At 50.3% G+C, this 70,769-nt stretch overlaps 4 protein-coding genes across 7 annotated transcripts in view; 1 reads left to right on the forward strand and 3 right to left on the reverse strand.

Moving 5' to 3' along the window:
• Positions 1-12,453: 12,453 nt before the first annotated feature.
• LOC122379229 (pro-resilin-like) lies at positions 12,454-13,949 on the reverse strand. The gene is made up of 3 exons (XM_043361236.1): positions 13,746-13,949; positions 13,082-13,462; positions 12,454-12,796 (listed from the first exon to the last, which is right to left on the reverse strand). Exons 1-3 carry the CDS (start codon positions 13,749-13,751, stop codon positions 12,713-12,715), a joined length of 471 nt encoding a protein of 156 aa, XP_043217171.1. The 5' UTR covers positions 13,752-13,949; the 3' UTR covers positions 12,454-12,712.
• A 9,422-nt stretch (positions 13,950-23,371) lies between these two features.
• LOC122379207 (pro-resilin-like) lies at positions 23,372-42,982 on the reverse strand. Of its 2 annotated transcripts, XM_043361213.1 has the most exons (4): positions 42,786-42,886; positions 24,959-25,029; positions 24,428-24,802; positions 23,372-23,715 (listed from the first exon to the last, which is right to left on the reverse strand). In XM_043361213.1, exons 2-4 carry the CDS (start codon positions 24,962-24,964, stop codon positions 23,632-23,634), a joined length of 465 nt encoding a protein of 154 aa, XP_043217148.1. In that variant the 5' UTR covers positions 24,965-25,029; positions 42,786-42,886; the 3' UTR covers positions 23,372-23,631. The 2 variants fall into 2 exon arrangements, with proteins under 2 accessions (XP_043217148.1, XP_043217147.1); XM_043361212.1 differs by lacking the exons at positions 23,372-23,715; positions 24,428-24,802; positions 24,959-25,029 and adding an exon at positions 34,594-37,153 and having other exon boundaries at positions 42,786-42,982.
• A 20,279-nt stretch (positions 42,983-63,261) lies between these two features.
• On the forward strand, positions 63,262-65,709 carry LOC122379210 (protein SpAN-like). The gene is made up of 2 exons (XM_043361216.1): positions 63,262-63,888; positions 64,336-65,709. The coding sequence occupies exons 1-2, from the start codon at positions 63,762-63,764 to the stop codon at positions 65,568-65,570; spliced, it is 1,362 nt and encodes a 453-aa protein (XP_043217151.1). The 5' UTR covers positions 63,262-63,761; the 3' UTR covers positions 65,571-65,709.
• A 600-nt stretch (positions 65,710-66,309) lies between these two features.
• Positions 66,310-70,769, reverse strand: part of LOC122379208 (serine/arginine repetitive matrix protein 2-like) — a 7,773-nt gene continuing 3,313 nt past the window's right edge. For 2 of the 3 annotated variants that reach the window (XM_043361215.1, XM_043361214.1), the window contains 3 exons: positions 68,988-70,769; positions 68,518-68,689; positions 66,310-67,549 (listed from right to left, as the gene is read on the reverse strand). The exon at positions 68,988-70,769 is cut by the window's right edge and continues 123 nt beyond it. In XM_043361215.1, the coding sequence (XP_043217150.1) occupies positions 67,342-67,549; positions 68,518-68,689; positions 68,988-70,769 (2,162 nt within the window). In that variant the 3' untranslated portion in view covers positions 66,310-67,341. Of the gene's footprint in view, positions 67,550-67,704; positions 67,917-68,517; positions 68,690-68,987 lie in introns of those variants that run through there. The other variant, XR_006256143.1, reaches the window with a different exon arrangement.

Genomic DNA, 70,769 nt, shown 5'->3' on the forward strand with positions numbered 1-70,769 from the left:
TGGTGGCGGGCGGGCGATTTTTAGGCGTTTTCGGTTGGCGGTTAGCGTGCGTGCGATGCGAACGGTTTTATTTTTGCGGCGTCTTTGCGTTTTTTTTTTTGCGTCGGGCGGGCGATTCTTTATTTTTTGCGACGTTTGCGTCGGCATTTCCGGCGTGCCTTTGGCGCATTTTGCGGTGTTTTCGTTTTGCGGCGGGCGGGCGGCGCTTCACAATTCAAAGTCCCAACATTCGGATCTCCATTGCTCCTCGAAAAGCCATACACACCTACTATACAGTTTAATGAAGAAACTACCAAACTCTACTTATTAAACCTAGAAGTTTTGACAACCAAACTAATAATCCCCTTAATATATCTCGAACCTATACAGTTATCGCGTAAACCTGTATTCTAGTCGGATATATTATAAAAGAGAAGTTGTCTGTGTGTCACAAACGAAAAGTGTCATCGACATCTGGGTGTCTTGCGCCGGAACGGCGCCATGTAGGGGCGTGAAATTTGGCAGTCGACAAGCGTGGTCAAATCGAACGATCGTATTAAAATCTGGGTGCGATCCGACCAGGGGTGCGTCTCTGGCGGCGTCGCGAGCACGAGGCACGCTCGCCATTGGTTTAGCACGCGGCGCGAAAAATGGCGATATCGGCCAAAATCGGTCCGACGCGTGCTCCCTTCCGGGCCTATATCTTGACGACCAGTTGTCACAGCGACACGCGGTTGCCACCGATCGATAGAGGAGAGATAAAGCTAGCGTATTGATGTGGTTTTATAACGTTGGTCGCGTCACGTGCACATCAGGACCAATTGTTGTGAAAAAAATGACCGATTTCGTGCCTCGTGGAGGAAAAATCAGTGCCGTTTGAAAACGGTTTGACCGAATGAAATCGGTGTGGTACCATTTTTTAGGTAATTGCACGTGTGATACAATGAATGAAAAGAAAAAGTGATTGTTGCTACCACTTCCTTAATAATGAGAAATTTATTTGAAAATTGGATGCGCGCCGAGTGCGCTGTCCTTTACAACATCATACCGTATCGAAAACGTTGAAAATTGACCATAAAACACACATATTCGGATAGCGCATTCTTTTCTGATCAATATCCACCCAAAATATTATCAAAAAGTCAATAAACTTCCGTGAAAATGACTCAGGCATGCCACCGTGTTTCGTTAACGTTAGACATATTTTCCGATGAAATCCGATCGATGGCTTATAGCCGGCATGTCATTTAACATTTGACCATCAGTCAGCACGGCATAGGCTACAAGGCACCGCCCGCATAGGGATATCGCAAACCCTTGAAAATTGTACTTGCATATAACTCAGCCGTTTCTGGGCCGATTGCGCTGAAACTTGGACTGTCGGCAGGCAGGGCACTCACCAAGCGATGTAGGGTCATGTGTCACAGGTGGGGTGGACTCATGCACGTGCGCACGAGAGGGGGTCTGCTTCTACATCTGATGAATCCCTGGGCCGATTTCAATCAAATTTTGTACACTTTTGGGGACAATTTAGACAGGTGGCTGACATAAGTCATCTGGAGTTTATTAAGGGCGTGCGCACGTGCAGGGGCCCATTTATACATATCTCAAGAACAGGTCTGACGATAACACTCAAATTTGGTAAAACTCTTCGGTCAAGTATGAGTAGGGCATGAGTATGCCGGGTATAGGTAGGATACGGTATGGCAAGGGTAGGGTATGGGTAGGGTAGGGTAGGGTACGTATGGGTAGGGTAGGGTAGGGTACGTATGGGTAGGGTAGGGTAGTGTATAGGATAGAGATAGGTTTGAGTATGGGAAGGGTATGGTAAAGTATGGGTATGGTAAGGTATAAGGTAGAGGTAGGTTTGCCGTTTGGGTAGAGTAGGATAAAGTTGGGTATGGTAGAGTATAAGGTAAACGTAGGGTATGGGTAGGGTATGAGTAGGACTAGGGTATGGGTAGGTTATGTATATTGGTAGGGTAGGGTAGGGCCTTTTGCGGCTTTTTCGATTGGCGGCGGTTAGGCGTGCGATGCGGGCGGTTTCCTTTGTTGCGGCGTTTGCGGCGTTTTGCGGTTGGCGGCGGGCAGGCGTGCGATGCGGGCGTTTTTTTGCGGCGGTGTTTGCGTTTTTGCGGTGTTTGCGTTTGTCGTCGGGCGGCCGTTTTTTGCGGCGTTTTGCGGCTGGCGGCGGGCAGGCGTGCGATGCGGGCGGTTTTTTTGCGGCGGTGTTTATGTTTGGCGGCGGGCGGGCGGGCGATGCGGGCGGTTTTGATTTGTTTGCGGCGTTTTTGCGTTTTTTGCGGTTTGCGACGGGGGGGCAATTTTTTATTTGTTTTAATTGATTGCGACGTTTGCGTTGGCGTTTCGGGCAAGCGTTTTGCGCGTTTTGCGTTTTGGGTCGGGCGGGCGCTTTTTGTTTCCTTTTTACGGTGTTTGTGTTTGGGGCGAGCGGGCGCTTTTTTGCGGTGTTTGCGTTTGGTGGCGGGCGGGCGATTTTTAGGCGTTTTCGGTTGGCGGTTTGCGTGCGTGCGATGCGGACGTTTTTTCGGAGTTTCTGCGTTTTTGCGTTGGGCGGGCGATTGTTTATTTTTTGCGACGTTTGTCGGGCGTGCCTTTCGCGCATTTTGCGGTTTTAGTGTTTGGCGGCGGGTGGCCGTTTTTCGAGGCGTTCGCGGTTGGCGGCGGGCGGGCGTGCGATGCGGGCGGTGTTCATTTTTGCGGCGTTTGCGGTTGGCGGCGGGCGGGCGCGCGATGCGGACGGTTTTTATTTTTTGCGGCGTTTGCGGTGTTATTTGCGGTTGGAGGCGATCGTTTTTTATTTTTTGCGGCGTTTGCGGTTGGCGGCGGGCGGGCGTGTTTTTTTTAATCAATTCAATGGCCAAACTATTGGATCCGTAGTGCTCCTCGAAAAGCCATACCTACCTACTTACAATTAAATAAAGTAACTATAAAACTCAACCCTACCTATATAAGCATACAAGTTTTGACATCCAAACTAATGGCCCCATCAACAATATCTATCCAAACGTACAGTTATCGCGTAAACCTGTATTCTAGTCGGATATATTATAAAAGAGAAGTTGTCGGTCTGTACGTCTGTGTGTCACAAACGGAAAGTGTCATCCACATCTGGGTGTCTTGCGCCGGAACGGCGCCATGTAGGGGCGTGAAATTTGGCAGGCTCCAAGCGTGGTCAAATCGAACGATCGTATTAAAATTTGGGAGCAATCCGACCAGGGGTGCGTCTCTGGCGGCGTCGCGAGCACGAGGCACGCTCGCCATTGGTTTAACACGCGGCGCGAAAAATGGCGATATTGGCCGAAATCGGTGCGACGCGTGCTCCTTTCCTGGCTTATATCTTGACGACCGGTGGTCACAGCGACACGCGGTTGCCACCGATCGATAGAGGAGAGATAAAGCTAGCGTATTGATATGGTTTTATAACGTTGGTCGCGTCACGTGCACATCAGGACCAATTGTTGTGAAAAAATGGCCGATTTCGGGCCTCGTGGAGGAAAAATCGGTGCCGTTTGAAAACGGTTTGACCGAATGAAATCGGTGTGGTACCATTTTTTAGGTAAATATATGAGAAAATGGATGATGGTAAACAAAAAGTGATTATGTCTACCATTTCCTTAATAATGTAAAATTCATTTGAAAGGTTGATGCGCGCCGAGTGCGCTGTCGTTTACAACACGATAACGTATCGAAAACGTTGAAAATTGACCATGAAACGCACATACTCGGATAGCGCATTCTTTTCTGATCAATATCCACCCAAAATATTATCGAAAAGTCAATAAACTTCCGTGAAAATGACTCAGGCATACCACCGTGTTTTGTTAACGTTAGACATATTTTCCGATGAAATCCGATCGATGGCTTATAGCCGGCATGTCTTTAAACTTTTGCCAATCAGTCAGCACGGCATAGGCTACAGGGCACCGCCCGCTTAGGGATATCGCCAAACCCTTGAAAACTGTACTTGCATATAACTCAGCCGTTTCTGGGCCGATTGCGCTGAAACTTGGACTGTCGGCAGGCAGGGCACTCACCAAGCGATGTAGGACCATGTGTCACGAGTGGGGTGGACTTATGCACGCGCGCACGTGAGGGGGTCTGCTTCTACATCTGAGGAATCCCTGGGTCGAATCAATCAAATTTTGTACACTGCTAGGGACAATTTAGACAGGTGGCTGACATAAGTCATCTGGAGTTTATTAAGCGCGTGCGCACGTGCAGGGGCCCATTTATACATGTCTCAAGAACAGGTAGGACAATAGCACTCAAATTTGGTAAATCTCCTCAGTCAAGTATGAGTAGGGCATGAGTATGCCGGGTATAGGTAGGGTACGGTATGGGAAGGGTAGGGTTTGGGTAGGAATAGGGTATGGGTAGGGTATGTATATTGGTAGGGTAGGGTAGGGCCTTTTGCGGCTTTTTCGATTGGCGGCGGTTGGGCGTGCGATGCGGGCGGTTTCCTTTATTGCGGCGTTTGCGGCGTTTTGCGGTTGGCGGCGGGCAGGCGTGCGATGCGGGCGGTTTTTTGCGGCGGTGTTTGCGTTTTTGCGGTGATTGCGATTGTCGGCGGGCGGCCGTTTTTTTGCGGAGTTTTGCGGTTGGCGGCGGGCAGGCGTGCGATGCGGGCGGTTTTTTGCGGCGGTGTTTGCGTTTTTTGGTGTTTGAGTTTGTCGGCGGGCGGCCGCTTTTTTTGCGGCGTTTTGCGATTGGCGGCGGGCAGGCGTGCGATGCGGGCGTTTTTTTGCGGCGGTGTTTGAGTTTGGCTGCGGGCGGGCGGGCGATGCGGGCGGTTTTGATTTGTTTTGCGGCATTTTTGCGTTTTTTGCGGTTTGCGGCGGGCGGGCGATTTTTTATTTGTTTTAATTTATTGCGACGTTTGCGTTGGCGTTTCGGGCGTGCGTTTTGCGCGTTTTGCGTTTTGGGGCGGGCGGGCGCTTTTTTGTTTCCTTTTTACGGTGTTTGCGTTTGGAGCGAGCGGGCGCTTTTTGCGGTGTTTGTGTTTGGTGGCGGGCGGGCGATTTTTAGGCGTTTTCGGTTGGCGGTTAGCGTGCGTGCGATGCGGACGGTTTTTAGGCGTTTTTGCGTCGGCATTTCGGGCGTGCCTTTGGCGCATTTTGCGGTTTTAGCGTTTGGCGGCGAGCGGCCGTTTTTTCGAGGATTTTGCGGTTGGCGGCGGGCGGGCGTGCGATGCGGGCGGTTTTCATTTTTGCAGCGTTTGCGGTTGGCGGCGGGCGGGCGCGCGATGCCAGCGGTTTTTTATTTTTTTGCGCCGTTTGCGGTGTTGTTTGCGGTTGGAGGCGGTCGTTTTCATTTTTGCGGCGTTTGCGGTTGGCGGCGGGCGGGCGTGTTTTTTTTTTTTTAAAATAATTCAATGTCCAAACTTTTACATCCGTAGTGCTCCTCGAAGAGCCATACCTACCTACTATACAATTAAATAAAGTAACCATCAAACCCAACCCTACTTATATAAACATACAAACCAAACTAATGGCCCCATCAACAGTATCTATCCAAACGTACAGTTATCGCGTAAACCTGTATTCTAGTCGGATATATTATAAAAGAGAAGTTGTCTGTGTGTCACAAACGAAAAGTGTCATCCACATCTGGGTGTCTTGCGCCGGAACGGCGCCATGTAGGGGCGTGAAATTTGGCAGGCACCAAGCGCGGTCAAATCGAACGATCGTATCAAAATCTGGATGCGATCCGACCAGGGGTGCGTCTCTGGCAGGGTCGCGAGCACGAGGCACGCTCGCCATTGGTTTAACACGGGGCGCGAAAAACGGCGACATCGGCCGAAATCGCTCCGACGCCTGCTCCTCTCCGGGCCTATATCTTGACGACCGGTGGTCACAGCGACACGCGGTTGCCACCGATCGATAGAGGAGAGATGGACCTAGCGTATTGATATGGTTTTATAACGTTGGGCGCGTCACGTGCACATCAGGACCAATTGTTGTGAAAAAATGACCGATTTCGTGCCTCGTAGAGGAAAAATCGGTGCCATTTGAAAACGGTTTGACCGAATGAAATCGGTGTGGTACCATTTTTTAGGTAATTGCATGTGTGATACAATGAATGAAAAGAAAAAGTGATTGTTGCTACCACTTCCTTAATAATGAGAAATTTATTTGAAAATTTGATGCGCGGAGAGTGCGCTGTCCTTTACAACACGATAACGTATTGAAAACGTTGAAAATTGACCATGAAACACACATATTCGGATAGCGCATTCTTTTCTGATCAATATCCACCCAAAATATTATCAAAAAGTCAATAAACTTCCGTGAAAATGACTCAAGCATACCACCGTGTTTTGTTAACGTTAGACATATTTTCCGATGAAATCCGATCGATGGCTTATAGCCGCCATGTCATTAAACATTTGAGCATCAGTCAGCACGGCATAGGCTGCAAGGCACCGCCCGCTTAGGGAATCGCAAACCCTTGAAAATTGTACTTGCATATAACTCAGCCGTTTGTGGGCCGATTGCGCTGAAACTTGGACTGTCGGCAGGCAGGTCACTCACCAAGCGATGTAGGGCCATGTGTCACGAGTGGGGTGGACTCATGCACGTGCGCACGAGAGGAGGTCTGCTTCTACATCTGACGAATCCCTGGGTCGATTTCACTCAAATTGTGTACACTGTTAGGGACAATTTAGACAGGTGGCTCACATAAGTCATCTGGAGTCTCAGTAAGCGCGTGCGCACGTGCAGGGGCTCATTTATACATATCTCAAGAACAGGTAGGACGATAGCCCTCAAATTTTGTAAAACCCCTCGGTCAAGTATGAGTAGGGCATGAGTATGACGGGTATAGGTAGGGTGCGGTATGGGAAGGGTAGGGTATGGGTAGGGTAGGCTTTGTATAGGGTAGGGTAGGGTAAAATAGGGTAGGTTATTTATTGGGTAGGGTAGTGTATAGGATGGAGGTAGTGCTGGGTATGGGTAGGGTAGGGTAAAGTATAGGTATGGTAAGGTATAGGGTAGAGGTAGGTTTGCCGTTTGGGTAGGGTAGGATAGTTGGGTATGGTAAAGTAAAGTTGGGTATGGTATGGTATAAGGTAAACGTATGGTAGGGTATGGGTAGGGTATGGTTAGGACTAGGGTATGGGTTGGGTATGTATATTGGTAGGGTACGGTAGGGCCTCTTACGTCTTTTCCGATTGGCGGCGGATGGGCGTGCGATGCGGGCGGTTTCCTTTGTTGCGGCGTTTGCGGCGTTTTGCGGTTGGCGGCGGGCAGGCGTTCAATGCGGGCGGTTTTGCGGCGGTGTTTGCGTTTTTGCGGTGTTTGCTTTTTATCGGCGGGCGGCCGTTTTTTGCGGCGTTTTGCGGTTGGCGGCGGGCAGGCGTGCGATGCGGGCGTTTTTTTTGCGGCGTTGTTTGCGTTTTTGCGGTGTTTGTTTTCGGCGGCGGGCGGGCGGATGATGCGGGCGGTTTTGATTTTTTGTGGCGTTTTTGCGTTTTTTTTTTTGCGGTTTGCGGCGGGCGGGCGATTTTTTATTTGTTTTAATTTATTGCGACGTTTGCGTTGGCGTTTCGGGCGTGCGTTTTGCGCGTTTTGCGTTTGGGGGCGGGCGGGCGCTTTTTTCCTTTTTACGGTGTTTGCGTTCGGGCGAGCGGATTCAAATAGCATTCAAATTTGGTAAACCTCCTCGGTCAAGTATGAGTGGGGCATGAGTATGCCGGCTATAGGTAGGATACGATTTGGGAAGGGTAGGGTATTGGTAGGGTAGGGTAGGGGGTAGGGTAGGGTAGGGTAGGGTAGGGTAGGGTATTGTATGGGCAGGGTATTGTATAGGATAGAGGTAGTTTTGGGTATGGGTAGGATAGGGTAGAGGTAGGTTTGCCGTTTGGGTAGGGTAGGGTAAAGTTGGGTATGATAGGGTAAAGTTCGGTATGGTAGGGTATAAGGTAATCGTAGGGTAGGGTATGGATAGGGTATGGGTAGGACTAGGGTATGGGTAGGGTATGTATATTGGTAGGGTAGGGTAGGGCCTTTTGCGGCTTTTCCGATTGGCGGCGGTTAGGCGTGCGATGTGGGCGGTTTCCTTTGTTGCGGCGTTTGCGGCGTTTTGCGGTTGGCGGCGGGCAGGCGTGCGATGCGGGCGGTTTTTTGCGGCGGTGTTTGCGTTTTTGCGGTGTTTGAGTTTATCGGCACGCGTTCGTTTTTTGCGGCGTTTTTGAGTTTATCGGCAGACGTGCGATGCGGGTGTTTTTTTGCGGCGGTGTTTGTGTTTGGTGGCGGTTTTGAAAATTTGAAAATTATCGCAAAAAAGTGGGGTCTCAAGGGGTTTGACGTCCATAGTAGTCTATATTATGAATTATAAGTCGTCCGTCCAATCTCCATCCGTGTGTCATGACTTATGTGTCTTATTGCGCCTGAAAGGCGCCGCGTATCGACGTGAAATTTGGCATGCCGAATCTGTGGGCGTGGGCGGCCTTTGTATTAAAATTTGGACGCGATCGGGCCAGGGGTGCGCCGTCAGCACGTGCAAAAGGGCGCTCTCATAGGGATAGCATGGTGTCGGCGAGAGCGGCGGTCGGCCGAAAATCGGGCCGACACGGCTCACTTTCCGGCTTGATATCTCGGCAACGGGTGATTGCAGCGAGAAGCGGTTGCCACCAATGGATAGAGGAGAGATGGGCCTAGCGTATTGATATGGTTTCATAGTATAGCACGCGTCACGTGCAAGGCAGCACCCCCAGTTGTGAAAACATGACCGATTTCGTGCATTGTGACGGGAAAATCGATGCCGCTGGAAAACGGCTTGACGGAATGGAATCGGTGTGGTGCCATTTTCCAGGCAAATGTACGTGTCATCAGAGGATAGCAGATAAAAAGTGATGATCCGTACCATTTCTTTAATAATGAAAAATTGATTTGAAAATTTGATTCGCGCGGAGCGCGGTGTTCTTTACAACATCAAAACGTATTTAAAACGCTAATCAATGGCTATGAAACCTACATATTCGGAAAGAGCATTCTTTTCTGACCAATATCCATCCAAAATATTATCGAAAAGTCAATAAACTTTCGTGAAAATGACTCAAACATACGGCCGTGTTTTGTTAACGTTACAGGTATTTTTCGACAAAATCCGATCGATGGCTTATGGCCGGCAGGTCATACAACTTTTGACAATAGCTATCAAAGCATGGGCTGCAATGCACCGCCCGCCCAGCGGAATCCCAAATACTTGAAATAAGTGCTAACCAGTAAACAGTACATTTGTGTACTAGGAATAACTCAGCAGCTACTGGGCCGATTGGACTGAAACTTGGACTGTGGGTGGAGGGGGCTATAACCTGGCGATGCATGGTCATTTGTGACAGGTAGGGTGGATCGATTGCACGTGCGCACGTGAGGGGTCCATTTATACATCTCAAGAACGGCTGGGCCGATTTCGCTCAAATTTTGTACACTGATAGCGACAATTTAGAAAGGTGGCTGGCACAAGTCATCTGGAGTCTCAGTTTGCGCGTGCGCACGTGCGGTGGGCCAGTTTTATATCTCAAGAACTGCTGGGCCGATTGCGCTCAAATTTGGTACGTTACTTTAATCGAGGATGAGAAGGGTAACTATATGTGTTATCAGTAAGGTAGGGTATGGGTAGGTTAGGGTAGGGTAGGGTGGGTTTGAGTTCAATAAAGGCAAACCATGAGAAAGGCTCTAACAACCCGCAACCAGCACCAGCATAACATGCCGTTCAAACAAATATCCAACTCCGACAAAATAAGACAAAAAAATATCATAAGTTCCCACACCCAAACTCAAAACGCACAGTTATAGCGCAAAACATGCCATCTAGTCTATATTATGATTTATAAGTCGTCCGTCCATGCGTCATGCCTTATGTGTCTTATTGCGCCTGAAAGGCGCCGCGTATCGGCGTGAAATTTGGCATGCCGAATCTGTGGGCGTGGGCGGCCTTTGTATTAAAATTTGGGCGTGATCGGGCCAGGGGTGCGCCGTCAGCACGCGCTCGCGTGCGCCATAGGGTTAACACGGGAAACGGTCAAATCGAAGATCGGGCGAAAACCGGCCTGCGGCGCCCACTTCCCTGGCCCAAAACTCGGTGACAGATTGCCGTAGCGAGGTGGGGTTTCCACCACTGGATAGAGGAGAGATGGGCCTAGCGTATTGACATGGTTGCATAGCATAGCACGCGCCACGTGCAAGACAGCACCCCCGGTTGTCAAAAAATGACCGATTTCGTGCATTGTGACGGGAAAATCGATGCCGCTGGAAAACGTCTTGACGGAATGAAATCGGTGTGGTGCCATTTTGCAGGCAAATGTACGTGTAATCAGAGGATAGCAGATAAAAAGTGATGATCCGTACCATTTCCTTAATAATGAAAAATTAATTTGAAAATTTGATTCGCGCGGAGCGCGACGTCCTTTACAACATCAAAACGTATTGAAAACGCTGACCAATCGCTATGAAACCTACATATTCGGAAAGAGCATTCTTTTCTGACCAATATCCACCCAAAATATTATCGAAAAGTCAATAAACTTTTGTGAAAATGACTCAAACATACGACCGTGTTTTGTTAACGTTACAGGTATTTTTCGACAAAATCCGATCGATGGCTTATGGCCGGCAGGTCATACAACTTTTCACAATAGCTATCAAAGCATGGGTTGCAATGCACCACCCGTAAAGGGGAATTACAAACACTGAAAATAAGCGCCTACCAATAAACAGCACATTATTGTACTGGGAATAACTCAGCTACTACTGGGCCGATTGCGCTGAAACTTGGATTGTGGGTGGAGGGGCACTCACCTGGCGATGCATGGTCATGTGTGACAGGTAGGGTGGATCGATTGCACGTGCGCACGTGAGGGGTCCACTTATACATCTCAAGAACGGCTGGGCCGATTTCGCTCAAATTTTGTTCACTGTTGGGGACAATTTAGAAAGGCGGCTGGCACAAGTCATCTAGAGTCTCAGTTAGCGCGTGCGCACGTGCAGCGGGCCGCTTTTATATCTCAAGAACGGCTGGGCCGATTGCGCTCAAATTTGGTACGTTACTTTAATCGAGTATGAGAAGGGTAACTATGTGTAGGTTATGAGTAAGGTAGGGTATGGGTAGGTTAGGGTAGGATAGGGTGGGTTTGAGTTCGATAAAGGCAAACCATGAGAAAGGCTCTAACAACCCGCAACCAGCACCAGCATACCATGCCGTTCAAACAAATATCCTACTCCGACAAAATAAGACAAATAAAAATCAAAGTTCCCACACCCAAACAAATACCCCCTCAAACGCATCTATCAAAAAGCACAGTTATAGCGCAAAACATGCCATCTAGTAGAATATAAAAGACGGTTAACTTCCTCCCAAAACCGAGTGTATTTATTCTCCCCAAATCTGCACATCAAATTTTCCATCAGCGTGTTTTTGCGCGAGATAAAATTACTATGCGTTCCGTCAATTACATAAAATACAAATAGAGTGAGGCACCATCAAACAATTAATCAACCGTCTCTCTCTCTCTCTCTCTCTCTCTCTCTCTCTCTCTCTCTCTCTCTCTCTCTCTCTCTCTCTCTCTCTCTCTCTCTCTCTCTCTCTCTCTCTCTCTCTCTCTCTCTCTCCCTCTCTCTCTCTGTCCTTCTCTCTCTCTCTCTCTCTCTCTCTCTCTCTCTCTCTCTCTCTCTCTCTCTCTCTCTCTCTCTCTCTCTCTCTCTCTCTCTCTCTCTCTCTCTCTCTCTCTCCCTCTCTCTCTCTGTTCCTTTCTCTCTCTCTCTCTCTCTCTCTCTCTCTCTTCTCTCTCTCTCTCTCTCTCTCTCTCTCTCTCTCTCTCTCTCTCTCTCTCTCTCTCTCTCTCTCTCTCTCTCTCTCTCTCCCTCCCTCGTGGACACAATTTTGACGTATTTTGGCCATACGTCTCCACACAAACCCTTTTCTTGATTCGTATGTGGCATTTCTATTGGCTACTGAAGAACGCTACTGACTCTGAGCAATTGTTTCTTACTGAATTGTGGGTGTGCATTTGTGAGCGTTTATTTTGCTTCGACTGTGAGTATTTTTTCAAGCTAGAGTCACCAATTGGGATAAGTTACTGATATAAACCACAGTGATGTCTGAAATTATTGGACTGCGCGTGCAAATTGCACTATTTGCTTCATTCGCATTGCTGCAGCTGATCATAACTGATTCGCCCCAAACGTAGTGCATTGATTTTACACAGTGTTATAATGCCATCCAAAGACAAATAAGACGGGTGAAGCAAAAATTGTAAACGGCTGAACGACACATTCAGATATCTGAAAGATGGTTAGTACAAAGAAAGGCAGCGGTGTAATGTGCAGCAGCCGATTTTGTCGGTGCCGTGTTTGGTGATCGATGGCACATGGACCAACTGACAACTTTACTCGGGTACATAATTTCCTTGCTTTAGTAAGACCTATCGTCTGTCAGAAAAGCTCATCAGTTCACTATGTAAGATAAACTTGCATGCATATTTTTATTTCAGGACACAGATCACATAACAGAAAGATCACACATGACATAAATAATATTATTTACACACTCAAATAAATAACCATCCACTCAATGAGAAATCGTCTCAAATCTACACAATGGCACATTGAGGCATTCTGTTCGATCGTCCACATCAGTTTCACAGTAGCATGTAATCACAAGCGAAGTGTTGCAACATTAACTCCAAAGATTGGTGATGATGATGTTCCATTTACAGTCCATAGGACTGGTTGGGCGTTGCCACGTTTCCCTCCTGGCCAGACGCTGCGGCATCGATGTTTGCCTCTCCCTCGTACTGAAACAAGGAAAAAGCATTCATAACGAAACTGACTGCGAGAATGGATACGCATTTGGTTATAATCATTTGATGCCGGTTTTGCTGCCATTTTTCACCAGCTTTCGTACGTTTATTACACTGAAAACAATAACTATCGGCGTTTGGAACTTATTAATGATAAATGCTTTTTAAAAAGTGTTGTTAGAATACCGCTTTCTTTGGCAATATCCTTTACATTTTTTTTGCGAATGAGAGTAACGTTTGATCACTGATCTTTTCAATCGCTTTTCATACACTATTTACCTGAATATCGACGACGTATCCGGAGTCGCCCTCGACCGAGTAGTTGACGATCTGCATGCGGCCGTCGGCCATCTGCACATAGTAGGAGCCCGACGTGGCGTCGCCGTCGCGGGTCTCCTGCTGGCCAAAGTTGTTGCCGCTCTCGTCGTCCTGCACGGCGTACTCGAAGTTGTAGGAGGCCGGCAGTTCTGCGACGTTGCCCTCGGGTCCGGAGGCGGCTCCGTCCGGCGTGCTGTAGGCCGTCTGGACGCTGGGCTGCTGCCCGGAGGCGGCTCCCTCCTGTTCAGGGGGCGCTCCGTAGCCGCTGGCGGGCTGAGAGCCGTAGCCGCGCTCCTCGGGCCGAGCGGTGGTCAGACCGAGCACGGCAAGCACCAGGAGAAGCTGAAGGAAACGACCGGCGTCAGAGCGAGTGCTAAATACTCGAGAGGTATTTCAAAGCATTTGAAAACATTTTAATTATCACCTAATTATGACCAAAGAAATAAAAGAAGACAATTTTGTCAACAATGTTTAGTTCATTGATGTAAAAAAACAACAACATAGTTCGACTTCTTTCCAAGTAAATTGCTCCTCCAGCACTCAGACCCTTCACAGTCCCATGAAAGAAGAGCAACAGATTCCACTCTCACTCTCCACGACGTTGCACCGGTTGAACCGCTCTCACCTTCATGGTCGTCTCAGTGGAGTTCTGTGGTACCGATGAGTCGGTCTCGACTGTCTCCGTCAACTGGTGGCCTGCAGGTCAGAGCGGGCTGCTTTTATACGGCGGACCGGCAGCGGCCTGGCCAAGGTCACAGGCGGGCCATCTTCACACGGGCAGACGGCATCGGTGACACTGCCGTGAAGCGTCGAGTGCGAGAGAGAAACACGGATGTCACTGAATTAGTGATATCTGTGATGCATTCACATTTCACTCATCTCATGTCGAAGAATAAAGTGATTTTTAACCCGCGCCCCACTGGGGGGGGGGGCTATTCATAACCCCTCCCGTTTTTCTGCAATAACTTCCAAACCGCTGGACATATCGACGCCAAACTTTCAGTACCTTCGGCTGCATCAGATTGACAGCTTGTGTTAAAATATTAACTTCATAGCTCCATGTAGGTCGGCTGGATATGACGTCAGAGTGGCTCATGTTCGGCCGATTTCGACGCAAAAACATTGAACCACGGCAATCGCTCCCAAGAGCTCAGTTTTTAAAGGGACTATCCCACCTTTAACATGGGGTTTGAGTTGAGATAGCCAAGTTTGCGGCGAGGTTCAGAAACCACTATCTATCTAGGTTGCAACCCCTGCGGCCTCTTGGTGTTGAAGAAATTCGTTCCTTTCATTTGAAAATGGGCCTTGTGCAAGGCCCTATCTTCAACATGGAGCGACCGTTAGTGTCACGTCACCTCGTTTAGTCATTCTGATTTAAATGGGTTTGTTCGTTGGAAAATCGCTTAAAACTTGGTCTGAACTTTATTGTGGTGCCTACAGGGTAAAAAGAATCAACTTTATGACAGTAATGTGGCCTGGGGAAGGAGGTAATTTTGGGCTGTGACGTCACATATTTGAAAGTTTGTGTTTGGAATATGGAAAGCCTAAGATGTTTAATGAAAAATAAATGCCAGAACCGTGTTCGTGGTCATCCAATCTATTAAGTCGGGCACAATTTAACTGGTTTTAACAACATTTTAGAAGGTGGGATAGTCCCTTTAAGCTAGGTTCAATTTCTTTGCATGCGGAACTCAGAATAAACTGCGCTATCAAACTGTCGTGTCTGAGGTTCAAAATTCTGAATATGTTTAAGATTATTAATATTGAAATTAAGAATGTATTTTTTATCTTTTTTTCTAAAAGTTTTTGACTTTTCGAAAAGACCGGAATATAGGTATGTGATAGAACACATACTTATGACTTGCTCTAGCAAGTCGTAGCCAGATATCTTCAAAAATGGCCAAGTTATACGCATTAGGTATAGCAAAAAAAAATGCACAATTATTAATTTTTAAAGTACATTTTTCAGTACGTGTTTGACATCGTACACCAACATAAATAGCACCATCGTGCTCCTGAACTCAAACTGCATCCGATAGTTACTTTTTTACTTGAAAAATTCAAACTTTAAAATTTGACCTTTCTTGACCTGAAAGTGGCCTGACCTAAGCTAAATTCAACTCAAAATGACCTCGAATGACATAAACGACATCGAATTCGAAATTTATGGTCTAAATGGACCATGAAACATGTGTCACATGACCGATGCATGGTAAAGGATTTCCGCGACCTGTGATGACCTGACCCTGACCTGAACATCAAAGTACAAATTTGGTACCGTCAGGGTATCTAAAGCATCTGTTCACGAGTGTGTAAACAAAAAAATGAGCCTGATGTGACATGTAAGACGGTGGCCTGAGCCCAACATGTGAACAAGCCAATCATTAATAATTTTTACTTTGAGCTGACCTGTGACGTCATTGGTGACCTCGAGGTCAATAAAATTAGATGTCGCTCGACAGTTTTTTCGGGGTTATCAGATGCCGTTTGAATTTTGACGATCGGCATAGTAGTATCGGAGTTAGGAGGGGGGCTATGAAGAGCCCCCCCCCCCAGTAGGGTGCGTTATACGCAGACCCCAGTGGGGCGCGGGTTAATTGACGTTAAAAATAACGGCTACACTTTTTTACCGGCTTTTGAACGTCGCTCTCCACGTGTGCTACCTACGTGACTAAGGAGTCAAGAAAAGGAGGAAGGACGTCACTTCCCCATTACGATATCAAATGTTAGGTATATTGGAAAGGATGTTTCAAGCCCCGCACTTATGAAAAGAGCTAGATGGTCCCCTCGGTTTTTAATAACTTGCTTAACCCTCGCCCGTAAACGGCGATCTGCCACCTTCGCCCATGCAGGGGGGGGCGGGTTGGTGCGACCCCCCCTTGGCGTTTGAAAACGGAGCGTCGTAGAGCTTAGCGGAAAAGACCAACGGATTGCTCTCGCCGAGATCTCGCGATTGGTGGTATATTTTTTGGTCCTAGGTCAACATTTGACCTACTTTTGACCGGTCAAAGGTCAAATTTTCGGAAAAATAGACTTTTTCAAATTTTCCGCGGCGATTGCGGCAAAACGGTGGGAGATATCGACTTGTCTAGCAAGTCGTAGCCAGATATCTTCAAAAATGGCCAAGTTATACGCATTAGGTATAGCAAAAAAAAATGCACAATTATTACCTTCACTATCGTGTTCCTTGATCAATTCTCTATCGTTTGGTATGTATTTCGTTTCCCTAGTTCTAAAAATGGCGCGTTGGGAGCGCCGGAAGTCGGCAAGGTCACAGTCGACGGCAGAAATTCGAAAAATCAAAATTTAAATTTTTGAAATCTGATTGTATTTTTGGATTTGGGATGTCCATTTGCTCCCTATAGAAGCTAATATTGCTGCATATTCCCATTGAGGTGACAAGAATTAGCAAAATAGTGGTTCGGGCGTTTTTCAAAAATAGTACCGGACGCTGTTCCTCTTGTGACGTCATAGCTCCGTGACCTGACCTGACCCGGTCAAGTTTCTTATACCATATGATAGCCAATACTTGCCCCAACATGCATGGGAAGTTATATCACGATCCATCAACCGATGTCCGTACCACCGGCAGGAAACCTCGGGCGTTGGCACTCAGTTTGTGAAAATCCGGCCGGAGGCTGTTCCCTTTGTGACGTCATAACTCCGTGACCTGACATGACCCGGTCAAATTTTTTTTATCAAAAGATGCGCAAGGTTTGCCCCATAAGGTACCCAAAATTTGGCGGCGCTACGCGCCGCCGTTTTTGCACTATTTCCGAAAAACCTCAGGGGGGGGGGGTTGCACCAACCCCCCCCTACATGGGCGAGGGTTAACCCACGCCGTGCTGGTGGGCTGAGTTTTCCGTGTCGTGCTGGGGAGGGGGTTTCTGAGTTTCCGTGTCGTGCGTTTTCACTCCATCCCCGTCTATCTTGGCTCCTGGGTCACCTAGCGACACGCGGTAGCGGCAATCGAACGAACGTCAAAAATAATGGCTGAAACGCTTAAGTCATTTTTAAAGTCATGCTAAAGGTCAGGTTACCAGTGGTAATCAATTAAAGGTCAAATTTTGCTTTTCAACAGTTTTCGAAACACCCGACGGCTAACTCGGGAACCAATAGAGATATGCGCAGCAGAAAAGCGCATTCAATAGCGCTTTCAACCCTCTTTCGCAACATGTCCTCAGATTTGACCTCAGGTCAACGGTTTAGCCTCCAGAGGGCAAAAACTCTGATCTAATCCGTTTTCACGAAACATGTTTTTGTCGATAATGACTATTGACTCAAGAGAGCCACGACATTACTTTTGCCAGCATCGTGTTCCTCTCGTCCAGACGCGTCGAATGAATTGTAAGTTGACATTGAAAGGTGATTTTGAAAATTTGACCTCAGGTCAAGGTCATGACCTGACCGAAAAGGTTCATGTTGCATATCAGTCGATCTGTATCGTCGAGCTGAACATCTGACGTGTTTTCACCGATCTAGCACATCGCTATCAAAAGTTATAGCCAAAAACTGCTGGTGACCTTTCATGACCTGAGCTGACCTCATGGGCACACAGAAGGGTCACAGGTTCAATTTTCCGATTCAGTGTGTCATGTTTACCTATGAACCAATGTTTGAAAAGGTTTTGAACGATATTCGTCCAAAAGAGGCGCATTTCAATTTTGTCCCATGAATGGAGAGGTCGCAAAATTGCGCTGACCTTACGTCAAAAATATAAAAAATCCAAGACATATCTGTTATATACCTATACTATTACTTTTATCTATGCTTTTATCAATCGTTGAAAGTTTCAAAGTGATCGTTCAGTTGGTGTAGCTACTGCGAGCCTTTGAACGTTTTCTGAAAGGTCACTTGACGTGACATGGTGACCTGACCTTGAAAACCCCGGGTCTGAAATTTTAACATGTGCGCAAAAGATGTATGAACAGCTGTACCAAAAACGGCGGCGCTGTTTTTTTTAGATATTCGCGAAAAACCTGAGGGGGCGTGAAAACGTCCCCCCAGGCACGGCGCGGGCTAAACCCCTGGCCTGGCGAGGGTTAAAAAGATGCTGATCATAACGAAGTTTGCAGTACATCGCAATGATGAAATTCACATTTATCTTTAAACGTTCATGACCCCAAACCAAATAACACCTGACCTCTGACGTGTTTCTCTGGACCCTGTCAGCTTTTAGCGATTGATAAAAGCAACAGTACATGCATCAATTGTAGCGACTGTAAAGCGATTGTGCAGCGATTGTACATTTTGTATGTACAAAATGTATACATTTTGTATGTATGTAAAAAATGTTTGTATGTACAAAATGTATACCTCAGCATTTCGATATCGGTGACCTAAGGTCGAGTCAATTTTGCGACCTCTCCATTGTAAGTTAATGGGAGAAAATTAACAAAAGTAAAAGTCTAATATCTTGAAAACCTGTGAATATTTTTTCGGTGAAATTTGGTAGATATTCATTTCTGATCTTTCTGAACCACGGAACATCACTTTTATGCGAATACATTTATTTTTGAAGATGGGAGGGTCCCTTTCATTACTAATCAATACAAATCAGCCGTCTCTCTCTCTCTCTCTCTCTCTCTCTCTCTCTCTCTCTCTCTCTCTCTCTCTCTCTCTCTCTCTCTCTCTCTCTCTCTCTCTCTCTCTCTCTCTCTCTCTCTCGTGGACACAATGTTGATGTATATTGGCCATACGTCTCCATACAAACCCTTTTCTTGATTCGTATGTGGCATTTCTATTGGCTACTGAAGAACGCTACTGAGCAATTGTTTCTAAAACTGAATTACTGGTGTGCATTTGTGATCGTGTATTTTGCTTGGACTGTGAGTTTTTTTTCAAGCTAGAGTCACCAATTGGGATTAAGTACTGACATAAACCACACTAGTGTCGTGATGTTTGAAATTATTGAACTTTGCGACGCGTGCAAATTGCACTATTTACTTCATTCGCATTACCGCAGCTGATAATAACTGATTCGCTCCAAACGTAGTCCATTAATTTTGCACAGGGTGATAAAGACATCCAAAGAAAAATAAGACGGGTGAAACAAAAATCGTAAACGGCTGAACGACACATTCAGATATCTGAAACATGATTGGTACAACGAAAGGCACCCAGTGGCGTATCTAGGATTTCTCTCAGGGGGGATCCGCAGTCAAAAGGGCCCTTGACTGACTGGGTTGAAAGGGCCCTTAAGTGGCAAAAGGGCCCTTGAAGCCTGAGTTGAAAGGGCGTTAGCCCGCGCCCCGTAAGGGGGGGGGGGGCGAAACGGCCCCCTGTCCTCTTCCGTAGCTATCTCCTAAATGACTGCAGATATCGCCACCAAACTTTCAGGACCTCTCCGGGCATCCATTTTACACATTGTGACCTTTTTCCAGAGGTTATGATTGGTTGGCCGCAAATACGTCAGAATGACGTCATGTTCTGCCATTTTCGACCCAAAAAAGGTTTCGCAGGAAGAGCTATCAGGCCTACAGAGCTGTAGGAACATGAAAATGTTCCGATATAAAAAGTGTACAATTAACAGGCTTAGGTCAAATCTGAGCACAGTTTACAGAAAGTGCGTTAAAAGAGCTTTGTTTGTTTTGTTGGGTTGGACCCAGGCCCTTTCGGCTTTCGGTCTGACAGGCCATTTCAGGGCCGGAGGGATGATAGGAATTGAGGGAGACATTGGTCTGGGCGGGCACCTTGGTGACTCACTGGGGCTGAGCCTGTCCAACAGGACAGGCCGACCAGCCTCCCAAGTGCTCACTGCACCCGGTTACGAGTGTGCTTCCTTAGGAGCTGCAGTGTGCTCCAATGGGAGCCGCCCGCATGGAATAAAGTTGCCCGCCCAGGTCCAGTCCGGATCAGGGGTTGCGGCATGGAGGAGAAGGATTTGAATGTCCTGAGGATGGAAACGGCGAAAGGGGTGTTAAAAGAGCTATTAACTACGCTTTTCCCCGGTACTGTAGCTCTATTCATTTCCGAATCATGCGGTGGTTTGTTGAAAATTGTCGAAATTGGACCTGAAAATTGGCGAAATTTAACCTTGGATGACCTATGTGAACTGAATTTTGAACTGATCTAAAAAGTGACAGGCGTAATTTCGTCATTATTGTTTGCTTGCGTCCCTTCGAACACTGCCTTAGGCGTGTTGGTACGTGGCTCAGAAGCCGAGTTATAGATGCAGGGGTGCGGAGCCGGAGCTGGAGCCGGAGGAGCCGCCGGTGCCGGCATATTTTGCCTGGAGCCGGAGCCGGAGCCGGAGCCGTGAAACAATATAGCCCGGAGCCGGAGCCGGAGCGGTAAAAAAGGCGGCGACTCCGGCTGTTTTTTTTTTTTGTAGAGGAAAACATTATTGACCTAGTTCGGTTTCACAGTGCCTGCAAGGCAGTAAAATATGTGGTATTCAAAATAGCCTTGTTATGCAAATACAGAAACAACGTGAACCAATCCTTCATCTCTTCTTTTCCACCCGTAGGTATTTATTTGTGTAAAGGATGAACTGAGTACTGTAGTCGAAGCCGGAGCCGGAGCCGGAGCCGAAGCCGATTTTTTTTTCTCCGGAGCCGGAGCCGGAGCCGTCTGAAATTTCCACGCCTCCGCATCCCTGGTTAGAAGGACCCTGGCCGGGCGGGGGGGGGGGCTGGGTGCCACCACATCGTTTTTTTTTTTGCGACAGCTCGGAACACGTCGGCAGGCAACAGAGAGCCAAAACTGGGCATAGCTACCTGACCTTTGATGCAAACCGGGCCTTGTGACGCCCGCATTTTCACGGAGGGCCTCTGGTCGTCTTAAGGACCCTCTGTTACCCTCAGAAGGACCCTCTGATGGCCTCTGAAGACCATCACTGGCCTCAAAGGGTCCTCTAGTGGCCTCCATGGACCTTCTGGGTACCTGAAAGGTCCCTCTGTTTTCTCTCCAGGGGCCCTTTTTACCTCAAAAGGTTCTCTTTTACTTCAAATGACCGTATGTTGGTCTAATACATGAGGCCCCTAGTGGCCTAAAATAGCCCTCATATCATCTAAGGTGACCCCCTGTTTGCCTTAGAAAAGAGGTCCCTCCGGGTACCTGAGAGGCCCTGTTTGTGTCCCAAAGGGTCCTTTGCTGGCCTCATAAGGCCCCTAGTTGACCTAAAAAGTCCTCTGATTGTCCAAGGGCCCTCTGTTCGCGTCAGAGGGCCAGCTTTTTCCTCAGAGTGCCTGATGACCTCATAGAGCCCATAGTGGCCTGACATAGCCTACATATCACCTCAGAGGGCCCTCTGTTGTAAGGCTCAAGTGGCCTTCTCAGAGGGCTCCGACTGCCCTGTGACTGACGATTGTCCACTCTTATCCCTCTTTTGGGTGACCTTTCCCCCTCTGACACCCAAGCCAAAATACGATTTTGGGACACTGACTCCGAGGGCCAGTTGATTTTCAGAGGACCCTCTTTGAGGTGGATGTTAGGGCCCTCTGTTCGCCTCAGAGGGCCCTCTGGTGGATTTAGACTTCAGAGGACCCTATTTTGGCATCAGAGAGCGCCTCTCTGTGGCATCAGAGGGCCCTCGGAGGCCTCAAATGGCCCTATTACATCTCAGAGAGCTGTCTTTGACCTCAGAGGGATCTTTTTTACTTCTTTGTAGTGTCTAAGGGGGCCCTCTGGCCTTCGTTCGCCTCAATGAGCCTTAAGGGGTACTCCGATGACTTCCAAGGATCTCAGAGGGCCTAAACCTCATAGGGCTCATGGTGGTCTGACATAGCCTCATATCACCTCAGAAGGCCCTCCAGTGGCCTCAGAGGGCACTTTGTGACCTTTGAAGGCCCTCCATTCGCCTTAGAGGGCCTTCTTTGATCTCTTTGATCTCTTCGATTTCAGAGGGCCCTTTGTTCACCTCAGAGGGCCCTTTGGTGACCTCCAGGGACCATCTTTGATCTAAGAGGGCCGTCTGGTGGCCTCATAGGGTACCTTGTGGCCTGACATTGACCCTCGTACCTCAGAAGACCTTCTGTTCGTCTTAAGGGGCCCTCTGCTGGTCTTAGAGGGCCCTTTGTGTGCTTGGGAGGCCCCCCTGAGTACCTGAGAGGGCCCTCTGTGTGTTTGAGAGGGCCCTCTGTGTGCCTGAAAGGGTCCTCTGTGTACCTGAGACGGCCGCCTGAAAGGGTCCTCTGTGTGCCTGAAAGGGCCCTCTGTGTACCTGAGAGGGCCCTCTGTTTGCCTGCGAGGGCCCTCTGTTTGCCTGCGAGGGCCCTCTGTGTGCCTGAGAGGGCCCTATGTGTGCCTGAGAGGGCCCTCTGTGTACCTGAGACGGCCCTCTGTTTGCCTGAAAGGACCCTCTGTGTGTCTCAGAGAACCCTCTGTGTGCCTGAGAGAGCCCTATGTGTGCCTGAGAGGGCCCTCTGTGAGCCCTAGAGGGCCCTCTGTGTGCATGAGAGGACCCTCTGTGTGCCTGAGAGCGCCCTCTATGTGCCTGAAAGGGCCCTCTGTGTACCTGAGAGGGCCATCTGTTTGCCTGAGAGGGCCCTCTGTGTGCCTGAGAAGGCCCTATGTGTGCCTGAGAGGGCCCTCTGTGAGCCCTAGAGGGCCCTCTGTGTGCATGAGAGGACCCTCTGTGTGCCTGAGAGGGACCTCTATGTACCTGAGAGGGCCCTCTGTGTGCCTGAGAGGGCCCTATGTGTGCCTGAGAGGGCCCTCTGTGAGCCTGAGAGGGCCCTCTGTGTGCCTGAGAGGGCCCTCTGTGTGCCTGAAAGGGCCCTCTGTTTGCCTGAGAGGGCCCTCTGTGTGCCTGAGAGGACCCTCTGTGAGCCTGAGAGGGCCCTCTGTGTACCTGAGAGGGCCCTCTGCGTGCCCGAGAGGGCTCTCTGTGTACCTGAGAGGGCCCTCTGTGTGCCCGAGAGGGCTCTCTGTGTACCTGGAGGGCCCTCTGTATCCTTCACAAGGTCCCTCATTGGCCTAAATGTGTCCTCTAATTATCCTCAAAAGAGTTCTACAATACTTTTTCTTTTAGCGAATAAAATGGGAAGTGGTCAAAAGGGCCCTTGAAGTCATTTCAATTTTTTCCGTGTTATAAAAAAAAAACTTTTTTTCTAGGCTCCAGGGGGGATCCTAGGACCCCCAGGGTCCCCCCTTGGATACGCCACTGAAGGCACCGGTGTAATAACAGCAGCCGATTTCGTCGGTGCCGTGTTTGGTGATCGATGGCACATGGACCAACTGACAACTTTACTTGGGTACATAATTTCCTTGCTTTAGTAAGACCTATCGTCTGTCAGAAAAGCTCATCAGTTCACTATGTAAGATAAACTTGCATGTATTTTTTCATTTCAGGACACAGATCACATAACAGAAAGATCACACATGACATAAATGAGTTATTTACACACTCAAATAAATAACCATCCACTCGATGAGAAATCGTCTCAAATCTACACAATGGCATATTGAGGCATTCTGTTCGATAGTCAACATCAGTTTCACGGTATCAGGTAATCACAAACAAAGTGCTGCAGTATCAACTCCAAAGACCGATGATGATGCTGCTCCACTTACAGTCCATAGGACTGGTTGGGCGTTGCCACGTTTCCCTCCTGGCCAGACGCTGCGGCATCGATGTTTGCCTCTCCCTCGTACTGAAACAAGGAAGTGGCATTGTAACAGAACTGAAGCGAGAATGGATAAGCATTTTGTTATAATCAATTAATGCCGATTTTACTATTACTTTTTACCAGCTTCTCTACGTTTATAACACTGAAAACAAGAACTATCGGCGCTACGAGCTTATTAATAAATGCTTTTTCAAAAGTGTTGCTATAGTTCGTTTTTTTTTTTTAGTTTGCCTCTCACTGTAAACGTTTTTTTGAACACAGCACGATAGTTGCTAGCTGAATTACTGAGAAAACTGGTTGGCGCACATTGTATTGGTGATATGAACAATATTTTCAAAATAAGTTTTTAACACCGACGATGTTACGTTAATGTTGAACGCCGCATAATTTATAAATCAGTTCAGACATAATTTCTGAGAAGTCGTTTATCACTGTGGAGCTGTAGGCATGGGCAAATACGAGCTTTGAGTCTGTGAAATAGATAAACAAATTTGATGAAATTGATCGTCTGTGAAATCTGTTGAGCTCAATGTGCGCCAACCAGTTTTCTCAAATTCAGCTAGCGATTCTCGGGCTGTGTTCAAAAAGACGTTTACAGTGAGGGGCAAACTTAAAAAACGAACTATAGGCTTGTTTCATAATACCGTTTTCTTTGGCGATATCGTTTATATTTTTTTCCGAATGAAAGTAACGTTTGACCACTGATTTTTTCAATCGCTTTTCATATTCTACTTGCCTGAATATCGACGACGTATCCGGAGTCGCCCTCGACCGAGTAGTTGACGATCTGCATGCGGCCGTCGGCCATCTGCACATAGTAGGAGCCCGACGTGGCGTCGCCGTCGCGGGTCTCCTGCTGGCCAAAGTTGTTGCCGCTCTCGTCGTCCTGCACGGCGTACTCGAAGTTGTAGGAGGCCGGCAGTTCTGCGACGTTGCCCTCGGGTCCGGAGGCGGCTCCGTCCGGCGTGCTGTAGGCCGTCTGGACGCTGGGCTGCTGCCCGGAGGCGGCTCCCTCCTGTTCAGGGGGCGCTCCGTAGCCGCTGGCGGGCTGAGAGCCATAGCCTTGGGGCACGGCGGCAGCCACGGCCAGCACAGCAGCGAGAACCAGGAGCTGGGGACACCGAACATGGGGGCATCACAGGTGGTGCACAATGCATGGGCCCATTTCAACATCGGAAGTTCATTGCAAGATATCTTCGCTTTTCTATGACACCTCTTTACCTCTTTCTGGTGCCACTCACTCTCCACGATTCCCCGTCACTCTCACCTTCATGGTCGTCTCAGTGGAGTTCTGTGGTTCTGGTGAGTCGGTCTCGACTGTCTCCGTCAACTGGTGGCCTGCAGGTCAGAGCGGGCTGCTTTTATACGACGGACCGGCAGCGGCCTGGCCAAGGTCACCGGCGGGCCATCTTCACACGGGCAGACGGCATCGGAGTCACTGCTCTATTCAAAGATACGCCTTGAGTGCCGTGAAGGCTATTATAATCCTCAACTGCTTTCTTCGATATTTGTTGTCTCGAAATTATCTATTGAAATAAATCTTTAGATATATTCGGCCGTATCAGCTATAATGAGTCCACTTTTTACGGAGCGAGCGAAGCGAGCGTAGTCTTTCCTTAGATTAACCCTATTCCTGGCGGGGGGGGCCTCAGGAGCCCCCCCCTGAGGTTTTTTGGTTATATCTCCCAAACGCGTTGAGCTAGGAAGCTCAAATTTTCTGACTTTTCCTAAAAGGCTTCTACGCAACATGTCTGAAAATTTTGAGTTGATCTGACCTCAGGTCAGGTCACCAGAGGCGGTTTGGTGACGCTACCTCAGAAAAGTTTGCAATCACGCCAGAGCTAGAGTTTTTGACCGATCAATTTCTTCTCTTCAGGGTTTAGTTAGGGTACCAGTATGTGCAATTTGTATATCTCGGAATTTTGATATCGGTGACCTAAGGTCAGGTCAATTTCGCGACCTCCCCATTATAAGTCAATGGGGGAAAAATCAACTCCCTGTTTTTACCACTAAAACGGGTCGGAATGGCCCCATATACCATACATGACTTCATATACGATCAATCTTCACTACCTTGAGGTCTGTTTTGCTGTTGGGCAGCTGTGAGGTCATGTGACGTCATCAAAGGTCACCAAAGGTTTTTGGCCAATAACTCCGTACAGGAACAAGATACAGACGCGTGGATGGTCTCATTGTATTCAGCTCGTCAAGACGCATCGAATGATATACATGATGACCTCGAGGTCACGTGACCTGAGGTCAACCTTTGACCTTGACCTTTCGAGGTCAACATATATATCTTTCGATGCGGATTGACGAGAGGATCACGATGATGCCCTTAGTTTGTTCCTATCTTGACTAATTCGAAAGTTATTCGAGAAAAACTCTCTCCATATCTAGTGCCGCCATTTTGACTTTTTCGACCCCTGTGACGTCATCTTTGACCTGACCTGAAAATGACCTATGTAAAAATTGTAGATCTTGGCCGTGCGTATCCGATGCCGTTTACCGCTTGTCGCTATCTTGCTTCGTTCTCGAGATCTCGGGGGGGGGGGCCGAATCGGCCCCCCCCCGCCAGTTTCTTGTCCCGGCGGAGCCCGCCAGGAATAGGGTTAACGGAAATTTCTGAGTATGAGCGGCCGGCCGGCCGGCCGTGGTCACGCTTTTGCGAGGCTTATATCTCAGCAACCACTTGACCGATTTACACGCGGTAATTTTTGTAGGGTAGCTTCATTCCTTCTACCAAGTATTGGACTATTCCCGATGCATGTGGGTGACCCCTTATGCACGTGCCACGTGCAAAACGAAGAGGTGTCACTTTTGTAATTGTTGCAATATCTCGGTAACTACTTGGCCGATTGCGCTGAAAGTTGGCATGTAGGTAGGCACCCACTAGGCACTGCATATACATGTGCCAGAGTTGGGGTGCTGCTGCACGTGCGCACGTGCAGGGGTCGTTTCCAGATCTCGGGAACGGCTGGACCGATTGCGCTCAAATTTGGTACACGGTTGGGGACCGTTTAGTAGGGTGCCGTGCACAAGTCAGTTGGGACCCATTTTGCACGTGCGCACGTGCAGGGTGCCGCTTCCAGATCTCGAGAACGGCTGGGCCGATTGTGCCCAAATTTGGCACATCGCTAGAGACCAGTTAGTAGGGTGCCGTGCACAAGTCAGCTGGAGGTACCCCCTCGCAATTTCGCACGTGCAAGGCCCACCCTCTCGCTCGCTCCGTTAGTCGCCCCAAAAGGCGTTATACTGGTAAATAAATATATGCATATATATGTGACCGGCAATAGCATATAGCCATTGCCGGCGGAGTGGGTGCCGCCTTCTGACGGGTTTTCGCAACTGCTCAGAACGCGCTGTCGGATAGAGAGCTGAAAGCTAGCATAGCACACCTGCCCATTGATTCAAGCCAAATCTGCTGATACAAACTGCATGTTCAGGTCAGGTCAGGTCAGGCCACTGATCTATGACGTCATAAGCGAACTTTTGCGCGGTCCGAAAATGTCGTAGCTTGGCAATACTCTCGGTGCCAGATGGCGTTTCAAAGGGAGATGAAACTGCAAGATTTGAGTTACTTTCGAGGGCATCACAACTTCAATAATGTATACCTACCTATCTAGATTTTTTTTATAAGGGTCGCCTGACATTAGGTCGGTCACATGACCTCATAATCGTCAATTCCGCTTCTTTTATGTTTCTTTTCTCTCATTAGGGGGTGTCGCGACTTTTCCCAATCTTGATTTTGATTTTGGTGTTAACGTATGGGCTCTATGCGTCGCTGGAACTGAGTGCGGGGCACTCCTGGTTGCTTGATCATGGGTAACGGATTATAAAAAAAAATCGTAAGTCAATGGGGAAAACATGGAAACTGTTATTTTGGGGCCGGAAGCATGTATGTAGTCTAAGACTAGGTACTTACCTAAAACACATGGAATCGTGATTTAATTCACACCTTGCGGGTTCTGATGCTCAACTTCTGCAATCTGCATCGCTGAACTTGCGTGACGTCACAAGACGGATGTACGAAGCCACTTGACTAAAGTCATCTCAATTTTTCGTCAATAGCCCTCGATAAATTGAGCTAGCAAACCGCAAAAGGCACCAATAGACTCAGAAACACCCATTTAAATCGAATGATATGCATTATAAACTACTTTTACCATTTTTTTTTTGACCTGAGTAGCTTTGAAATATATGATTTCAAGCTTTTACGACTAGACATCTTAATTCAAGGTAGGTACGTTTTTCGGCTACTAGTCGTTTATTGTTTTCGTTTCGAATTTTCGACCTTCGCATCGAGGTCGTTGTCAAGAAACATACCTACAACGTTTCTTGACAACGACCTCGATGCGAAGGTCGAAAATTCGAAACGAAAACAATAAACGACTACAAGTAGCCGAAAAACGTACCTACCTTGAGTAGCTTTGACTTGACCTAGACTTTAGGTCAACACCCTAAGTTTACCTCGTCCCCCACCCCAAAAAAAATGACGCGCCTCACCATGACGAACACGATGGTGCAAAAATCGCGACTCTGCGACCATTTGTGTCGAAGTTATTTGTAAAAAAAGATCCCGTTCCTTGGGGAACTTGACCTGACCTCAGAGGTCACCGGTTGACCCGAGAACTTAAGATCGCGTACCGGTCGCTGCGTCTCATCGCACACGCTCGTTTCTCTTTGAATGAGGCTGTAGTTCAATCGGAAATGGCGAAGAGGGAGGGGTTCCGAGTAGTAATGTAATTTATAAAGTCTGATGGCCAAGAGTTGCGAACGAAAATTATAATTAAAATCTAAATCTTTTTGTATTTCAGTTCAGACGTTTAATTATAATTTTCGTCCGCAACTCTTGGCCATCAGACTTTATAAACATGTCTTACAATACTGAACAATAGTAATGTAATCTTGTTCCATCCCCTCCCATCGGCCGGTGCGCATATGGAAATCCGATAGGTTTGGCAAGAGTAACTAATACACAGACAGAGTCATGTATATGTCTTGGCAGCATCTGATGTTGCTCCTAATTCCTGAAGCCAGCTGCAGAAGACGAGCGAGGGTGGCACAGGCGAGATGTCAGTCAAGATCAATCACAGGCGAGTGGCAACCGATGATGACGATTGAGCTGAGCATTCATCCCTTCTCTGGAAGCGGGCGGGCGCGGCGCCTCAGTCGGTGTAGTACTCCGAACCGATAACAGATGGCGCCATTATCGCCGCCCGTCGGCGCCGCCTCGGACGCCTAATGACGTCATCATTCACTGATCGGCGCCCCGATCGTCTCCGCTGCGCCAGTTTTTGCCGCCGCTCGGCCTGAGCACGGAAGCTGCCGGCTGTTGTGAGGAGCACCGCCCGCGCCGGCGCGCTGCGCTGAGCGATGACGTTCGTTAGAAGACAGACGGAGTCGGGAGAATGGGGCAGTGTAGCCAGCACACTTGCACTTTCATCTGAGCTCATACGGGTGCCCTGTGTTTGTTAGGTGTAGCGATGGTGGTATGAGAGGCCGCCTTTCTCCTCCCTTTTACCCGTTATTTAGCTGGTTGTGTCCCTTATCAACGGCGGGACGGAAGTGATCAGAAGCATGACAACGGTGCAGTGCATTGAGCCGCACACTTGCTTTTTAATTATTTAATGACATTGGCAAAAGCGTTCAACGCTAGAGAGAAAACGATATGTTTTTTTAAAGCATTCTTCGATTGTTTGAAAATGAAATGAAAGTAGCATCGATCCATTTCTTCATGTTGGGAAAATAATTGCTAAGTAAACCACTATAAAACCAGAAGCGCGTATGTATTTAAATCATCCGGGCTGTTTTATGACAGGTGCTATTTATTCTATGTCCATAGACCGCTGTATACAAAAGCAGTGGTAAGCAGTCTATGTTCTTCTCCATTGACTGCATGCATGCCAACATTCATCTAAGCACCGCCTTTTTGCAATGTCCCTCGCTAGCTCCCTAACGTCAGCAGACTGCTCGGGCCGCGCTAAACGACACTGGAGACTGCGTCTCCGCACAACAGCCTATCCCAATTACCCGTGCAGTTGAGCGTGGTCACTGTCAGTCCAGTCCGGCCCACCGTCCGCGCCAGCTTTACGAGCGCTGCTCCGGTAGTTTTCCAATCACACCTATCCGTGCTTCTATCCTCAGGATACTGAAATCCTTCTCCTCCACGCCACAAGCCTCCTCCGGGCTGGACAGGCAACTTTATCTCATGCGGGCTGCTCCCTTGGAGCGGCACCGCTGCTCCTGAGGGAGCGCACCCCGTAGCCGGGTGCAGTGAGTGCCTTGGGGCTGGGTGGCCTGTCCTCTGGACGGGCTCAGCCCCGGCGACTCACTAGGGTGCCTGCCCAGACCAATGTCTCCCCCTAATTCCTATCATCCTTCCGGCTCTGCAATGGTCTTGTCGACCGAAAGGGCCTAGCCCAACAAAAAAAAAAAAAAGTTTTCCAATAAGAAACACAATTTTTACGAATAGTGTAGGTCTTCTTTTCACGCAACTTGTGATAACTACGCATTGCTGAGCGTGATCACTGCCAATTGTTGGGCTCAGCCTCAGTGGCCTGGAAATGTTCACGGTCCAGATGCCTCACTCAGTCGCCACAACTGAGCCGATGTTTAGAACCGAGTGACCCGCTCCGCTCTTTGACCCATCCTGGTTTAAACGAATTAAAGTGACAACCAGACAGCAGTGAAAGCCGCCAGCAGACCGTGTTTTGTGGGTGATGCTGATCTGATTCAGGCTGGTGGCGCCTGAGTGGACAACAGGCCCTCGGTGGGGAACGGCAGAGTTGCCGCACCAAGCGAGGGACACTGATTGATGCCTATGTTATGCAACACGTGCCAGGGAGGGTGTCATGCGCGGTATCGGAGGGGTTGGTATCAGTCAGGTGACTGGATGATGGTCAAGTTTCTGCATCCTAAGATATTTTTGCCCAGTTCATCTCAGCAAAGACCATTTATTATTCATGTGCGTTTAATTATTCACCATCACGACCACAGTTGCCTTACAGCACTGCTTCTAGATGGAAGTGCGCTTCTATTTTTAATTCCTTTTTATGGCCAGGATAAGACTGAGATGCTTTATTTCATCCTAACCTTGTACTCCCTAACCTAAATACCGCCGACACACGGAGCGGCGACTCTTCTGTATCCATTCTACGACGCCCGGAGGTGAGGTCACTTGGAGAGGCCCGGGTGCTGACGACTACCGAGCGGCGCCAATGGCCTGTTCCGAGTAGCCGCAGGATGAAGTTGCGTGGCAGATGGTGCGTTATTTGTCCACTAAACACGGACCGCCCGGCAGTGGACGGCGGCCGCATCGCTCATTCACCCCAGCTCACGCGTTTCAATTACCTTAATACCCGAGAAAATCGTCCCTTGCATGCTTGTTAGAAATAATCGCAGCCTGCGTCTCATGGGCGGCAATGGCCTCTTGTGAAACGCTCAATGGGCGCTGAGCTCTGATTTAGAGCCGATGCAGCCTTGTGTTGACCGTATCTCGAGCGAGATATCGTCCTGCCAGACAATAGTACTGAGTCAACATATTCTCGGACCACCAACGGGGAGCCTCCCAATAAAACGTGTTGACGTAAGTCAGAAATCGAACTTAACTTCGCGGCAGCTATCACCTGATACATTCGCACCAGTCTTCTCCGCTGCAATGCAATCGTGACGATTACGGCATCTAGCGGCTTAAAAACCAGCCTCAGGGTTATGCATGAACACACACTCAGCTTCAGAGACATCACTCCGGTAAATCTCACGCATCTGTCGGGGCCACGCGCCGTGGGACGCCCGACCTGCCGTCGCCGTCGCCGCGGCTCCCACCCCACCAATCCCGGCGCACGGCCGAACAAGACGTTTACGGCGCGGCGCCGTGCTGTAAATGTTTCTACAAGCGGCTGTGAAGAGGCGTCCGGCCGCGTGGCGGCGGCTCGGACGGTCGTTCCCAGACGGACGCTCTCGTACATCGTCCGTCGTCCCCGGCACCGACGCGGCAGCACCGAGTTATAAATCACGCAGAGGGACGCGCTCAGGAGACCTCGTGTTTTCAAAACCTCGTGTGACTCTTCTCTCACTGACTGTTAACTTCCAGATGATCACACCTGGTTACTTTTACAAGCGCTGGGAGCTACGAATGTTACTGGGAATGCCTCCGTATAATCCTGTCTACTGCAGAGTGTGTAATCGGAATGTTTGTGGCACCCGAATGTCTTCTTTTACTTCGACTTTTTGGATTGTTTATCAGACTAGCCCTGGCCAGGGAACACAGGGAGAGGCGTCAGCCTCGGTAGCTGAATCGTGGAAAATATCTGATCATCGAGCCGATTGACGTGATATTGAGAGCAGTATCGGATAAGACATACGCCCGCTGGAGACTAGCCTAACGACTAACAAGGGTGTTTTACAGTCACGGTGGGCTGGGCATGCATGCATTGTGCATACTCTACAGACTAGCGGAATAGGTGGTTGGGGGCGTTTGTGTCCATTCTCACATGAATAGTTCGCGCTTGACTCGTTGAGCCACCCTTACGTTGTCCAGTCTCCCTTCCCTACTTTTCAAACCCTCCCCACGCCCATGAAGAGTTCCGCCTCTGCGCGCGGCGGGAGGTGCCGCGCTGATGACGACGTTGCGTGCGGCGTGGGCGTCGTTTTTGCACGTGCCGCCGTCGGGTCGGGGCGGAGCGACGTCGGACGATCGGCTCTAACCGACACAGATGCCGGCCGACGGCCCCCCGCCGCGGCTCCATTTCCCTGCTGTGCTGAGGTCGTCCGTCGGTCCGATGGTATCGGGCAGCTATGAATCACGCACCCATTGAGCGACCGAGAAGGGCAGCGGACCCCGCCAGCACACTGGCGAGACTTACTCGTTTAGCCTTATGTGACTCTGAAAGGGTGACGATAGGCTGATGAGGACAACTGAATAATACGAGAAAAAATACAATGGGTGTCATTCGATCTGTTAGCTCATCGCCGTGCACTTTCATCATCAATCTCGAAATATGCTTGCAAGTTAATGACTCAAATACTCATGGAACCCATCTATCAGATATTCATCAACCAATTTCGCGGCTGTCATCTAAGCGGCCAACTGTCTGTCACATGGACCACGGTCAGTTGATCTCCAGGCCGTTCTCGCCGCGTGGACACTGTTTCCCAATCGGAGGTGTGCCGAATCTGTCTGCCGGGCCCTTCGTTAGCTGCAGGCCGCGTCCCTGACCCCGACCATCCCATCCCGCCCCGTGCGTATTCCTGCTCTGGCCCGATTCATTTCTCTGACCGTGTCGGTCGACGCCTGCAGTGGCCGTAAATGCTGTGGCCTAGCGCCGCAGGGCGGCCGGCCGGACGCTTCGCTAGCCCCCAGCATCTGTAATTAGCCATCTGTTAATATTCATAGGTTTGTATCACCACGTGGGTTCTTTAATAGCGTTGCTTCCACCCATGCACTAAAACGAGGTTCGGTTCATTTATGTTTCCATTTTGGGGACGGCAAACGGCGATGCTAATAGAATGATGCATGGTTATATCATGGATGATAGCCTATGAGGAGCAGGACTGCATTGTGTAATGCCCATTGGAACTGGGTGTTATGAAGATAAGCGGCATTTACACAGCTTTAATTGCGGTCTCGGCCATCAGGTGGTCAATGTGATGAACTTTTGAGAGTTGATTAACTTCAAACGATAAGCAATGATATAAGGGTATTGTGTTTTTACTTTCATTATTTGCAATTTGCATCATTCCGCTATCTTCTTTCGAACTACCCAATCGCGTACGTATTTTTCCAGAATGAATGCTTTCATCAATAATCTTCCAAAGGGCCGTCGGGGAGAGCAGCCTACCGCTCAGTTGACCAGTTCAGTGGTGCCATGGGACCCGGTTCAATCCTCTTCGGAGATCGACACTCGCTATTTGAGCCTGCCTGACAGAGATGGCCTGCGGTCTGCAGCGGTGGACTCCGGACTCGCTACAATGCAAATGAAATCCGTGAAAGGGTCGCGAGCTGCCCTGTTTATGTAGACATGGAGGAGATATTCATTAAACGATAGCTTCCACTTCCGTTCATCACAGGGTTTTGTCTCGAAGATGTATGAAATTCAGACTTAAAACTGAATGGACCCGTGCATATCGATCAGAAAAAGCCTGAATATTTTATACAAAATTGAGCATATTTTATTGGAGAGATAACTGACAACCTAATACGCAACTAGCAGTTAGCACAAGTTTAAAGGTAGACATAAAATGGAGACGTTTACAGGATCCCTAATTAATGAAACCAGACAAGCTTGTGCACAGTATGTACAGCTCGTTGTTATGTTTCATTCACAAATATGAAAAACATGCGACATTTCGATGAAGTACGAAAACTAACCGGTGACAATTTATGAGCGATCTCCGTGCTTTGTCATGAGCGTCGTTTCGATTTCACATGTGAAATATCTCTCACTGGCCCGGGGTATAAATCATTCGTTCCCGTGCGCGTAGACAGGCACTCTAGGGAGGCGGTGCTCTGATAAATGGCCATATTTCAGACGGGAGTGTCCTGCCTCAGCGTGACCTCGACCCAAAGGGAGCATCAGTCAGGTGACACCCAATAACAGAGATAGTACGCTGCCGAGCCGAGACGATTACTTTTTGTCCCTAAAACCCGGAGTATTATGTATTTACCAGATTTAAATTCATGGACAAGCATTAGTTATTTATGTAGCGGCATTTAGTTACATTGTTTCTGCTGCCCTAACAAGGAGTCCGTTCAGTAATGACATTCATGAATTTGTTGTCCTCATTCTTCAAACGGACATATTTCGTTTTGCAAATTTATATCGTTCACCGTTTTTGTGTGGTAGAGCGTACCCCAATTCCCTTGCTAAAAAAAACCAGCTTCATCAAACTCGAGCAGACTATGAAGCGAATTCAGTTTTATTACATGTCTACTAGCACGGAAGACCTATGTAGTATGTATGTACTCCATACAAAACCGCTTAGACGAAAAACATGGCGATGCATATGATGAAAGTCACTCAGCACAAACATGAATAGATGCTTTGATATTCGACTCCAGTGTGGCAATGTTACAAGAGTAGAGCAGGCTTCGCTGTAACTGAGTATGATATATCACACAACATTTCGTTTTTGTCCGTCATGGTATCGTATGCGCGTATGAGCACAGCAGCTGTTTGTCACCTGCACTGGTTGCCATGGGGACACAAACAGCGGTCCATTTGCGTCCCGTCGGGTGGCCGGGACTGGTGCTGTCTTCTCACCGTGGAACAGTCTGTGCCGTGTCAGCCGCAGTCGGCTATCACCGCGGGGGAGAGGGGCACTACCTCCCGCCAGTCTGAGCGGCCGGCGCCGCCCCGTCTCCGAGCGTGCTATTTACACCGCGTCTGCGCGGTGAGGCGGCCGGTCCAATTCCGGCCGCGTTTTTCCGCTGTTGTGCAGGTCACTCCCGCTGTGCGCCATTCAGCCCCACCACATGGGAACGGCTGACTGACAGCGGTGGGGTGCGAGATGGGGCAGGGACGCGCCCGTTGGGTAACCCGTGCTCCGGCTGGTCACCGGATGAGCCGCCCCGCACTATGATCAGACCTCAGATGGTCAGAAGGGTGGAGATGTGAGCTGCACGGGGAGTGGTGTGCTCGTTAGCGCGTGAGATGTGAGTGGTTTGATATCCTGTGGTGTGTCAGGTCACTGATCACCGATATGGAATATGAAACGGCCAATGCTTACGGAGATTTTGACAGCTGTTTCCGGGCATAGAAAGTTTTCATCCCTTTAGCTTAACCCCAAAGTTCTTCACTCGAATAGCCTTCCGGCTTCCGTACAACTGCCAACGATCAAATTTAATATTTGAATTTTACATATAGGCCTAAGAAAACACACTGTCAATTCAACCAGCCATCTGCTAATGTTTCGTCTACAAGGTGGCCTTCAGCTTCTCGACTGCCTCTGCGCAGTCCTTCCATTTCATGACTCGCTGACAGACAACAGGGAACTCTCCGAAGCAGTCCACATCCATTGCCTCTCCGTCGAACCAGATGATCGGACACGTGAGGCTTATTTTCACCGGTCGCCTGGGGAGGGTTGTGGGCTCATTGGGTTCGCCCGGCAGACCGTAGGAGACGTACTGGTGCCAGCGCGAGAACCCAGTGGCCTTGGAGTACACCATCCACAGTGGGCGACCGGTGCGATGCGTCTGCCGCCGCAAGAACTCGTTCTCCGTCGGATCTTTAGGTATCATGACTCGCATCATCTGCTTCCGGCATCCGTTCGAATTTTCTTTGAACCAGGAGGCGGTATCGTTCACCAGTAGGCACTTGTGACCGAGCTGATGGTAGCCGGACGGACAGCCGAGAGGACAGAGTTTCGCGGTGCAGGCCTTCCTGTTTGGTGTGTCTGCGTACTCTTCCGATCCATCGCAGTCCTTCTGGTCGTCCCTGACACACTCCAGACCTGTGGCCGAGACGTGGAAGCCGCTGGCGCAGCCGTGCGCTGCAGTCTCACAGATAAACTCCAGCTTGTTCTGGCAGTCTGTAGCTACCATCCCACGCCGGGTCGGGTCGTATGCGGCGCAGTCCTCGCCAGGTCCATCGCGCGGCTCTCCGGCAGCCCAGGCTGACGGTGGCACACGACTACCGTCCGCCTGCCACTGCCACTGGAAGAGCGCGTTCCTCCTGTCGGCTCCGGCCCACTGCAGGCCCACCTCCCCTGCGCTAAGGGAGGGCACCCAGCGGCGCCGACCCGCCAGTCTGGACGGACGGGCGACGGTAGCAGTTGGGTTCATTTCCTGGCAGCGACGTGTGGCCTCTGTGAAGTCTCCGGCCTCGAGACGTCTACTCAGACATGTGGACCTGCTGTGCGACTCACCAGCCCGCGTCACTCCCACTCGAGAGAAGCCTGTAGCGCAGGCAGCACGCCGGTCCTTCCGCAACTCAAACTGCCACTGTTTCTCCGGGTACTTGGACAATGGCCGCTTCACGTGACCTATGCGTGCACAGAGCGCCGGCTTGGGAGCTCGACAGTCGGTGTCGCCCCAGAAGCCGTTCCCCGGATCATCTTCCAGCACGGGATGTTTCATCAGCTCCATGCATCCCTCGAAACCGCCACCGTCTGGCTGCTTGAAGAAGCCCTCAGTTTCTGTCTGCAGGACATTGGTGAAGACGGGAGCGTCTCCATTCATCCAGCTCCAAATAATCCCGGGACCAAAGTCTCCCAGCGGATGGCTCACCATGTGTTTCCGCGCCACAGCGCCGATAAATGCCGATTCGTTCAGCATCTTGTACAGCACGTCATTGTGCTCCTGGCTGTGGATGGTGGCCAGACGGCCGGAGATGTTGCGGCAGGCGGCCAGCGCGAGGGCGAAGGGCAGCTTGGGCGTCAGGCTGTAGCAGAAGATGTCCTCGCCGAGCCGGTAGCTCACCTCGCCCGGCCAGCAGCCGCCGACGTGGTCGTAAATGCTGGTCTGTAATACGACAGGAATACTTGTTACGAGCGAGCGAGCGCAGCGAGCGAAGCGAAGTCTTTTCAATATAACGGAAAAATCTCAGTATGAGCGGCCCGGCCCGGCCCGGCCCGGACCGGCCCGGCCCAGCCTATAACGCTTTTGAGAGGCTTATATCTCAGCAACCGCTGGACCGATTGGCCTGCGGTCTTTTTTGCTGGGTAGCCCCATCCCTTCTACCCCGTAATTGACTACTTTTGATACATCTCAGTGACCGTCATGGCACGTGCCACGTGAAAAGTCAAGGGTGTACAAGCAGTTTTGCAAAAGTAATGATTTTGAGAGGCCCATATCTCAGCAGCGGCTTGAGCGATTGTCATGCGGTAATTTTTATAGGGTAGCTGCATCCTTTATACCAAAGATCGGATACTCTTGATCTATGTGAGTGACCCCCAGTGCACGTGCAAAATACAACAATAAGAGGTGCCAAATTTGTTCCCATTTCAGTAACTCGGTAATTACTGGGGTGATTTCGCTGAAACTTGGCATACAGGTAGGCACCCACCAGGCAATGCATTCCCATGTGTTGCGGTTAGGGTGCTACTGCACGTGCGCACGTGCAGGGGGCGTTTCCAGATCTCGAGAACGGCTGGGTCGATTGCGCTCAAATTTGGTACACGGTTGGGGAACAGTTAGTAGGGTGCCGTGCAAGTCAGTTTGGACCCCGTTTGCACGTGCGCACGTGCAGAACGCCGCTTCGAGATCTCAGGAACGGCTGGGCCGATTGCGTTCAAATTTGGCACACCGCTAGCGTCAGTTAGAAGGGTGCTTTGCGCAAGCCCGTTGGAAGCACCCTCTCGCCCTTCCGCACGTGCACACTGTAAAAAAAATCTTACAAGCCCCTTGTAGGAAAACCGCTGGCGCAAAAATGAGCATGCAGCGACGTGTAAAAATCGCCTCATATTTAGCTAGTAAGAGGGTACAAGCTTGTTTCGTTAGTAACTGACAAGCCCACGCCTCATAAACCGAGCACCCCCGTGTCAGCCCCTCGTTTCGTTATTCGGTACCTCGTTTGAAAACGAGGGCAAAACCAGCAGATCGGTACGCCGATCAGGCTCCTTAGCAGGACTCGCCTGGTAACCCAACCAGCTAAGCGCCTGCTATTGCTGCCCAGTAGTAATACTAGCTCAATTGCGTCACCCCTCCCCCCCCTTCTCCCCAGCCGCCCCTCCGACAGCCACGACAGCGTGCCAGCCACGTTACAAAAAAAAAACATACACAAAAATAACGTTTATTACTTATTAGCATACGATACAAAATATCTAAAATATACATATTACAATATCATAGTGGAGTGGTGCAAAAGCTGATTCGAGTCACCACCAATAACATTCACAAAATAATACGGTTGCATGAGACACGATCGGGCACTTCCACGGGCTCTGACGCAACGGCACTTACAACAGGCGAGTGAGCAAGTTGATCCTGCCATGTCAGGTACATTGTGCACTGTGCAGTCCATCAAATATTTGCCATACTTCGCAGATTCAAGCAAGTATTTTTTTCTGGGCGAGGCTTACCAACAGAAATATCGCTGGCTTCCGGTATACCTTCATGCCTCAGTCTCCCACAACTTTAAGCAGCTCTGCAAACAGAAAAGAAAATTAACTGCTGATTTTAACCCGCGCGGGGCTGGGGTCTCCAGCCGAACGCGCGGGGCTGGGGGGGGGGTAAATTTTACCCCCCCTGTTATCTCCCGAACTAATGGTCCGATTTGGAAAATTCAAACGCCAATCGAAAGCTCTCATCACGAACTACTAAAAACATGTACTTAATTTAAAGTTTGAGGTCAAGGTCAAGGTCAGGTCAAGGGTACAAATTGCAAGTTTCTACAGTATCGGCCTTGCACCGTAGTTGCCGAAGAATGGAGTCATGGACTGAGACTGATCGCCCAAAACGTGTTCTTAGGCTACCAAGACAATATTCGTTGCATACAACATCATTCAGAGGTCAAGGTCAAGGTCAGGTCAGGTCAGGTCAGGTCACCAAAAAACAAAATATAGAAAAGGGCATGTGCGACACATGTTTTATGGGTCATTTTACTCATAGAATTCAATAGGCACACTCAATAAGTGATATGGACCACCTCTGGATGAATTTCAGGTCGAGGTCAGGTCAAGGTCAGGTCAAGTGAGGTCAAATTTTGAAGTTGGTTGTTAAGGCCTAAAAAGGTGTCTATCTGATGCAGTTTTTCACGGCGAATCGAATGGTGCTATTTTTGTTTCCGTACGAGGTCTAGAACTTCCAAAAAAGTCATTTTTCAAAAAATTTGTGTGTCGTGACGTCATAAAATTCTGAATAACTCCCACATTTTTGAACCGATTCTTCTAAAATTTGGTATGTAGGTGCACATAGACCACTTCTCTGACATATATTCCGGTTTTTTCGATAGACTCAAAATTTTGGATTTCATAATGATTTCCCCAAAAAATTCAGTTTTTTGAAAAAATTTAGGCCAAAATCCAAAATTTTCAAAAAACCGAGATAGCCATTTGATAGACAAAGTAAAATTACGTATAACCTTTTTTGTTACGTCTTGATTCCTTTAAAAATGAAGATGTTAGCGGCGTTTGAACTTTTGCCGTTTTTGAGGCGAAAATGGCGAACATGACGTCACTAAAACGTCAATTTCTCAAAAATTTTCCGACGGATTTCGCTCAAATTTTCAGGGAACGTGTCAAATTGATGTAAGAAAAGGTACTGAAAGTTTGGCGGCGCTGCGCGCCGCCGTTTTTGAGATATCGCAAAAATTCGCGAGGGGGGGTAAAATTTACCCCCCCCAGCCCCGCGCGGGTTAAAATATCAGTGAGGATGGCTTTATTATCTACATCAACTGACTTTTGTATAAGATAAATCAATGTGAGGCAATATGTGTAGCTTACACATTTGGAAAAAAGGCTAGACAGCAACTGAAAGAAAGTCCGTCTTCCAATAGTCGGAATTCAAACCAAACAGTGGCCCACAACGGTCAAGGGATGAATTCTATGACGCAACATGTGTTCAGAATATTACAAAATAAATAAAATGTCGCCCATTGCTACGTAAATATCATACAATATAACGTACCTTCGAAATATCCCAGTCCGAGAACTTCACAACGCACCGTGCCACAACACAACCGCACCAACCGCCGGCAGCCGCAGAACTGAACAATGGCGGCCGGAAATGACGGCCCCGCGCCGGAAGTGAAGGACGCGTTTTAGAAGCAGTCTCAGACTCGTCGCTGCTCACCGTAGCAGGAATTTATGAGGCACTACCGAATCAAAGTCGTTTCGCCTCATTCGGCAACACGAAAACCCTACCAGGACTAGTCCGATGATGAGTTTCCGACTAGGTGGCGTGTGCGCAGGATTATATTTAAAGCACGTGCAGGGCGGTGCCTCATTAGCCGACATAATAATGATATGACACGATAATGAAACACGCATGTAACTAGCATGCAACAAGCTTCTGGCGGATTTACTTATGAGACTATGCGTAGTTTTCCGACACAGCGCGAAATCTGTTGATAAGCAGGAAGGGGTGTTAGGGAAGCATTTAAGTTATTAGGTTACCGTTTGTAACCAATTGTTTCACGAGGCCACTCTTTAACTAACAACTCTCAGGCTGATAATGTCCCTATATATAACAGCAAGGTACAATGGACGACCGTGTAACCCACTCCTTGTCATAGAATTGGCTCGTGACATTTTTTTACAGTGCACACTGTAAAAAAAAACTTACAAGCCCCTCGTAGAGGAATTCTCAGCGCAAAAATAACATTGCAGGAGCGTGTAAATTTGGCTAATTTTAGGCTAGTTGCCGAGTAACAAGCTTGTTCGACAAGGCTGTGCCTCGTATGCATACGACCACCGTGCTCCACCTAGTTTGACAACACGCACGTAAATAGCGTGGGTAGTGCGTCTACTAGGTGTCATAATAGCCCCTGCCTGGTAAGGTAACTAGCCACTGCCTACTAATCCATACCCAGTAATTGTACTAGCCCCCAAGGCTAGTAGTGGTACTAGCTCAAGGCCAGTAGTGGCACTAGTTAACTATTACCACTACTGGCCTTCGGGGTCGAGGCACGTGGTCGACGGAATTCCGTCGACGGAATTCCGTCAACCAGTGCCCCCGACTCTCGACCGCCACCCGCAAGTAAACAGACTGAGTAGCGCTGCAGCACATTTATTCGGGCACGAGAACGAGAACGAGAAAAATAACAGCGCCAGGACAATAACTATAACGTTAACAACAACAATAACAACAACAACAACAACAACAACAACAACAACTAACTGAATAATTTGCAATCAGGTTTCTTAAATAACCACAATCAAACATTTGTGATTTTTCATTAGCTCTGCACCGGCGGCAGTCGCGGGGTGAAGGTAGGCCAGGAATATGTACATGGCCCCATTCTTTACCAGAGAAGTCTGTAATGGGTGAAAAAAAACAATATTAACATTATTATTATCATAAGGCATACCAATCTGGAAAATGACTAAATTAAAGTTGAATAAAGTGATATATTCCTGCCACAAGCTAGCGTAAGTCCCAAACATATAGCTATTCTGACTTGGATAGACGATACCGGCGCACTTCTGCCAACGACGGGCAACATTATGCGATATACTGTACATCTTCTAAGAAGCTCAACAACATAATAACTTTTGTTTACAAATGGACAACCTTTTTGTTGAGCACACAGCAAATGATACAAGATGCCTCACCTTCAATCAAGCCAAAGAGCAGTTGGGCAGACACACACAGTAATGGCGACGCAACACAAAATGGACGCCGGCTCCCGGATGCGGGGGGGGGGGGACTCCTTCTGAAAGCAGCCACAGACTCCTAGGTTGTAACATGCGACGAGGATAGCTATGAGGCACATCCTCATAACCATCCGAAGCCGCTTACCACGCAAGCTTACCAGCACGTTTACCAGCTGCAGGCGTTCGTGACAACAAGCGGGGTTGCACGCAAGGTTATCCGTTTAGTAGGTGCCAGCCGGGGCCTCGTCAGCTGAGCTAATAGCAAAATGACCTAATTGAGGGACACGCCAAAAACTGGCCGAGAACAAGCCAACGGCGGGTAACACTGTGAGGCTGTGCGTAGTTCATTAACATTGCGCAAAATTAGGTTCCTGAACATGCTCTCGCTCGTAGGCATTTGTTCCACAAAGGGCATTGTTAACGTGCATGACTCTGACTACTAATGTCCATATATGTTGTAACGAGGTGCAAGGGAGGCACTCGTAAAAAATGCATAATTTCAAAATTAGCTAGTGAATTTTTTTACAGTGCAGGGCTCACTATCTCGCTCGCTCGTTCTTCGCCCAAAAGGCGTTTTACTGGTTGGGTTGTCTTGATTGCGCTGTGATGTATTAAATGCGAATTAAACTTTATACTAGAGCAATGGTTTATGTAATTTTCAATCTTATGCAGTAAACGTTATATTGCGCTTTTTTCATAATCACAATGTGTATTGTGTAACGCGTATTGCTTTTGAACGAGTTGAGAAATTCTGAAAAGCAGTTACAGGAGGTGCTACCGCTATAAATAGACCACTGCCATCCAGGCAGATAATGCTCGCCGTCACTGACATAGCCTACCTGTTTGTTCCTTCTGGTGCCATGGGCCGCGGCGAGGGTGGTCAACACCAGCACCACCCTAATCACCAGCACCAAACCCCGCGAAGGCGGCTCACGCCCAGATACCATAGCGCTGCGTGGCGCCGCAGTGGTGCCTGCGGCCAACTGCCAGCCGCCGCGACCCTCTCCTGGGCCCCGTATGGATCACCTGTCATAGGCATTACCGGGGGCCGGCGGGTTCCCACCAGACACCAATTCTCAAATACCCGGATGCAGAGGCTTATAAGGCTCCATCGGCCCCTGGGCATTGGAGCAGTGCGATCGGGTTAAATGGGTCGTTTAGATGACGCTGTTGAATGGCGCATGGATGGGGCTCTAGACGAGTGACAACACTATTAACTAGTGATCGATAGGTTTGATTCTCGTCGAAAGGCTGTGTGGCGATCGGTTTCATCATATAGAGAGCTGTATTTGGACAGAGAGGTATACGGTTTCACACAGGAGTGCCGGTCCTTGATGACGCTAAATAAGACCATATCAGTTATCACGGTCAAGGGCGGGCAGCGGGTGCTGGGGTGACTAGTTCAAGCAGAGGTTAAAGCGACTGACCCGACTGATACAGGGGCCAAACAAGTCACATTATAATGTATTTGACGCAAGCTCAATCTTGATTGGTTGATAATGATTAAACAGTGAGACAGTCAAATAAGTGGGAAATGCATATTGCGTAATTCAACACCTGCATCCTCGGGGATAACTCAGTCAGAATCAGCCAAATGTCTTGCGCGTCCACTCTGAGTATGGCTCGACTTCAGTGACAGTTTGGATATGGCTCATCCATGACGGTGTCTCACGCCAGTCAGTGTTTTGCCGTGATTATCGATTCAATGAGCGTGACGGCCAATTTCGCCCTTCACCGCTCCCGCTGTCTACTATCGGGGAATGCCGTGGCTAAAGGGTCAGTCCTTCAGTGCGCCTGCCAGTTTCCGCCGAGCAGCCCTCTCAGCTGCGGGGGCCTCTGCTGCTCGGAGAGCCAAACTTTCCTGGGAATTGGAAGCAACGCCGTATATTGGAAGCTAGCACTGCGACAGTGTGTCCGCCGGTGAACAGTGCAGCGGCAATCAAGTGACAAGTTCCGTCCTTCTTCAGCGACAAATAACAGAAGCGGTAATTATACAGAAGATAAGAACGAAACAAACGATGGGAAAACTAGAAGACTGAGACTGAAATGTAGAGATCGGAAAAGAAGGGAGATCGAAGTAGGTGGAGAGACGGAAGAAAGCAAGACGGCAGCCAGGATCATTAGCACAGCCAGTGGCGCTGCAGTGCGTGTCAAGTATTTATCCAAGTCATCAACACCTCTGTTCGGCTGCCAGTGCTGCCGGGTCGTGCTGGACTACTATTTCCCCACCATGAGCCTTCTGACTCTCTTGCTGGCTTGCCTGGCTCTGTTGGCGAGCTGCGAGGTCGGCGCCATGCCCCAGATTCTGACCCGCATCATCCGCTACACGAGCCTGCCGCTGTCTGTTCGCTCCCGATTCGTGACGACGCCTCTGCCGCCGCTGCCGCCGGCTCCACTGCGCGCTAGGAACTTCTGGCACCGCCAGGGCACCTACTTTGACCAGAGCGGCCTGGAGTACCCGGATGACAGCGGCCTGCCGGCGGGACGACCCGTGAATCCGACCTGGGACGATCATCGCGGTGACCTCTCGCCGGTCACCGTGGAGCTGCAGAGGCTACCGCACCAGGAGGAGGGGTCAGGAGACGGGTCAGAGGTCGGGTCAGAGGTCACTCTGGAGCTGGAGAACCCGCCCCACCAAGAGGAGGGTATTGTCGAGCTGGAACCATTTCCCATCGGCCACCTGCTACCACCGCCGCCTTCTTCAAATGATGCGTCATCAAACGAAGACGGTGATGTTCACCATGTTATATCGGTACCAGAGAGTCCTTTCATTCCCTACAACATTAGCTCGCTTCCAACAGCCAACATATATCAAGCTGAGACTTCACCTCCACCTTCCACGACCAATTCCAATGGCCCCACATCTGCCCCGTCTCTAAGTTACGACAATATTTTCACAGCCACCCCAGCCACAACAGCCAAACACTATTTCGTCCACACGACTTTTCCGCCAAGTCACTATGCTTTAATTCCAACAGGTCACCACCAATATTACATAACGACTCCATCCACAACAGACTACCAGCCCTATATAACAACTCCATCCACAACTACCGACTACCAGCCCTACGTAACAACGCCATCCACAACAAGCGATTGCCACCACTACCTTACAACCCCAACCACAACAAGGAACTACCACCCCTATGTAACGACTCCATTCACAACTGATTACCGCCACTATCAACCGACTCAGTCCACAGCGAACGACTATCACCACTACGTAACAACTCCATCCACAACAACCGATTACCACCACTATGTTACAACTCCATCCACAACAACCGATTACCACCACTATGTTACAACTCCATCCACAACAACCGATCACCACCACTACGTAACAACTCCATCCACAGCAACCGACTACCATCCCTATATTACAACTCCATCAACAGCTGACTACACTCAGCACGAATATCCAGATGCCTCGACGACTAAGAAATCGGCACCACATCCTCATTACTATATCAAGGTGACCAAGAAACCCAAGTACAAAATTTCCACGACCACCGCTATTGTGAAAGTGATTCCCGGTCATATTCACTACTTTTTGGACAAGCTTTACCACTACTATAAACATTTCAGGTTTCCATGGTCGTACAAGAAAAAGCATGACCACAAAAATAAGACGAACAAAATACATGGTCAATACTAAGACAGAAAGCAGTGGTACGTTTCGATTATTTGATAACCACAATGCCATTGAATGGATTTCTATATCAAAACCCAAAGATACCTGAGTTTAGCGTGGGTTCTTAACTCTCCTGTCTTATCGAGAAATCCGTGGTTCTCAGAAAAAAAGCAAATAAATAAGACTTTGTCTCTCGTGCCCGGTGGGATAGTCAATAGTCGTTTTTATTGTTTAAACATCAAAGCAAGGGGTCAACTCAAGCTCTCGTCGCGGCCTGTCGGCTAGGCAGTCAGATGCTCTTGTCATTTTATACACCTCACTCTATCGCACTGTATTTGGTACTCACTCTTCCCCATCTATGTACATGCTCTTGGAAGATTATAATAAATAATGCATTTTAGCAATGTTATAAATAATTTTATTATGATCATGGATAGCGTTCGTAAAATAAACACCTTGTTTGGTGAATGTTTAGTTTATTATAAAAACTTACTGGGAAAATGAGTCAAGCTCCAGATCCAGCCTCAGTAATCTACTTCCGCCATACAATCAAGTTTACCAGTCACCAATCGAAAGGCTGACGATATGGAGGAAGGGCGACATAGCGCGAGAGGACTCTTCTCACCACATGAACTGATTTTCACGGTATGATCTTACGGTATCAAAACAGCACCAGGACTAATCTTTTGTGTTATGTTTACATTAAATTTATGATAGTTTTTTTTCGTATGCTCATATGGCGTAGCTGCCGAAAGGTAATTAACATGTAATTAACATGTCCAGTTGTAATCCTTTTCAATTAACAAAATTAAGTTCGAGACGCTTGTAACCAAAAGACTCATGATGATGTTTAACTTCTGCCTTGAATCTTTCTCCTAGACTGGTCAGGTCAAACGGAACACAATAGAAGACACTTGAGCTTGCACTCTCTTTTGTGAGTCTCTCGCTCCATGCCACTGACGGAACGTTTGTTGTCGCTGAAGAACGGCCGCACCATTCAGGCTGGTGTCGGGTTTGACGTGAAGTGCGGTGACGTATGGACTTGTCTGACGACTGAGAGGGAAACGTTGAGTTCCGACAGCATCTCGTCGCTCTGAATCTTGAAATGTTGGATCAGAAATCCTCTCGCATAAGCTGCACCGTATGGGCACAACAGGTGAGCGCTTAGATAAGCCATGAAAACCACAGACTTTTTATACTTTTCATCTGAAGTCAGTTTGAATTTTCAGAAGATTCGACCGTCTTATCACTCACATTAAATTTCAAATTTTATTTGTAACTAACTTTGTTAGTTACATACAACAAAAAGAGCAATGCTCAACAGCATGTACATACCTAATTCTCTCAACAGTTGCCACAGCTCCAGCATTTGGGCACCGTCTGCTCATCACAGCGCAGCTCTAGCTCGGTCACTCATTAGTCATTTCACATTCGGCATGGTGTCACTCGACACTCAAGACGTTACACTGAAGGAAGCACTTCACGCATAAAAATCCACCGTCAGCAAAGATCGAAAAAAGTTTGGCTTCAATATAGCCACTTGTTCGTCAATAACAGCTTCACCATCAGCTGCGGGTGCCTGTCGCACAGTTTATTAACTGCTCGCCTAATTGCGTTTGATTTACCGCCGACCTCTAGCGCCAACCCATCTTCCACCGACTACGTTCGAGCCCATCAGTACAGCTCAGTACAGGCCCATAACTACGACGGCATATGGTAACTGTCGCAGCGGGCCATGCATCGTTGCCTGCCGGCCAAGAGCGTCGGCGTCGGCTCCGTCCCCGCCACCACGGTCTCTCGGGCTCGTCCCTGATCCTCGGGGCGCCGCCCGCGGCCCGGTCGGCCACGATCCGGGTCACTGCGACCCGGCGCCGTCTCGGAGTGGACCCCCCGCGCCGTTTATGGGGACGGACGCCGAAGGCCGGCGGAGCGTGCCGTACACAGCGGAACGGGAGCAGCTGTCAGGAGAGCGCCGCTGGCAGCAGACGGCCACGCGGTGTCGGCTCCTATCAGCCAGCCCATCCGCCGACGCTGACGGACGCCGACCGACGGTAAAAGTGGACGAGATGAACGAGCAGCGATAGACGACCGTGAACGTCTGCTATGCTCTTGGCATATTCCTTATTCCTAAACGTCTTAGATTGATAATGACGATGGAGAATGACTATACTTAGCTCCCTTTTGAGCACACATTTCTTACAAGTATTGTTATTTCACATGCGAACACTCTTTTCTTCACATTCCTTTCGCGCTACATTCAGCGACCGTAAACTCCCGCACAGAAGTCGTGCGGCACAGTCTACCCGCAGGCGCAGATCACTAGTGCCACCTAGCGGCAAAACTATCGTCTTCCGCCAATCAATGGTGCAAAATCAAGCGGTAGCTGAAGACCAGGGCGTATTTTAACATGTTAACTGGGTCGGCAATTGCCGACCCAGTCACGGAGAATGCCGACCCAGTGACAGCCGTTTGCCGACCCAGTTGCCGCCCCCTCTAGGATGCAGATTGCAGCACGCACATGCAGGCTAGGTGCCGTCATTCATAGTGAGGCTGCTGCCCTCCGAAATGACAATGCCGCCTCTTAAAGTGAAGCAGCCGTCTATAGAAAGTGATGATCCCGCAACTCAATGTGACAGTGCCGCCCCTAAATATGTTAGTAGCCCCACTCAATGTAATGGTGCCGCCCTTCTAAGCATCTGTGGAGCCCCTCAATGTGATGATACCGCCCCTCAAGAAGATGATGCCGCCCCTTTCAGTATCGGTGGCGCCCCTCAATGTGATGGTGCCGCCCTCAAAGTGCCGTTGGCGCCCCTGAATGTGATGGTGCTGCCCGCCAACGAGTCGGTGGCGCCCCTCAAAATGATGCTGCCGCCCCTTAAAGTGTTGGCGCCGCCCCTCAAGCAGATGATGCCGCCCCTCAAGAAGATGATGCCGCCCCTCAAGAAGATGATGCCGCCCCTGAAGAAGATGATGCCGCCCCTGAATGTGATGGTGCTGCCCGCCAACGAGTCGGTGGCGCCCCTCAAAATGATGCTGCCGCCCCTAAAAGTGTTAGTGCCGCCCCTTTAAATTGTCAGTGACGCTCTTCGAAGTATCAGAGGAACCCACCAATATATTACATACAATGGTGCCGCCCTCTAGGTATCCACATAGCCCCTCATTGTGATGGAGCTGCCCCTCAAGCAGATGATGCCGCCCCTCAAGAAGATAATGCCGCCCCTTTCAGTATCGGTGGCGCCCCTCAATGTGATGGTGCCTCCCTCAAAGTGCCAGTGGCGCCCTAAATGTGATGGTATCTCCTGTCAACGAGTCGTTGGCGCCCCTCAAAATGATGCTGCCGCCCCTAAACTAGTGCTGGTGCCGCCCCTTACAGTGTCTGTGGCGCCCTTCAAAGTTTTGGAGGAACTCATCAATACAATGTTGCCGCCCTCAAACTTTCTGTAGCGCCCCTCCATATACATAATGGTGCCGCTTCTCAAACCATCCGTGGCGCCCCTCAAAGTGACGGTGCCGCCCCTTACAGTGTCGGTGGTGTCTCCTCAAAAGTCAAGGTGCCGCCTCTCAAAAAAATGCTGGTGTCCCTCGAAGTGTCGGAGGCGCTCCTCAATGTCATGTTGCCGCCCCTCAAACCTTCCGTAACGCCCCTCCACGTCATGGTGCCGCCCCCAATGTGCTCACGGCGCCCTTAAATGTGATAGTAACGCCGGTCAAAGTGCTCCTGGCAGTGTCGGTGGCGCCCCTTATAATGTCGGTGGCGCCCCGAACAATATCGGTGGTGCCCCTCAAAGTGATGATGTCACCCTCAAACAAACGGTGGCGCCCTTCGAAGTATCGGAGTCCCTAAATAACTATCATACCTATTGCCGTCCATTAACGATCTGTAGCGCCCCTCCATATGATGGAGCCGCCCCTTAAAGTATCCGCGGCGGTCCTTAAAGTTACAGTGCCGCCCCTTACAATGTGGGTGGCGTCCTCAAAATAAAAGTGATGTCCCCCCCCCCCGAGTAATGGTGGCATCTCTTCTTTAAGTATCGGAGGCGCTCCTCATTGTCATTTTGCCCCACATCACTGCTCACATGGCGCCCTTCAATGTAATGGTGCCACCCCTCAACGCTCAACGAGATAATTGCGCTCCTCACAGTGTCGGTGGTGCCCCTCAAAGTGGTTAAAGTGCCCTAAAAAAATTGGTGACGCGTCTCGAAATGAGGTTGTCGTCCCTTAGCATATCTGCTGCGCCCCCAAAATGATAGTGCCTTCCCTTAACCCTCGCCCGCACATGGGGGGGGGGGGTTGCCACCGCCCCCAGGTAGTCTTTCTGCTCTGCACTCCACATTTTTAGAGCTAGAAGGCCGATTTTTCGTATAGCTGCTCCTCTATCCTTTCTTAATGTCCACTGAAAATTTCAAGTTTCTGTGATTTTTGGTTTCGGAGATATGACCTTGTTTTTCAGGTCATGTCATGACCCAAATGGCCAATTCTCAACATCTTGCGTTTGCCATGGGCCTTGTGAGCTTTTGACACCTTGATTTCGGTCTTTTTTGCCAGTCTTACCTCCCACCTATCATGGAACATGCTGTTCGACGAGGTACAGGTATCAAGGTCAGGGTCAAGGTCAACCTAGGTCATCTAAGATAATTGCGTTTTAGGCAAGCTGAATTTACTTTTTGTGATTTTTTTTTTTTGACTGCATTTTTGGTAAAAGCTTCTCAGATCATGATTTCATGTAATATGGACACAAAAACAATCGGTGCACACATTAGTATACACGCAGACACACACAGACATACAAACACATATAATTGACCTTGACCTAACTTGACCTGAAATGACCTCAGCAGCAAAAATCTGGTCGGGTAGTGTGACAAAGAGGTTCTAGCTGGCTTGGCACCAGAAAACAGCATCGTCATCGGTATTTGATAAGCAGCGCACTTGATATCCAGCGGTGACCCAAAACAGCAACATTTTTTAGTTTGACCTGACCTGGAAGGTCAATGACTGACCTGAGAAGGTGAAACTGGGTATCATTGGATTCGTCTCTTCCCAAAGAATCTTTTTGGTCTTTACCGCTAAACTCTATCTCCAACAGGAACGAAATGGCGAGGGGGGTGGCAACCCCCCCCCCCCCATGTGCGTTCTAGGATGGGAAAATGGCATGTGCGGGCGAGGGTTAACCGACGCCGGGCTGAGGCTGTTTGAACCCCCCTCCCGACCCCTATAACTTGGCTACTGGACCACTTAGCGACACGCGGTAAGCGGCATTCGAAAGAGTGTCAAAAACTACTTGGGTTAGTTGGTTAGTTGGTACTTTGGTTAGGTCAAGTCAAATGTCAAATATCAGGTAACCAGAGGTCATCAAAGGTGAAATGTGGGTGAAATGTTGTCTGTTTCAACATTTATTGACAAACTGGCGCATAACTCGGGGAAGAATAGAACTACAGCACCGCGAAAAAGCGCATTCGATAGCTCTTCAACGTTCCTACTTCCTATAAAGTCATCAGACTTGACCTAACATCAACGGCTTAACCTCCAGAGCACAACTTGTTTAACCCGTGCCGGGCCGGGGAGGGTTCGAGGGGACAGTGGACCCCCTCCGCCCCTCTACTGAGCTGTTTTAATGAGGAACCTTTCTACTGTAATAATTATTGACTCACGAAAGTTATGACATTGTTTTTTTTTTAGTACTGTGCTCCTCTCGTCGAGATGCGTCGAATGAACTATTATTTGACATTCAAATGTCATTTGGGAAATTAGCGTTCAGGTCCAGGGCATGACCTGACTGGTAAAGGTCATGTTGCATATCAGTCGATTTGTATCGCCAAACTGAAATCATCTAAGGTGTTTTCATCGCTCAGGCATATCGCATGTCTCTATCAGAAGTTATTGAAAAAAAAACTGCTGGACGCCTTCCATGACCTGATATGACCTCGAGGACATAACGAGGGGTCGTGGGTGGCAATTTTCCGATTAAGTGTGTCATTTTTAATTGTTTTCTTATGTTATGTTTAAATTCGTTCACTTTGACATTTGTCTACCTATAAAAAGAGGCACATGCCCTGATTTCCTCCCATTTCATTATGTATACCTAATGAAAGGGTCGCAAAATTGTCCTTACCTTTGGTCAGGTCAAAGACATCGCAATTTCGAGACTTACATTTTATATATACAGTTACACACTGTTTGTCTTATCAATCGCTGAAGTTATAAAGGGATCGTTCAGTCGGTATATCTATGGTGAGCATTTGCCTGTTCCGTAGCTCAGTTGGTAGCGCACCGGACTCCCCGCATTGTCTTCGCTTGCTTTTTGTCCGCCGGCCGAGCCGGAGAGAAAGTTACCGAGTGAAGGTCATTCAAATTTCAAAAACTCAATGACAATGTCACTGGGGTCACGAAAATGTTTGAGTAGTAAGGTATAACATTCATTAACTTGGGGGGGGAGGGATGAACGTATCGTTGCAATACGCTGTTCATTACGCGAGTAACTAACAAATAAAAAATGTACGAGTTCATCCTTACTCCACCCGCTCTCCCTCTCCATAAAAAAGAGAGTTAATTGTGTTGCATTTTATTTATACCTATGCAGAAAAATAGAGGCGTCAAAGGATATGGCCGAATATCAGCGACCCTTGCCGTGTAAGCAATTGGGTATGGCAAGTGGGGGTAATGGCCCCGTCCAGCGCCCATAAAGTGGGCACCACTCGTGCGACCTGCTGACCACTGTTCTAGATAGAGCCATAAAACACCGTGATTAAGCTGACGATACGGATCGACTGGTATGCAACATGTTTTATTTCTGGTGAGGTCATGAACTTGACCTCAGTTAGAATTTTAAATTTTTTTTTTTTTTTTTTGTAGTCAAATTATAGTTCATTTATCGCATTATGATGAGAGAAATACTATATCCCGGAAAAATAAACGTAATACCGCTGAGCTTAGGTTGAATCTTTTTTATATAAATTTAGTCCGAACCTTTTGATGGGAAGGATTAACAAGGACAGAGCCACCGCTAAGCGAAGCTTGTTGCAATGACCCTGCCCTCTACCCTCCGATCGCGCAATTCCGATTCTATGGCAGAATTTAGTCCAAAGTTTAACGTGCGCACAAAGCCGCGCACGGCCGGTCCCCTCGCTGACTTCGCCTGGCTACGGCCTGCCACCAACCGCAACCATACCTGTCAGGAGGCCCATAAATGTCGAGCGCCCGTCGCGCTTCGAACCCGGACTGTCATAACCGGGAACGCGTGCTCTCACCACGCGGAGTCCAACGCTCTAACCAACTGAGCTACGGGACCGGCTGAATCTGAAATCGTCACTTAGAAAGATTTATAAAAGAACCGTCGAACATGTCTTTTTTGGTCATTATATACCAGTAAAACGCCTTTTGGGCGAAGAACGAGCGAGTGAGATAGTGAGTCCTGCACGTGCAGAAGGGCGAGAGGGTACTTCCAACGGGCTTGTGCAAAGCACCCTTCTAACCGGTCGCTAGCGGTGTACCAAATTTGAACGCAATCGGCCCAGCCGTTCCTGAGATCTGGAAGCGGTATTCTGCACGTGCGCACGTGCAAACGGGGTCCAAAATGACTTTTGCACGGCACCCTACTAACCGGTCCCCAACCGTGTACCAAATTTGAGCGCAATCGGCCCAGCCGTTCTCGAGATCTGGAAACGCCCCCTGCACGTGCGCACGTGCAGTAGCACCCTAACCGCAACACATGGGAATGCATTGCCTGGTGGGTGCCTACCTGTATGCCAATTTTCAGCGAAATCGCCCCAGTAATTACCGAGTTACTGAAATGGGAACAAATTTGGCACCTCTTATTGTTGTATTTTGCACGTGCAGTGGGGGTCACTCACATAGCTGAAGAGTATCCGACCTTTGGTAGAAGGGATGCAGCTACCCTATAAAAATGACCGCAAGACAATCGCTCATGCCGCTGCTGAGATATGGGCCTCTCAAAATCATTACTTTTGCAAAACTGCTTGAACACCCTTGACTTTTCACGTGGCACGTGCCACGGCGGTCACTGAGATGTATCAAAAGTAGTCAATAACGGGGTAGAAGGGATGGGGCTACCCAACAAAAAAGACCGCAGTCCAATCGGTCTAGCAGTTGCTGAGATATAAGCCTCTCAAAAGCGTTACAGGCCGGGCCGGGCCGGGCCGGGCCGGGCCGGGCCGGGCCGGGCCGGGCCGGGCCGGGCCGCTCATACTGAGATTTTTCCCTTATATTGAAAAGACTTCGCTTCGCTCGCTGCGCTCGCTCGCTCGTAATCAGTAGGTATGCCGCCCCCCTCAGATGCCAAGTGCCGCCCCTATGAGTGCAAAATGCCGCCCCTAATTGTGATTGCCGACCCAGTGAAAATCCCTTATAATACGCCCTGCTGAAGACTAAGCGAGTGCCTCGGTGTTGGTCGAAACTAGACCTTGCTCGATGATGTATGATCATCGGTCGACTGAGGCAGCCTTGGCCACTCGTGCGTGAGAACGGGTGGGTGGGTACGAGATGTGTTGATGGTTGCGTGTGCGTTACTCCGGCCTTATTTAGCTCACTGGAGCTCATGCATAATCACCATGATTTGAGGGGTCGCTGCGGTGGGTGTGTGGCTATAGTTATATTGTGTTGTTTGAGCCCACTGGCCGGCCGAAGCGCACATAAATCCCTTATATAAACAAAAAAGGCTCTAAATCCTTTCCTTCGACAAATGTGACTTGCTGAGACGACTTTTGGCGCGGATTTTCATCGCTGGCTTAGAAGACTGAAGATGAAAACATTCTTTCTGTGCCATATGTAAGATGAAAATTTCAAGTTTTTTCTCTCTTGGGCCGCAGCATGAACTCACGTAAGATCAGAACTACAATGCTATAATTATTTGAAATTTGGCTATATTTGACAACTTCTTAGAGCGTCAGCGATTGCAAGAGATCGCATATTTTTCTTCCGGAGAAAAACGTGACATTGTTCCCCGAGATCGCCTTGCACCGGAGATAAGGCGCTCAGCTATTTTTTGTGTTTTTCCCAGTTTCTTGACAAGCCAGGACGGAAAGTGGGCTCCAGGACACTCTTTAGCCGTTTAGCTAACTTTTGATTGCTGTGATGACTCGGCCAGGCACATGTCACCGTGGCCGAGTGGATAGGGTGCTGGCCCCTGAGGAGAGGGAGTGATGAGTGGAGCGGGTTCGAGCCCTGCTGGCCGTCGGAGCTTTCGCTTTGGCTGGTATGGTCAACTTTGAAGGCTTCAGCTGCTGAGCTGGTAGATGCAAGATGAAGACCAGTCAATGCATAACGCACTGCTGTAGGTGCGTAACAAACCCATGCAAGGCGTGCCGCTGTGTCAGACTGGGAAACCCGTGCACCACCTGCCGATTCGGGGATAAATGTCCCAACACGACACCATCTGCCACGACCGACATTGCCGCTGAAATAGCTACCTTGAAGCGAACCGGGCGGATTCTACCCCACGTCCCAAGAGGAGCGCGCATCGCTGTGGCTGACGAACTCGCCCGCCTCATCAACAGCGCCGTCGCTGAGGGCGCCGAAGGCGCATGGCGCAGACTAATGCGCTTTGCTTACACCGCGCTGAGGGTCAAGGAGCAATCGCAGGAGGCGCCGAGGAGTTCACTAGCTGCAAAAGTACGCCTAAATCTGGCGCAGAACGGGGACCCAGACGGAGCACAGCCATCGGTGCCACCCACCAAGCGCCGCCGCGGTCATCGCCCAGCGGACGGAGTGACAGCGATGTCCCGACGCGTGGCTTCAAAGCTCACGGACGGCGACATCCGAGGAGCACTCCGAACGCTGACGTCCGATGACTCCTACGCACCCCCAGCGGATGATGTCATCAACAAGATGCAAGAAAAGCACCCGAAGCCGCCCGCCGATCTGCGTGACATCCCACCGCCCGATGACAGCCAGGCGCCTCTGGTGGCCTCTGAGGCGGACGTGATGAAGGCCATCAACTCTTTCCCGCCGAGCTCCAGCGCAGGGCTCGACGGAATCCGACCGGCCCACTTGCGCTCTCTGCTCACCAAGCACACTGCTGAGGCTGGAGCTCGACTACTCACGGCCCTGACGGCGCTCACAAACCTGGCACTGAGCGGTCGCCTGCCCGAGTGTGTGGTGCCAGCGTTCTTCGGCGCATCGCTGATCGCGCTCCGAAAGAAGGACGGCGGCCTGCGGCCCATCGCGGTTGGGAGTGTTTACCGCCGCATCGCAGGGAAAGTCGCCGCGGCAGCCGTCTCTGGGGCTATAGGAGCTCGACTGCGTCCAATACAGCTCGGTGTGGCCACAAGGAACGGCTGTGAGGCGGCGGTGCACGCTGTCAGAGCCTACATACAAGGGAGCTCAGAATCGGCCGTAGACAGCAAGATCATGGTCAAGTTGGACGTGTCCAATGCATTTAACACCGTGCGCAGGGACTCCATGATGGAAGCCGTAATAGAGCAAGCGCCTGCCATCTATCCCTTCGTATGGCAGGGATACAACACCACCACACCGCTCTTCATAGGCGATTCCAAAATCTTGTCTCAAACAGGAATTCAGCAAGGTGACCCACTGAGTTCTCTGATGTTTTCCCTGACGGTGGATGCCGCCGCCAGGTCTGCAGACACAGATATCAACATCTGGTACCTCGATGACGGCACGCTGGCGGGATCAGTGCCTGATGTTGTCTCCAGCATCCAACGAGTGAAGGCAGAGCTGAGCAAGGTGGGCCTCACCATAAATCCGACGAAATGTGAAGCCATTCTCCTGGAAGGATCCAGCGAAGAATCCAAGTCCATCGCTCTACGCCACCTCCACAGCGTCCTGCCAGACATCCGAGAAGTGGCCATGAGCGAGTTGGAGCTGCTTGGCGCGCCTGTGCACGACGACCAGGTGCGACGTAAGCTTCTACAAGGTCAGCTTATGGTGGAAAAGCTCATCAGACGGCTGCAGGCCCTGGAGGAGGCACACCAGGCATTCTTCTTGCTGAAGAGCTACGTCAGCCTTCCTCGCGTTCTGTACCTCTTACGAAGCTCCCCGGCCTATCGCCACCCTGCCCTGCTCGTCAAGATCGACGAAACCGTTCGCTGCGGCATGGAGGCAATCACGAACGTCCGACTGCGAGGCGACTCATGGCGGCAGGCGACGCTGCCCGTCAATCTCGGCGGACTTGGTGTGAGGATGGTGACTGACGTGGCCCTTCCTGCCCACATCGCTTCACAAGTGGCCTCCGCTGACACGATCGCAAGTATCTACGGCTCCGCCGCTGCTCGTGTCGGTGAGGCGACGCGATGCCTGGTCGAAGAGTGGGAGGCTCACACTGGTCTGCCGTCGCCAGATGTGTCCAGACAGCGCTATCAGCGTGACTGGGACCGAGCAGCAGCAGAAGCGATCAGTCGGCAGCTGCTGGATGACTGCACGACTGATGTGGACCGGGCGCGGCTCCGAGCTGCCGCACAACCGCACTCCGGCGCCTGGCTGAACGCCTTCCCAGCAGCCAGCGTGGGCACGCTGCTCGACCCAGACACCCTACGAACAGCCGTCGCCTTGCGGGTCGGCGCAGAGGTCTGCGCTCCCCATCGCTGCCGCTGCGGAGCGGACATCGACGAGCGCGGCCTGCACGGCCTCAGCTGCCAGCTGAGCGCCGGCCGATTCCCCCGTCACGCTGAGCTCAACAGCGTGATTAAGCGCGGACTCGCGGCCGCTGGACTGCCATCGGTTCTTGAGCCGGCTGGCTTGGACCGCGGTGATGGACGACGCCCGGATGGCATCACAGCTTTCCCCTACGCAGAAGGGAGGTGCCTCGTCTGGGATGCTACCTGTGTGGACACATTCAGCGCCTCATCAGTCGCCGCGTCAGCAGCCCGGGCAAGCGCAGCCGCGACCGCCGCCGAGGGACGCAAACGCCGGCGGTATGAGGCCATCAGTCGGCGCTATCTGTTCCGCCCGGTCGCCGTGGAAACATCCGGAGCACTGGGCTCGGACAGCTGTTCTTTTTTAAAGGACCTCGGCCGACGCATCGTGCAGGTAACCGGAGACCGGCGGGACATGGAGCGCCTCATTCAGCGGATATCGGTGGCAGTGGTCCGCGGAAACGCCACGGCCATACGATTGGCGGGAGCCCACGACAGACCTGACGTCAGAACTGCTGTCACCAGCTTTGACAGAAGCGGTGGCGACAGCCGTGGAAACAGCCACGACGTGGACCGCTGCAGCAGGAGCAGCTGCGGCGAGAGCAGCGATGAATGCGGCGGCGGCAGCGGCCGAGGAAGCGGCGGCGGTGGAGGTGACAGAAGCACTGGTGAGATCAGCGACGGCTGCAACAACACTGGCGAAGGGAACTGCAGCGTCGGCTGCAGCAAGGATTCAGCGACAGCTTTGCGACCCGGTCCAGTGATGCCAGTCCGTCCATCTGCAGGGAGTCGCAGTGAGGAGCCTAGCAGAAACCCCCTAGATGACCCAGACCTGGCCTACTACCTGCTGCCCCGCCGCGAGTCTCCACCGCTTACGGATGCGGACTCGCCGACGACGCAGCAGCTCGCCGAGCAGCTGTTATGCCTCTCTCCCAGCTTGGCACAGGACACGCCCCGACCGCCGCGCCCCAATGCGCTGACCGCATATGCCGCGCTCCTCGCAAAGATGCGTGAGAGCATCCGCGACCACGGCGCTGCTCCAGAACCGCTGTGAACGGTAGGCGCACAGGTGCAACTCGAAGCACACACTCAGTGCTCTCCGGGGCCCGCGTTTTTTTATCGTGTGTCGTGGAATTGTCATGTGTCATTTGTCCGTCCTTTTTAAGTAATCATTCTTTCTGTAAATGAAAATATATAGTTTGTGTATTAAAAAAAAAAAAATTATGATTATAATAATACAGTAGGCATTCATCATTATGTATGGTGCATTATTCAAATATCAGCATACCAGCTAATTGTTGGTGTGAATAGTTGTTCAATCATACTGAAAATGTTTTCCATCGTGATCGGACACACTTCAACTCGTGATGTATTTCTACAATCCTGCCAATGTAAAATCCTGCCTATTTTTTTCAACCCCGATGCACATTCGAATGCTGTGGATCTTGAAAAAAAAAAATCAACAGTCTCAACAAAACAACAAACTGATTTTCCCAAGTGGCAAACCTCGATCGAGCATGTTACGGTGAGTAGACTAATATCTAGGTTTCGACAATTATTGGCAATCCCAGTAATACCGATTACCGGAAACAAACAGCAACTACGTTTATTACACAATACACAGCTTATGAAATGCATACAACTAAGGTACTGATTTACTGAACCTGTGTGCATTTGCTGCGAGGACGCAACCAAGATCGCAGTGTAAATCAAAACTCCCTCGAACAATCCACCTCGAACCACAAACACTCCAGAAAATGTGTCTCTTGCCCATGAAACGTCGGAAGATCCAGCAAACAAACTGACATTTCAATTCCACCGCGAACAAAGCAAACAGATCCCGCAGCGGCAACACACAAAGTGCGTTGGGAACAGGCGGCATAAATATCGACGTCTGCCGAGGGGGCGCCGCCAGTAGAGCGGGTATCTATCGGTCGGACGGAAGGGGGTCGATTCTGGGGCGGCCGGCACGCGCCCCCCGTTGCGCCAGTTTGTTGTTGGAGCGGCGGCGCAGCCAGCATCAGGGACAAGGTTGTTGGGCGCGACAGAGAGGGATGCGCCGTGGGGCGGCGGCGGGGACACTGTCGGCTCAGGTACCGCGCTCAGCCGCAGGGCAGCGCGCTGACCCAGATCGACCGCGGCACACAGCAAGGACATCGTGCACTCAGGGGCACAGGCCGGCGCGGGCGCCGAGCAATTAACGACCATCCTCAGATAGGAGATCGCGGCTCGGGCAGCACTATCTGGGGCCGGTGTCAGCGCTGGGGCTCTCTGTTTGCTGGAGGGGGGAGATGGCCCCGTATCAAGGCCACGGATCTCCATTCCTTGATGGCGTTATTTGTACAAATCTACTCCACTTTTTATACGAGCCACCGGCCATGGCTAGGGACCTGTACCTTAGGAACACAAAGAGGGCAGTCACATTCACTGATCTTAATTGCGATACGGATCAGTATGTGATAAAATGCAGTGTTTATTGCTCCAAGTTATCTACTGATCCTTTTTATCGTTGTTTTATGAAACCCTTTACAGACGGAGGCGATTTTCAGCTCCAGTAAAGAATAATGATGTGATTCAGCCCGTTTTCACACCACATTAACATCAATCACTCGAAACGTCAGGCGAGGCGCGTAAAAGTCTGATCTATGGGCCATTAATAAACAGGAAAGGTAAGCAAGAACCTCGAAATCATCACGTTACAAGATGTCACTGAGACGGTTGGCCTTAGTCACCTGAAGATGACTTTCATTCATGGTGCGCAATAATCGGCTGGTTCCCCGCCGAAATGCACTCACACTCGAGTAGCTGCCGTACATCCCATCCCCGATATCTTCTCTAGCTTAGCTCTGACAGTAGTGTAGCTGCGACGGGTAACGTTCATCTATCACAAATCCTTACGATCAAAATAAGGGTTTGTGACAAATTCAAAACTCACTGCGGAAACCTAAGTCGTTTTTTTATTGTCCGGTAAAATAACATGCGACTTGACAATCAAAACCCGCCTTTGGTCTAATTAACAACCATCATCTGCCAAACGCTCAATGTTGACTTAGCATATAAGCTATGCCTTAACCCGCGAGTTGCTGGCGGGGGGGGGGGGCGTTAAACGCCCCCACTTTTTTCGCCGGGCCATAGCGTAAAAACGGCGCGCCGCAGGCGCGCCAAATTTTGGGTACCTGTAGGGAATTGATTGAAGTTTATTGTGACAAAGTTTCAAAAAAATCGGTCAGAAAATTTTTGAGATATCGAGGTTTTAGTGACGTCATGATTTCTGAGTTTTCGACCAAAAACGGCATATGTTCAAAAAATCATATAAAATCACAGAACAGACATATAGACATGCCGTAAACGCCATTAGACTGCCAATACCATGAACAATCAAATGGCTATCTTCGATTATTGATTATCGTTCCGCATTTTCCAAAATCTTGAACTGAATCGTGGCAATTTCTCGTGACTACTTCACGACCATGATACATGCATTTCTTAAATTGAACTTTTTTAGCCAAACACGTACACATATGATAAAATGAATGTCACCATCGTGTTCTACGCCCCAAATTACCCATAAAACATGTGTCACAGGCTGCGAATATCAGTTTTGATTTTCGGGGATATATGCCTACCCGGTTGACCTGACCTTGACCCTGACCTATGCTTGACTGACCCCTACATGGAGCTGACACTCTTGTAGGCCTTATATGATGGATTTTGCACCGTTTTGACAGAGTTTATGACGAGAGGCGCCCATTGCGAAGTCCCGAATTCCATGCTACTGAAAGCCCGATTTCAGGTGTTTGACCTGACCTTGACCCGACCTGTGACCTCAAAATTCAACTTTAAAGTACTCATCTGAAGCGTCTCGTCGCGTTCTTTCGTTTGCCGCCTCGTGCGTTTCGCTGCGCCTATTGGTTCTCGAGTTATCGGCTGGGGGCGTTTAACGCCCCCCCCCCCCAGCAAACGGTGGGTGGCGAAATACCCCAGCAACTGCCGGGTTAATCAAGCGGTTATCCAATGCATAACTTTTCAGAAGGAGCCTCACAGTTTTTATGCCACTGTTTTAACTCTCACAAAAATGCCATTCTTTTGAGCTTATGATAGTCCGATTCTTACAATTCGAACGATTTTGCATATCGCTAACTTATTCACACAACCATGTAGCTATTTTATATTCACAAAAACATGAAAGCATCGAATATGTATCGCATTCAAAAGGATTACTTCTCCTTTCTCTGATCGGTGGCCTTCCTGGTTACGATCAGATACCAATATCACTTTACTACCACCACAGGGCTCAGTAGTGAGAGGGCCGACAACCAATAATGGGCCTGTAAATCAACATTATCTCGCGGCCGTGCGTTAATGATACCGTGCAAGATTACTTTACTACTCATACCGTGTGCTGGGGAGCGGCCGGGGGCAAATCCAGTCCAGCGGCATGGAGCCCCACCGCCATCGGGCCAGAGTGACCCCATGGACGTGTGTGTTTTATATCCACCCGAAGTGAGGGTAAACAAATTGATGATCCGGTCAGGACCTTCCCAGAAGCAAGAACGCTTTCTCCATGTGGTAGTGTTCGAAGTAAAAGTTTGTATTATATATAAGGATCTATTCATGATGTAAATTTTGTTCTGAGGATTTATCGACTATCCGTATAAACTGTAACGATCAAGACATAGCCCTAGCCTGACCAGGCCCCGAGCGTCCCCAAATACTTGCGAACTGGACATTCTTGCCACCATATTACCGCTATCAGCTCAATGATCTGCAACTCGACCTGGCTCCCAATGCATCGCCTCATACATTTTGTCTCATACCGTCTTCTGTCGCCGTGCTGGCCCCCATACTGACCAATGCCGTTTATTCAACCGCCAGACCGCCAGACCAGTAACTGCTGGCACCTAGATCTTCCCGCACAAAAAAAAAAACACCGGCCCTCGCGCCAGGCGACGAGCCGACTTATGCCCGGTGACACAACGTGTTTTCGAGCTCGAGCTCAGGCTAATGAAGAGCGCACTTCTGTCGGTACCGGCTCGGATTCTGTTGCTAGGACCGAGCACCAGTCGGGAAATCTGTAGCATGGAGACAGGATCCAGCTTTCCTGAGACCTAAACGAGCAAAGGTGTCCACGTTCATCGCTGGGCCAGGACGTTACGAGACCTTTCAATGTATCCCATGGTGTTCTAAGGTAACTGAGTTTACTGCATCCCTATGTTGTAGACCCGTATAGCGTACACGACGTTAGAATGGATTAGGAGCGGAGGACGCGGCGCCCGAGTCCGGTGAGAGGCGGGAGCTCGTTAGCGACGTAAACGGGTCACCGCTGGCCGGCGACGGGGGCTCGTCCCTTACAGAGCCGCACCGGCCAGAGCGGTGCGTTACGCAGCCCGTGAAAGTGTGTTTACGCCCCGGCCAGATTCCCGTCGGATTGGGTCAGTGAGCTGCGGCTGGTGGAGGAGAGGGTGACGGATCTAAAGGAAAGGAGCTACCCCGCTCTCCTGATCCGAAAACGAGCGGAGCAGCGGCACCGGCTGCCCCGCAGCGATCTCCGACGGGGGCGGGAGATGCGCGCCGACACCAAGGCCGATGTGATTTTACCGTACGATCCGCGGGAGTTACGGACGCGGAGGGGAGGCCATCTGTGACAGGTTTCCGCTGCGAGCCGCCGCGCGGAGACACGGGAAAACGGAGACACAAGGAGACGCCCCTCGGGCGGCCGGCCGAGCACGACACACGATTCTAGCGCGCGGCGGCCGCCCCGGTCGGAAATAGAGGTCAAGTGGGAGGCAAACAGCGCGCTCCAAATCGACAAACGCCTCGCTGAAGTAATGACCGGGACACCCCTCGGCCTGTCACCGGCATGGCCGACCTTCGGGGATGGTCGCTCCGACACAGCGGAGGGTCGTCTTCACGACATTGGGGACATGCTGCTTGCGATGCGACCCGCGGCGACCTTATCTGGACTAACGAATGGGATGTAAACAGATGCGCTACAGCGCATTATCCTCCAGAGACGAGGCACGTGATGGAAAGGGATTTTATGTTCGTCCAGACATGTGAGACTGCTATAATGCAGTGTATAATTTTCATGAAGGGGTACTTAAAATTTCTATGTGATGCTGTAAAGTGCACTTCTTAAGAAAACTTTCCTCCGACATGCTTCAAGATCTGCAACAGTCATTAGAAGCGATTGGTAGAAAACTGAAAGTTGTTCCTTCCTTCAGAACATAAGTGACGCAATAACACGCTTTGGGGGTCATTATCATTCACATCAAAATGTGTTTACCTTAGTGAGTGCTTTTAGCACCTTGCTTAGCATGTCTCGTGTTCAAGGAAAGATCCCCGTTGATGACCATCACGTGGCTAATAACCTGATAAAAATTCAACGGAACGAAAACGAAACACAGTGCATCCGGTAATTTTCGCTCTTGCTATGAAATCACAAATTGAACAATAAGTTTGTTTTGCTATATTTGCGCAATCATCTATATTTTATAAAATATCAAGTGAAAAAGACCAAATACATAACGTGAAATGCTCAACTAGCTAAATCCTTCAATAAGCACAAGACAATGGCACACTCGCCAATAATGCTTTTGAGTCTTTTATTTGCGCGCTATGCTTTCGGTTTGGATATCATCAGCATAGAAAAACAGAAAGACTTGATGACCGAATATCATGCACCGATGTCTCCAACCGGTTAGTAAACGTCGCCTTCACATGGTTGTTGCTTGCTCAAATTGAATGAAATTAGGTATCATATTACAGGTAGGTAGGCACTAGGCAGGTGCTCTCAACCTTTTTCACATTGATATCTTTTTTCTCACAAATTAATTTTCAGATAAATAACATTTACGACGTAAGGTTGCTCAGTATCGTTTCTAAAGTAATGTTCTGATTGCATTCAGAGTGAAGTACCTACTCGAGGGTACATTCATGTTGAAAAAAAACATTGAATCGTGCCGATTTGGGTAATGTTTGAATTGCGATTAATATGCCGTAAATATTATCAGAAAGTATTAATTGCAAAGGTAGATATGATAACAATGTATGAACCCTTGATAAGATACATTTATTAGATAATGCGTTAAAAACGTATTATCGTTATGGTGGCAGTCATTCAATCATACGCTGGCATTTCAACAGATCATATCATGCTGAACATGTGGAAGCCCATTGGAGCCAAGCTGCATGAAGGTGACCTGCTTCTATCCCCGGATCAGAAGAAGCGCTATTCAATGAAGCCAGACAAATCATCCAGCGCACCGCTGATTCCCAAAAAGTGGCCGGGCAACACGATCAAGTACCACATCAAGGACCCGGGGCCGAGTCCCGATGTGGTCGAGCACGCCATGTCCCGCTGGTCGGGAGGCACGTGCATCAAGTTCGAGCCGGTGACGGCGGGCGGCCAGCTGGAGATCAAGTACGGCGAGGGCTGCTACACCCAGCTGGGCTACGTGGACGGCAGCCAGGAGCTGGTGCTGTCGCCCGACTGTGAGAGCGAGCCGGTGCTGGTGCACCTGCTGGGCCACGTGCTCGGCCTGCCGCACACCCACTCGCGCTCCGACCGGGACGAACACCTGCTTGTGCGCGCGCACAACGGCCTGGTCGAGGACTTCCAGTACCTCAACAGCAAGGACTACGGCGACTGTCCGTTCAACTACCAGTCCATCATGATGTACGACACGTACGGACTCTCGCGCAGTGGCGAGGCCGTCTTCCTCGCCGCACTCGACTCCAAGAGCGGCGTGATGGCTTCGAGCAGCATCGGCATGCAGGACGCGTTCATCCCGGATGCCGACCTAGGCTTCGCTAACCAAGTGCTCGGCTGTCCGAAAACAGACAAATCGTGCAAAAAGCTGGAGCCAATCGAGCCGTGGCCGTGCGACGTGGACATCAAGACCGACGACAGGCGCTACCAGAAGATGGTGCTCGACTTTGAGAACATGGACCGCAGCGCGCCCAATAACTGCGTGTGGCGGGTCGAGTACACAGGCAGGGAGAAGTGCACACGCGTCGGCATGTATATCCTGTTCGAGCCGGTGCCCGACCGCGAGCGGATGCTGTTTCTGTTCTCGAGCGGCTGTCGCTACTTCCAGGTGGAGGTGTTTGACCCGGTGTTCCAGGCCAGTCAGTTCTACTGTGGCAGTGAGTTTGTGCGGAAGGCCGGCCGCACGTTCATGACCGGCGGCGTACACCCGGAGCGTGGCGCTAGCAACGCTCTGTACGCGTTCGCCAGGTTCCGAGCCACCACGGGCCCCGTCACCTGGAAGTACAAGACGACTGCCGGCGACCTGGGCACCACCGGACGCGTGTACGCCTTCACTGTGGAGGATAAGTACTGTTCGGACATGATATCTCCCGTGGCACCCTGCTTCTAACCGACCGTCTGACTGGGTTAGAGAAAGCAGAGGATAGGGAGGCTGGATGGGCCGACAGGTGCTTCGACATTGAAGCGAAATCAATGGCGGCATAACGTGTGTCTTTTTATATTGAAATAAAACTCAAATCTGCGTAAAATGATAGATTCAGTTCCTAGAGCTAAGGGATTCTCGTTGTGACCTGCAGGCATATCACAACCACAGGACTCGTACTTTTCACATCCAAAATGCTGGTTGTAGATCAGGCATAACAGAAGCACGGTGCTATGTTGGAGAGATCACACGGTTTACCGGTAACATTTAGATCAACAAATCATTTGCGATACAATCATTCAATCATTCCCAAACATTCACATGTAATTCACTGCTTTGACTGGTAAAAAACACGCCGCCCAGGCAGTGCGCGGTGTCGCTGCTGGTCGCTGCCTCGACTGTGCTGTTTTCACTCCTGGTAAATATCGGGTTAGGGATGTTGAGTCAGAGGCCTTTTTGCTAGCATGCCTGAGCATAAGGTCCAAAAAGAATACTTAATTTGACAGAACATCAACTATGAATCTTCCGAAATTTCATACATAAGATCTCGAAATGGAAAGCAGCTTCCAGTTATGCAAAATGTTCTGTTACAGTTGTTTCGTAAAATGTTTCTTTTCTTTGATTCTTTGATTAATCTCCTTGAACAGTCACCTTTTACATGTCAGCGTCATTGCAAATTCCCAAATTCATATCCACGAAAGCAAGATTTGCCAACACAAGTATATTGACATCAAATTTGGTGCGGGTCGTTCCAACGGTTACCGAAAATACAATATTTCCAGGAACACCTAACTACAATCTCGATGGTGTGCAAAATGAGCATTTCGCAAATCATTCGCTTTGTACGTTCATCCTAGCGAGTGGATTTACAGTTTAGCCATTACACAAGTGTGAAATCTTACGATAAAACAGCGCTCTATCTAGCACATCGATGCATATTTATCGCACTAAGCGCCTTCGGAGTCATGCAGTTACAGCTAAGGTACTAACAGTTCTCATTATGCATACTCTGTGACAGGTACGGCACATGAAAGTGAAATCTCCTTCGGTAAACACCACTCCATGACAGCACTACTTGCGACTTTCAAGTAAGAATCTAAAACGCCCAATGCTTATGCTAAATGATCCTACGCTACGTGATTTGTCAAATATAATGTGTGATGACGATAAACGTTGTCGACCGAACAGGCACGTCTTTGTACTGCCGAAAGCTTTGTACATCAAATGCCTACTGAACCATCTCACACTCTCACGTGTCGAAATACTATGCCAGTTTAAAACGCACACGAATCCATCCCGCCTCTACTGTAATGCCCAGTGATCCCGGACGGGACGAGAGTTACCTCTGCCCACACACCATCAACCTTATCAATGTCACATGTCATCAGTGCCGATCTCTAACGTAAAAAAAATCAGGAGTGTGACGGACACAAATGTCACTCAGACAGCTCACCGCACAGCAGCTAAACTGACCAAACTACACGACCGGTGGCGACTCGGTGCAGCCGGGTCGGGGACGGTCTACCCTCGCGCTCCCCCTGCCGGCAGGCGGCGCTGGCTCCGGCAGGGGGCGGATCCGTCGGCCGGACACTGACGGCGGCGCCGGTCCCGCCTGACAGGGGTCGGGTCAGCAGTACTGACTGGCCGCTGGATACTCGGCCACGGCTGGGTACTCGACCGCAAGGTACTCACTGGGCCGCTGGGTCACAGTGTGCTCGACTGGAGGGTACCCGGCCGGTCACTGGCCGCCGGCCGCCAGCGCCGGCACCCGGTCCAGCCAGCCGCGAGCCGCCTGCAGCTGACGGCGCACCAGCTGCTCCAGCTGCTGGCTCTGGGCCTGCACGGACCGCTGCAGCTGCTCCAGCTGGTTACGCTGCTCGGCCGGCAGCTGAGCACGGCCCAGCCACAGCACGGCCACCACCACCACCACTAGCAGCAGCAGCATCCTGCCGCAGAACAGAGACGGTACGGTTAGAGACCGCGGGGCCTGGAACGCAGCTCGGCCTAGACAGCAGTTTCAGCGCACCGAGGATACAGCTTACGAATAGGGGTCATAACGAGCGTGTGAACTGAACCTAAACACCCAGGACATCGGACTCACAGTGAATGTGGCGGCTGTTTCTTGAGGACAAAACTTCTCTGGCCATTCCCTGGATTCACTCACTGATGAATTTTGTGGGTGAATTTCACTCGGTGATTTGATACCTGGCACTAAAATTTAGAAAATAGCTTGCCAACCAAATCGGGGGCAAACCGAATCCGACAAAAGTGACGAACTCAAAGAGCTCAAGGAGAAAGCTCAAATATGTTCGCAAAAACGTGACTTATTGGCAATACCTCTTGCTAAAGGAAGTAGGAACCCTAGACACAACAATAGTGTTTCAAACACCTTCTAAAAGCTCAAAGAGGATTATGGGTGCCATTGGGTGCCAAATGTTTCAAATTATGTACCTGCATTTAACAGTAAATGTTGGGAATAAATACATCTTGAAGACTTAGAATCACGCTCTAATAAACATCGAACCCATGATTCTACCAGTGGAAGTTGCCATGCTTGGTATGCCGCATCGTGCTACAAGACGGTATATCTGCTGTTCAAATATCCAGATTTTCGCTGATATGCAGGATCCTCCCCCCCCCCCCCTCCCAACAGCTAAGGGTAAACCCATACATCTTTGATCAGTTTCTCTGAGCCAGTGATGTCTTCTGACCACCGCGCCGGTGTAGCCCGTGTGTCAGGACTAGGAATCACAGTGATCAAACGCTGACATTAAAAAACTTCCTCCTCTACCTCGCACTCAACGACCGGTCTGTCGATGATGATGATAATGAATTGGGTTTTTGGGAGCCCGGACTACAGTGGTCATCGGCGCCCATGAATGACCGGCCTGCCGGCCGTGCCGGTATCACTCACAGGCAGGTGGTGCGCAGTCGGCTGCGTCGGCGGGGCTCGTCGTAACCATCCTTCTCATCAGAGAGCGCCGTCACTGCAGCGGGCGGTGGGGGCTTCGCTCCGTCCACCTCCACATTGTTCGCCGCGGCGATACCGTCAACAGGCGGAGACAGCTCGGCTGTCAGCTTCGCACCTGTAACGATAGGTGTCGCGTCAGTCGAGCAGAAGAAACGAACGGAAAGACCGCTCACGAACGATGCCTTTGAGCGGTCAAACGACCCAAACCAGATAGTAACCCATTCTAACTCGTGTTAGCACAACAAACTCAGAGATATTACGACCCCAGTCTCCCAAACACGGTAAACATCAGTCAGAGTACACCCTGACCACCCACCTGTCATCGGGCGTAGGCCTGCTGGTGATTATTGCGAATACAAGAAAACAAACCGTGGATTCCCAGCGCAGGCCATCCCCTCAGTGCCGCTACTCACGCCTGGATCTGGTGAGCGGTGCCTCGACCAGCGGCGAGTCTCCGCCGGCCGCCCGGTCCAGGGGCGGCGGTGACGGCCGGCGCAGCACGCGCCGGACATCCGAGCGTGCCGCAGAATCGGGCGCGCGGTCCAGCACGCGCCGCAGTGCCGACGCGGGTGCGCGACGAACCGACGAGCGCGGCGCGAGCTGGCCGCGAGGGGTGCCGCGGCCCGCGGGAGAGGCGAACACCGGCTCCGGGGCGTCCGAGCGGCTCGGCGCAGGGTCGGCGGCCGGCTCCTGCGGCACGGGCTTCGCTGGCGGCTGCTCAGGGATGACCGGATCAGCGAGTTGCCGCTCAGCCGCTGTCTTGGTCCCCGCGTTCACGGCCGGTGTCTCGTCCACATCGATATGTTTAGTGGTGTGCTCTGCCGACAGCTGAGCGAGGGCCGGCGAGGCTACTGCCGCCACGCCCGACACCCGGCTGCGGAACAGGTCCTTCTGTTTGGCCTCGCTGCGCGCCAGAGCCACGTACGCACGACTCAGCGCGGCGGCGGCCGCATCCCGGGCCGGCTTCAGGTTGGGCGAGGCCGTCAGCCCGTCCTCCGGCGGCGGCTGGCCGGCCGGCCGGCGACGGATCGAGCTCCGTGCCTCCAGCAGCGCCTTAGAGCGTGTCGGACGATCGGGAGAATCCACCGATGGCTTCGGTGTCTGGCCGGTCGTTCCGGCGGCCGACTGTGTGACAGTCTGTGACACCTCTGTGACGGTCTGTGACCGCTTCGCCGACGCTCGGGCGGTCGCTGGTGTGTGTACACGCAGCACCGGTGACGCTGGAGAAGAGGCCGCCATGGGCACATCAGCCAGCGACGCGCTCAGGCTCTTACGAACAGAGCTCATACTAGGCCGGCTTCTGGTCACCGATCGAGGCGGTGAACGGTCGACAGTCGCCGGGGCCGAGACCTTCGCCGAGCCTCGGTCTGCGACCGCGGCTCGAGGCTTCTTTGGCGGCGTGGCGGACGGGGAGCGTGACTCGGATCGAGTACGCTTCGCGACGCCGGACTGTCTGCCACGCTGTGTAACTGTGCTCCTTGCTGACCGAGGCAGCGACTTTGCGGGCGACTTGGGCTTCGGTGCAGGCTTTGCGGGAGACTTGGGCTTCGGTGTAGGTTCCTTCAGCTTCTTGGAGAACCTCTTCAGCAAACCCGGCGTCTCTAGCATGACGGTGGCGTCCATCATGAGTTCCTCCAGAAACTGACTCTTGTGCCCGGTCATGTCCTCTGGCATGCTGAAGTCCGTCATCTCGCCGCTGGCACCTTCCAGAGTGCGCACTCGTATGTCCCTCGCAAACGAGGGCGAGCGTGCGCCGCGGGTAGCGCGAGCGATCTGCTGCTTAGCGGGCGACAGCACGGGTGGCGACGCTGCCGGCTTGCTTCTGCGAGTCTGTCTGCGGGTCGCGACCAGGACCGGCGGGGAGACGGCCACGGACCGGCGGCTGCTGCGAACTGCTGTCGACCTCCTGCTAGACGTCGTCGAAGTTGTTCGTACAGACGAGGCCGGCGACGCTGCTTTCTTCCAAGCGGGCGCCGCCCCGCCGACGGCGGCCGTTCTGGTCGGCAGCCGCGAGCTGCTGGTGGACGATCCGGAGCCTCCGGCGCCGCGTCCTCGCTTGGCGGCGGGCTGGGGCGCGGCGCGCGGCTCGGCCGGCCGCCGGGCGGGCGACGTCACCCGGCTGGAGCGACTGCCTCGGCCGGCGGCGCGGGGCCGGCTCGTGGCGGCGGCGGCCGGCTCGGCGGCCGCCGGCTCCG

This window comes from Amphibalanus amphitrite, unplaced genomic scaffold (genome assembly GCF_019059575.1).
Source record: "Amphibalanus amphitrite isolate SeventyFive unplaced genomic scaffold, NRLGWU_Aamphi_draft 000073F_arrow, whole genome shotgun sequence".
NCBI lineage: Eukaryota > Metazoa > Arthropoda > Thecostraca > Balanomorpha > Balanidae > Amphibalanus > Amphibalanus amphitrite.

Excerpts from the sequence above, each read along its gene's own strand:
- LOC122379229 (XM_043361236.1), bottom strand. Across the intron at positions 12,797-13,081 it reads GATACGTCGTCGATATTCAG|TACGAGGGAGAGGCAAACAT; the intron begins GTAAATAGTGTA and ends TCCTTGTTTCAG.
- LOC122379210 (XM_043361216.1), top strand. The coding sequence starts at position 63,762 with ATGGCACACTCGCCAATAATGCTTTTGAGTCTTTTATTTGCGCGCTAT. Across the intron at positions 63,889-64,335 it reads TGCACCGATGTCTCCAACCG|ATCATATCATGCTGAACATG; the intron begins GTTAGTAAACGT and ends GCATTTCAACAG.
- LOC122379207 (XM_043361212.1), bottom strand. The coding sequence starts at position 42,893 with ATGGTATCTGGGCGTGAGCCGCCTTCGCGGGGTTTGGTGCTGGTGATT. Across the intron at positions 37,154-42,785 it reads GCACCAGAAGGAACAAACAG|ACCAGCATTTACGACCACGT; the intron begins GTAGGCTATGTC and ends GTCGTATTACAG.